This window comes from Ammospiza caudacuta, chromosome 20, assembly GCF_027887145.1.
Source record: "Ammospiza caudacuta isolate bAmmCau1 chromosome 20, bAmmCau1.pri, whole genome shotgun sequence".
Taxonomy (NCBI): Eukaryota; Metazoa; Chordata; class Aves; order Passeriformes; family Passerellidae; genus Ammospiza; species Ammospiza caudacuta.
In genome coordinates this window covers 11,577,029-11,641,297 of record NC_080612.1, presented here as the reverse complement: position 1 = coordinate 11,641,297, position 64,269 = coordinate 11,577,029, and the positions used below count along the sequence as shown (strand labels likewise).

General features: G+C 54.5%; 3 protein-coding genes across 6 annotated transcripts; 2 read left to right on the top strand and 1 right to left on the bottom strand.

Moving 5' to 3' along the window:
- Nucleotides 1-6,938: 6,938 nt before the first annotated feature.
- On the bottom strand, nucleotides 6,939-10,589 carry SRSF1 (serine and arginine rich splicing factor 1). Of its 3 annotated transcripts, XR_009275570.1 has the most exons (5): nucleotides 10,013-10,589; nucleotides 9,634-9,818; nucleotides 9,235-9,407; nucleotides 8,256-8,375; nucleotides 6,939-7,342 (listed from the first exon to the last, which is right to left on the bottom strand). XR_009275570.1 is itself a non-coding variant. In XM_058818045.1 (4 exons), the coding sequence occupies exons 1-4, from the start codon at nucleotides 10,204-10,206 to the stop codon at nucleotides 8,337-8,339; spliced, it is 591 nt and encodes a 196-aa protein (XP_058674028.1). In that variant the 5' UTR covers nucleotides 10,207-10,589; the 3' UTR covers nucleotides 6,939-8,336. The 3 variants fall into 3 exon arrangements, 2 of the variants coding, with proteins under 2 accessions (XP_058674028.1, XP_058674026.1); XM_058818045.1 differs by having other exon boundaries at nucleotides 6,939-8,375; XM_058818043.1 differs by having other exon boundaries at nucleotides 6,939-8,979; nucleotides 10,013-10,575.
- A 13,182-nt stretch (nucleotides 10,590-23,771) lies between these two features.
- On the top strand, nucleotides 23,772-30,588 carry DYNLL2 (dynein light chain LC8-type 2). Of its 2 annotated transcripts, XM_058817642.1 has the most exons (3): nucleotides 23,772-23,896; nucleotides 26,988-27,126; nucleotides 28,715-30,588. In XM_058817642.1, the coding sequence occupies exons 2-3, from the start codon at nucleotides 26,995-26,997 to the stop codon at nucleotides 28,850-28,852; spliced, it is 270 nt and encodes an 89-aa protein (XP_058673625.1). In that variant the 5' UTR covers nucleotides 23,772-23,896; nucleotides 26,988-26,994; the 3' UTR covers nucleotides 28,853-30,588. The 2 variants fall into 2 exon arrangements, with proteins under 2 accessions (XP_058673625.1, XP_058673624.1); XM_058817641.1 differs by lacking the exon at nucleotides 23,772-23,896 and having other exon boundaries at nucleotides 26,974-27,126.
- Nucleotides 30,589-32,131: 1,543 nt separating this feature from the next.
- Nucleotides 32,132-55,573, top strand: HEATR6 (HEAT repeat containing 6). The gene is made up of 20 exons (XM_058817828.1): nucleotides 32,132-32,203; nucleotides 40,501-40,608; nucleotides 40,970-41,110; nucleotides 42,081-42,196; nucleotides 42,781-42,895; nucleotides 43,113-43,214; nucleotides 43,610-43,747; nucleotides 44,606-44,877; nucleotides 45,343-45,520; nucleotides 45,794-46,000; nucleotides 46,627-46,726; nucleotides 46,898-47,235; nucleotides 48,199-48,321; nucleotides 48,825-48,911; nucleotides 49,639-49,773; nucleotides 51,190-51,312; nucleotides 52,323-52,447; nucleotides 53,358-53,454; nucleotides 53,822-54,026; nucleotides 54,725-55,573. The coding sequence occupies exons 1-20, from the start codon at nucleotides 32,147-32,149 to the stop codon at nucleotides 55,273-55,275; spliced, it is 3,318 nt and encodes a 1,105-aa protein (XP_058673811.1). The 5' UTR covers nucleotides 32,132-32,146; the 3' UTR covers nucleotides 55,276-55,573.
- The last annotated feature ends 8,696 nt before the right edge of the window (nucleotides 55,574-64,269 follow it).

Sequence of the window (64,269 nt, the reverse complement as noted above, 5' to 3'; positions counted from 1 at the left end):
GTGCCAGGGCCACACGCTGCTGCGGCAGCAGGGAGACACCCCCGGCTCCCCGGGGGCCAGCTCCCACCGCTCTCCCCATGCCAGGGCTCCCCAGCGGCAGGCAGGAAAAGCCCCGCGGTTACCCCGTGCCTCAGGCATTCCCCGGTGAAAGCATTCCCACGGCACACTGCCCTGCGCTGATCCCTCCCTTCCCTGCAGCTCTCCCGAGCTCTTCCTTCCCTGCCGCCCCTCCTGCAGCCCTGTCCCCTCAGCCCGGCTGCCACGGGAAACCCTTCCTGCCTGCGGGGATGTCCCCGATCGCTGCCACCCTGGGAATGCACCCACGGCCGTGTGCGCGGCCGGTGCGTGCCGGGGGCTCTGCGGGCTCTGCGGGGCTCTGCGGGCTCTGCGGGCTCTGCGGGCTCTGCGGGGCTCTGCGGGCTCTGCGGGCTCTGCGGGGCTCTGCGGGCTCTGCGGGCTCTGCGGGCTCTGCGGGGCCCTGCGGGGCTCTGCGGGCTCTGCGGGGCTCTGCGGGCTCTGCGGGCTCTGCGGGGCTCTGCGGGCTCTGCGGGCTCTGCGGGGCTCTGCGGGGCTCTGCGGGCTCTGCGGGGCTCTGCGGGGCTCTGCGGGCTCTGCGGGGCTCTGCGGGCTCTGCGGGCTCTGCGGGGCTCTGCGGGGCTCTGCGGGCTCTGCGGGGCTCTGCGGGCTCTGCGGGGCTCTGCGGGCTCCCCGCGCCCCGCACACGCCGCGCCCGCCGGGAGCCGCTCGGAGCTCGCCCCGGGCAGGGACGGCGATCCCGGGCTGTGCTCGGCCCCGCGGCCGCACGCCGGGAAGTGCCCTTATCCCCTTATCTCTCGCCGCCTCCTTGTGCTCAGCCGTGCCGGCGCTAATCTCCGCTCGGCACCTTGAGCGCCGCAGCTGCCCCGCGCCCAGCGGCTTTTTGTTGTTATTTTGGTCATCTCCGTCACAACTTTCTTTTTTTGGCCATAAAACCGGCGCTGTCGTGTGCGCCCCACGGAGGGCAGAGCCGCCCCTCGGCTGTCACACGGGCCCCGGGGATGCTGCTGGGGTGGCCCATCCCTGGCACTGCCCGTGCCCATCCCTGGCACTGCCCGTGCCCATCCCTGGCACCACTGCCACTCTGGGGACACCCCGGGACAGCCGCACACGGCGCTGGGCACTGGTGTCACATGCTGGGATTGCCCACACTTAATATGAAACCCCAGGATCGTGGAACGGTTTGGGCTGGAAGGGATATTGAAAATCATCCAGTTGCACCCCCTGCCACGGCAGGGACACCTTCCACTAGAGCAGGCTGCTCCAAGCCCCGTCCTTGAACGCTTCCAGGGATGGATGGGGCAGCCACAGCTCCTGTGTGTCCTTGTGGTTTACAGGGTGTGCACAGACACGAGGAGATCGCAGCTTTTTCTGTCTCACATGGGACATTTCAGAGCCCCCTGGCAGGTGCCAGCGACCCCTGCTCACCCCTGCCCGGGCTGCCCTCAGCGCTCTGCCTTTGAACATGCTGAACTCTGCCGCTCTCCAGGAAAGCTGTTCCCAGTTTGATTTAAAAACTCCCCGAGCCAGAGCCCGCACCAATCCCTCAGCAGCAGCGCACTGCTCCGGTTAATCACCAGTGACCATTTTTAGTAATAATTCCTGCGGGGCCAGGGACTGCAGGGAAACATCCGCTCCTGCCCCGCTCCCCTTGCCACCATCTGCCCCGGCTCCTCCCGGGCACACAGCAGGCACACGAGGTCAGTGATTTAGGGAAAAACACCAGCCCTGAATTAGAGCAGCCCATGCCGGCAGCGAGGAAATCCTAACGCTAATCCCTGATCTTTCACTGGCACACGGCAAAGCTCGGCCGAGCCGGCTGCTGCCTCCTCCCCGGCCACAGCTGGAGCGCACGGATAATGCTGCATTACCTTCCCTGCAGGGCTGCTGCGATTAACAGCGGCAGAGAGCTCCCAAATCCTCCGGGGACGGGGATGGCAGGGATTAATGCTCGCCTAGATGCTCCCCCAGGACCATTTGCCAACGCCGTGCCCCATTTTCTTTATTCTTTGCTATTTACTTTTATTTTTTGCTGGGACCTGGGTGGTGTTTAATCTCATTTGGCAGTTATGGATTGTCTCCAAAACAATCAATGTCTGTGCATTCATCTGCATCGCTCAGCTGATCCCACAGGGACGAGCACGCAGCGCTGGCGGGAGCCTCGGGCAGAGCATCCCTGCTCTCGCTGGCCAAGGAACCAACTTTGCTCCGTGTTTCCAGGGGGAAACAAAACCTTTGGTGGTAGCAGGCAGCTCTGCCTCAAATTAATTTCGGTGCCTTCGGGAAAATAGCCTGTGTCATCCTGCAAATCAGGCAGAAAATGACGCTCCCCATGCCTTCCCTCCTGCCTGTATACTGTACAGACACGCACGTGTGAGGATGGAGAATCAATGCAGCCAGAGCCTGCGCAGCGGGATTCTATCCCCGTGCCTCATCTCGTACCAAAAATCACGACAAAAACACAGCCCTGCCTTTTGTCAGAAGGAAAACACCCGGAGTTCAGCAAACTGCCAAGTTTTCCGTGTTGAAATTTCCGCTGGCAGCGGCTCCCCGCAGCATCCCGGCCAGCGGAACGCCCCGCGGGATGCAGGATCCCAGAGCCCCGGGCCCAGGCTGGCAAACCCGCCCAGGTCGGCGTCCTGAGCTCCTCGGGACCTGTCACGTCAGCAGCGGCGCAGAGGGCACCAAGCCACGCGGGAAACGGGCATTTCTTCAGAAAACACGGGACCCGGAGCGCGAATCGCGGCTGAGTCACTGAAACACGAAACTCACCGAAGGGATGAATTAGAGCCATTAGAATATAGAGGTAATTACTCATGTGAACAATGCCCTGCTCCGCTCTTTAATGATTACACAAATTAGTGTACAAAATTATGTTAATGGCTCTGCGAGCGGCACATGCAGCCAGCCGGGAGGGGCCGCAGAGCTGAGGGACCCCCTGAGCCCCCAGGGCAGGGCGAGGGAGCGCCGGGAGAGGCGGCAGCCCCTGATCCTGCGGCTCTGCCCCGCTCCGTGCCCATCCCACGGCACTGCCAGGCTCCGTGCCCGTCCTGTCCCGCAGCTCTGCCAGGCTCTGTGCCCGTCCCACGGCACTGCTGGGCTCTGTGCCTGTCCTGCGGCTCTCCCAGGCTCCAGGACCCTCCTGCAGCTCTGCCAGGCTCTGTACCCATCCCATCATGTCCCACAGCTCTGCCAGGCTCTGTGCCCATCCCGCAGCTCTGCCTTGCTCCATGCCCATCCCATCCTGCAGCTCTGCTGGGCTCCGTGCCCGTGCTGTCCCATGACTCTGCCAGGCTCTGTGCCCATCCCATCCTGCAGCTTTGCCAGGCTCCGTGCCCATCCCATCCTGCAGCTTTGCCAGGCTCTGTGCCCATTCCATCCTGCAGCTCCTCCAGGCTCCGTGTCCGTCCCATCCTGCAGCTCTGCTCTGCTCCATGCCCATTTCATCCTGCAGCTTTGCCAGGCTTTGTGCCCATCCCATCCCATCCCATCCCATCCCATCCCATCCCATCCCATCCCATCCCATCCCATCCCATCCCATCCCACAGCTCTGCCAGGGCAGCACAAAGCACTGCAGACACCAGGCAGTGCAGGTGGGTACATCACTGCCTCACCTTCAGAGAGGGATTTCAGGGAATGCTTATTACACAGGGAACTGCCTGGAATCTTCAGTTTTCCCAATAATTCAGCTTTCTGTTTGAAACGGCTCCTCCCGTGCAGGTGCAGCCAGGATCGCTCTGCACTCGGCATGGGGGACCCACCAAAGCTGGGGCTGCTCTAAGCCAGTCTAGAAATTACTCTAATTTTGCTGCACAGCTAAAACCTCTGCTGTCATCAGGAGCAAGAAACCTCACAGCACAACCAACACACACAGATCAATGAAAGGATCTCCTGTTCTAAAGCAGAAGTTTCTGTTAGAAAAAAACCCCAAACAAACAACAGAAAAAAAAAAAAAAAAAACCAAAAAAACAAAAAAAAAAAAAAACCCAAGCTGTGGTTTCTGGGAGCAACCACAAGTTTTCTAAGCGTTTCTATTTCGGAGCCAGCGCAGGCTGTTTAAGCACGGGGCTCTCGGGACGCTGTGCGATGAGGAGCGGAGATTCCCTCGGTCTCAGGGAGGAGCGCGGTATCTCCGGAGGGATCCTGCCTCGCAGCTCGCACAAAGGACGCAGTATCGGTATCGATGGGGCCGGGCGCCGGCAGCTGCGGGGCACGGAGGGGCCGCCGGCCCGGGGCACAATCGGCCTCAGTTGTACCAACAAAGCGGCACTATCGGAACGGAGCGGGAGCGTCGGGACAGATTCCCGCAGCTCCTCCAGGCTGACGGGGCAAAGCTCTGGGCAGGGAACGCTCCCTGCTCGCTGGGCAGCGGGAACTCACCTGCTCTGGCTCAGGAGAGGGGGCTACGCTTGGCTGTCCCCTCCAATTCCATTTCCCTACCCATTTCTACCTTCTTCAGAGAGAATGGCCTCTCAAAATATTTAGTTTCAGGAAGAACACGCTGATGAAAGAAGACACCTTGCCTTGGTTGGCATCAGTTGAAATCCAAGCAAACACCTTCCTGGAAGAGGTGCTGGTGGAACAGCCTGTTCCTCCCAATAATGCACAAGGATATTAAAACCAGCTTTGTCCCCCAGCCAGGCCGGTGCACGGCTCCCAGGAAGCAGATTCCCCGCGGGGGAAGCCAAACAGGCACTCACCAGGTTCACTTTCACCCTTGGAGGAGCTCAAGGGCAAAGGAGATGGCACCAGGCTCCCCGGGTAGTGCCAGGCACGAGTGTTGCTCCCAAAACTCACCGACTCCTCATCACGCCTGTCACAATGTTAATGAACTCATAACGTGGTATAATTAAAAACTGAGAGTGTGTCAGGAGGCACAGCCTCCTCCGGTTAACTTCTCCTGCTGCTGTCAAACCTGGTTCATAGCACATTCCTGAGATATTAATTTAATTCCTGTATTTTATGTCAATCAGAGAACATGATGTTCCCCCCGAGGACGGTGGAACACGCTGGATCAGAATCTGAAATTAAAACACAGGGCACTTGGGGAAAGCCTTGCCTCACCCTGTGGTTTCCCTGCTCCAGCACGGTGATGGAAACAATTTATGGGGAAAAAAGGGAATACATGAGAGCTCCACACTGGGAGCAGGCTCATTACAGGATCTCACAGACACCACAGCTGGGACACAGAACAAAGTGAGTGGGTGATGCTGGGGCAGGAACAGACCAGCAGCTCCTCCTGGAGCGACCCCAGCTCTCCCTTTGGAGGGTGAAAGCCAGAACGAGGGAGAGCCCAGGAGGGCTCTGTTCCCTCCCATTCTCCCGGTGAGATGGAAAGGATCCTCTCCACAGGAGGATTGCAGCCTTCTGGCAGAGGTGTGGTCCCCACCAGATGAGAGATGCCAGGCAGCAGCTTTCTGGGAAGGTGACACTCCACAGATCCCAAAGCAGAGAACACTGTGCAGGCATCTCCTCTTCCTGGGTGTCAGCGCCCACCTGGAGCATCCACGGGGTGATCCAAACCACTGAGATAATCTCAGGAGCAAAAAATCCTCACGTAGCTCCTGCTCCAGTAGTTGATCCACACACAGGTGAGACTTGGGGCACATCCTGCACCCACCAGAAGCAGGCTTGACAAATTACAGCCTCCCTGCAGCTCCAGCACACACCTTGCACGGGGAATTCTGAGTTCCAGCCTCCCTGCACACACCTTGCACAGGGAATTCCGAGTGCCAGCCTCCCTGCAGCTCCTGCACACACTTTGCACAGGGAATTCTGAGTTCCAGCCTCCCTGCGGCTCCAACACACACCTTGCACGGGGAATTCTGAGTTCCAGCCTTCCTGCACACACCTTGCACAGGGAATTTTGAGTTCCAGCCTTCCTGCACACACCTTGCACAGGGAATTCCGAGTGCCAGCCTCCCTGCAGCTCCTGCACACACTTTGCACAGGGAATTCCATGTCCCAGTTGGCTGAATTGCCCTGAAACCAGTGCTCTACACCTCAATGAGGTCCTGGTGACCCTGCCTGGAGGCAGCAGCTCTGCCTGCACTCCCTGGCTCAGAGCTAACAGCTGTATCCCAAAGTGATCCCTCAGGAGTGCCAGGGCCCTTCAATCCTCCTGCCCGTGGGTCCTTTGAGAGGGATCCTCTCCAAGCTCCAGTCCTGGCACACCAAACTCTTCAGGTGTGTGAAGCACCCTGAGCACACCAGTACCCTATAAAACACTTTCACTTTCCTTCACCAGCAACGGAACAGATCCATTGCCAGCAGAGTTTGGGGTTTTTGAGCCGAACTCCACCTTTGCCGCCCAGCCCACACCCGTGTGCCGTGGAGCCCCCCCTGCCCTGCTCCCCCATCCTCACAAGGTGCTCTGGTAGCCACAGCCCCCCTTCCCGGGGCCACAGCCTGCTCTGGGCAGCGCAGGGAGCCACAGGGGGAAGGATGGGCCGGCCCTGCCCACAGCAGATCCCCACTCCTGCTCCCTCCTTCCTCCACCCACAGCAGGAATGGTCACACAGACCGGTTCTGCCCCATTCACCCCCAGGACAAGCCCATAAATCTCCCATTTTCCCCCTGAGATCTCCTATCAACACTCCCTCCTTTAAACATGGCTAATTCATTCTTTTCCCCTCCCCAGCGCTGGATTCCACCCATTTCCCAGGGAACTGATCCTTTATTGAGGAGAAGCTCAAACATGGATGTTTCCTGTGCAACACTCCAGCTCTGTTCCACACAAAAGGCTTTTGTCCGGGTCCGAACGCGAGGGCGACACTGCGACCAACGATGACACGGGGCGTGTTTTTGTAAAAATTTTATTTGTCAAAGAAAAAAAGCAATGGCCAATTGAAACCTACGTCATCTTTAACTCCAATTTTGGTCTTTAAATTTAGACAAATGACTTATTTACTTTTTTTTTTTTTTAAAACAAACCCCCCTTTTTCCCCTTTAAGGTTTACCATCTACTCGTGCTGAATCCTTCCAAGGAGATTGCTCCAGCGTACCTCTCCAGGTCCTCGCTTTGCTCCTTTTACCAAAAAAATGCAAAACTCCATCGTGCATCTTAAGGGCTCCAATCGTCAAAAATAGGAACAAAAATATCTTTGGAATAGCCAATTGAGTTGAATAAAAAAATCCACACGAATGCGGTTTGGTTGGGGCAGGAATCCACTCCTATGTTCCTGGTAATTTGATCCCGCTCCATGAATCCTTGTAATTCAGCCTCCCTATCCTATCCACATTATGATTTGAATCCAATGATCCAGCTCCAAGGATTGGGATCCAGTGAGCCCTCTCCAATCCAAACCTTTATAACCAGCAAAACCAAAAAAGAGGAGGCAAAAAGTTAGATACTGTAATGAAAAAATAGGATTCTGGGGAATGATCAGTTATGTTTGCCATCAATAAATTCAGATGTACAGTAATAACTATCAATTCCCCAAAACAAACTTTCCAATGGTGATGCTCAGATAATTTCTTTAGAAATGTTAATTACTATTTGGAGGAAACATCGTAAATATTTACAATATGTCAACTGGAAATGCCAACATACTCAGCGCATTGGTGGGTACGAGGTTTTGTGGTTGTAAAAAATGGTCTTACTAAACTGGAAAAGCTTTAACTGCTCGGTCTATCCACCTACTATGGAATGGCTGGACTACAGCTGCACTCCCAGCTGGAGGGAACGTTAACAATCGGTGTTTTCACACGGATCGTGAGTCAATCGTGAATTAGTCTGAGGGGGCAGGGCTGAGACTTAAATTATTCCCCACTAGGTTTGCTATTTTTATTTTGCTTTCATTCTGGTACTTATAAAAATGCAACAGCCACGCTGTATCAGTCACACAGAGGACATGCAGATTTTAGCAGTATTGATATTATACTCTGATTGCAAGTTCTACTACAAGTGTACGGATACTACGGACATGGACACTTGTAACCAAACGCTGCGGGACAAACAAACCAATGCTCCCTCCCGGCCCCGTATTCCTTTAGAAAACTAGAATGGAATAGGGAATTACAAAAGCAGGGATCTGGCCACAACTGCCCCCCCAGAGAAGGAAGTTTTAAAGGAGAAGAGCAATGGCAGCCTGCGGTCACGAGGACATGCCTGAAGCCACACGTGGGGACACGTAGGTGCTCGGCCTCAATTCCCCTGTCTCTCAGTATAAGGTCAATACTGCCAAGTTCATCTGTGACAATAGCACTTGGAGTCATACCATTGCCTCCATTATTGATCTGATCCTCCTCAATCCTCCTTTTGACAATCCTAAAATGATTGACATGTGCTCCACAATCCTTTAATCCAAAGCATTCTTAATCCATCTCTTCAGATATGTCTACAGAAAGACACACGAAAAGGCAAGATAAAATGTAAGATCCCCCAGAAGAGACAAGTTAGCCACAAACATCCCAACATCCCCAGCTCGTCTCGACCACAGCGGAACACTGAGACATTTACACAGCAATACCACAGCTCCAAGAATGTTGGTATTGAACTAGAACTAAACCAGAACAATCCTGACTGACAGCAATTAAAATACAATTTACCAAAGACAAGAGGGGGAATGTCGGTGTCGAGGAGCAAATACTCACTAGGGATTTTACACAAGAATGCAATTCAACACTTCAGCCAATTCGAGTAAAACAGTTGGAATTTAAAAAAAAAATAAATGAAAGACTGTACTAAGTAAAGGAAAACTGTGTACAACATGGGGTTCTACAAAAAGATCAGAGCTAGAGTGATGTTTATGTACGAGATCGGGATCTGCTGTGGCGGGGAGAGTAGCGTGGAGATCCTCTGCTTCTTCTTGGGGAATAACTGCGGCTTCTGCTGTTGCTGCGACTACGGCTCCTGCTACGACTACGGCTGCGGGACCGAGATCTTCCATAGCTTGGGCTTCTTGGGCCATCAACTTTAACACGGATGTAGGCAGTTTCTCCCTATTGGATAGACAGAACTTTCGATTGAAACGTCGAGGCTTCAGGGCCATGTTTCAGGCATGCTGACAGACTGCAGACAGTGTTACTACGGCCGGGACAGACAGCAGAGCTTACACGTCTACGTCCAGCCTGACCACACACTTATTCAGCTGCTCCGTAACCAAACAACGACCACCACACGTTCCTTACCTTCACATCCTACTGTTAAGCCCCTTGTATCCAATTCTGGCCAAAGAAAGTAAGTGTGATACCTACCTCGTGAGATCTAAATTTAGTGTTATCCAGCTTTCGCACAGCGTAGGTCATGTCTTCCTTCCGCACAAACTCCACGACACCAGTGCCATCTCGGAAAACATCAGCATAACATACATCACCTGCTTCACGCATGTGATCCTTTAAATCCTGCCAACTTCCACTTGGAGGCAGCCCTAGAGAAAAACCAAAACGTGATTTTAAAACCGGATTAGAGCCTCACCTCCCGTATTACGGCAGTAGCAAAAGCGCGGCGAAGGAGAGCAGCGCTCAGCATCGCGGGGACAGCACCGCTCCCCTCCCAGAGCACACGGCGCCACGCGTTTTAAGGAGAAGCTCGCACCAGCACCGCGCCCGCAGGACCCCGGGGGAGCACTTGGCTGAGAGAGACCAATGACTCACCCGAGACGATCACTCTGTACTCCGAGCGCCGGGACGGGGGGCCGTACCTGCCCCGGGGGGCTCCTCCCCCCCCGCCGCCGCCGCCTCCTCTGCCGGTGCCGCGGCCGCTCCGGGGGAACTCCACGCGGAGCCGATACCCATCGTAGTCGTAGCCGTCCCGCCCGTAGACGGCGTCCTCCGCGTCCCTGCGGGCGGCACGGGGCGGGCGGTGAGCGCGGCCGCCGCACCGCCCGCCTTTGTTCCCGCTTCCCGCCCGCCTCTCCCCGCCCGCCGCCCGGCCAGGCCCCGTTAGCGCGGCCCGGGCCGCGGGGAACGCTCAGGGCGGGCAGCGGCGGCTCCGCGGGGCCGGGGGCCCGGGGCAGCGCCAGAGGGGCCTCACCTGGGGTCCTCAAACTCGACGAAGGCGAAGGGCGGGCCCCCGCGGCGGTTCTTCAAGTCGATGTCGCGGATGGCGCCGTACTTGTAGAACACGTCCTCGATGTCCTTGGTGCGGATGTCGGGGGGCAGGTTCCCCACGTAGATGCGGCAGTCGTTGTTGCCGGCCGGGCCGCGGATGACGCCGCCGCCGGACATGGCGAGGTCGGCAATGTTTGCGGCGGCGCGGGGCGGTGCGGGCGGCGCGGGGCGGCGGTGGCGGGGCCGGGCCGGGCTCTCGGAGCGCTCTCGTCACCTCCCCCGACCGCCGCTTCAAAATGGCGCCCGCGGCTCCGCTCGCGCTGCCTCTGCGCGCACCGATCTCACCCCGGGACGCAGCACCGGCCGCAGCACCGCCCGCGCTCACGGCGGACCAGCGGCGCACGCGTCTTCCGCCGCGCCCTCGCTCTTCCGCCCCGCGCACGCGCGGTTCCACCGCAAAGTAGTCCCTCGGTTCTCGCCGCCTCGGAGAGGCCGAGTCCGTACGGCGGGCCGCAGCTGTGGGGCGCGAGGCTTCGGGAGCTCGGTTATACCGTGGGGAACCTGCGGTCCCCGCGGCAGATGAGAGACGCTCCTCCCGGCAGCGGCTTAAACGGCGGAGGCCGCGTGACGTCACGTCCGGTGCGGCGCCCCGCGCCTTTAGGCCCGGCCGGGGAGGGCGCGGCCCACAATGCACCGCGCGGGACGGCGGGCGCGCTTGGCGCCAAGCGCGGGGCGCCTCCCACAATGCACCGCGGGCGGGCCGCCATGGCGCTGTCCCCGGTGTCCCCACAGTGCCCGCCGTGTCCCCGCTCTGTCCCTGCCGTGTCACCCCGTGTCCCCCCCCGTGAGCCGAAGGGCTTGTTCAATGCGCTGTCCCGGCGTGCCGTGCCTCGGGACAGCAGAAAAGCTCTGTGCCCCCTCCCCGGGGGACAGGACCCAAATGGCCGCCCTGGGGGCTCAGGGGGGCGCCGAGCTCGCTCAGCTCCTTCAGGGTTTAAATCTCCTGGGTTTGGGACTTTCCCCCCCTCGCGGGGTGCTTTCCATCGCTGAACCGATGGGGTGACTCTAGGGGCTCTTGCATCCAACATGATGCCCTTGGGAAAATAAACTTTAGGGGTGGGCTTGGCTTGGCGTCTCAGTTAATAAAAGTGGAGGAACAAAAAGGAGTAAAAACTGAGACAAAGTCACATCCGAGTGGATGCATTCGAGAACACTGCTGAGAGCTGCGTGCTCCTGCTGAAGAATGTTCTATATTTACGAAGCTTTAATGTAGGGTCACATGAAAAACGGACCCAACACAAAAAAGGATATCCTGGGGAAGAAGCAGGACGAAAATACCCAAATATGTTATGTTTGATAAAATTGTAATTTGAATAAAGGTGCTTTAAAATAACTGGAGTACTCAGCATTGTCACAAAGCCCTCAGAGATGTGTTAAAGCAGCTTCAGAGTGAGAATACACTTCCGTGTGCCCTGTCCATGGGGTAATACAAAAATGTGGGTGAGCTCGTGCTAAAAATGACTGAAATAAATGATCTTGGTTTTTTTAACCCCACCATGAGGGGTTAAAAGTGTCAGAGTGTGGAGAGAAACCTTTTAGGCTGATGAGTTCATTAAGGGATTGTGAAAAATGCCTCCTGCCTCTTCCTGGCTGCCCTCATTTGTCACATTTGTTAATGAGAAATGCATATTCCTGTGTAAGAGCAGCACCGGGGCGGCTGGCAGGAAGCGTGTGCAGGGTCACATCAGGATCTGTGGCACAGGTGCTGCTCATTGTTCTGCCCCGGGGTTTTTCAGGAGGAATGTCGGTGAGAGAGGCAAAGGGTAAATTCCCGGCTGCTTGGGGATGTTCTCACCTGAGACAGTTTTGGGGTTTCAGTTCTCTCTGTAGTGGGACACAACATGGGGAGCAGCAGCCACAGCCCCTGTGTAACCTCACGGGGTGCTCTGGGGGAAATAATGGGCTTTTAGGATTATTTAACAAGCTGTTCACAATTTAACAAGCTGTTCAGCTCAGCAGAAGCACTTTTTGGAGCTCCCATCCCTGGAAGTGTCTGAGGAATGTCAGGATGTGGCACTCAGTGCTGACAGGGTGCTGATGGGTCAAGGACCGGACCCAGTGATCCCAAGGTCTTTTCCAACCTGTGATTCAGGGATTTTGTGATCCCAGGCCAGGCTGGGCAGGGTTTGGAGCAGCCTGGGACAGTGGAAGGTGTCCCTGCCCATGCCAGGGGGTGGCACTTGGTGAGACTTAAGGTCCCTCCCAACCCAAACCCTTCTGTGATATTAAAAAAATTTCAACAAGTCCCCTCCCCACAAAAAACCCCACAAATATCCTGATTGTGCTTTTCCCAGGTGTAGGGAAACGCCATTCCTTGCCAAGAAATGAGTGTCTGTTTTCAAAAACTCATTAAAACCACTGAAAGTTATTCTTAAAGGCATAATAAACCAACGGTGAGTCTGCCTGCTTGGTGAAAACCCTGTTGCATAATTTCTTTTGTGTCTTAATAATCCTCATAACTGCTTTAAATGGTTCTCTTAATTACCTTAATGAAGTGTCTCTTTATAGAAGTATTAGATGTTTTTTTCCTCATTACCTTCCTCAGGTCTGTGCTATCACTGCAGTGTTTAGTTGGGTATGCTGCACAGTACTTATTTCTCAGAGTCATTTTTGCTTTTCTAGCAAAACACATGTGGGGAATTAATAAGTTATGTAGAACATAACTTACTGGGAAGGCAAAGGCAAATAATCTTGCTAAAAAAAGAAGCCAACCACTGTAAAATGACAAGTTTTTCCCTCAAAGTGGGAGCAATGGAAACCAGGGCTCTCCAAAGGAGAATAATGCGAACGTTGCCCACATAACATCACTGCTGATTGTTGTTGCTGAGGGAGCTGGGGAAGCAGGAGGTTTCCCAAGCAGAGCTGCAGGGCTGGGGCTGAGGCCCACGCCTGTCATCGCCCAGCTCTGTCACAGGAACCTGTTTGTCCTAATCCAGCTGGATGGGTCCTGACTAATCTCACTGCTCTGCAAAATAACACTTCATCAAAGCCCAGATTGTCTGGGAGAAAAGGGTCGGTTTTTAACAGGCATCTGAAGTCTTTTTTTTTGGGGAACTGAGCAATGAACTGTCCAAACTTGCCATTTCCCTCCTGTAACTGTCCTTTGGAATCTGCTGCTGGAGGGCTTCCTTGGCATTTCACCAGGAACTTGAAACCACACAGGTTGTGTCTTTGGAGGTGAAACACAAAGCTGATATTTTGGTGTGTATATATGTATGTGTGTGTGTGAACATTTTAAATAGTGCGTCAAAATGATCAAACTTACTGTTTTGCATGTAGGAAAAGGATGCAAAAATACCAGTCTGATGTTTTCAGAGAAACTCTGAGCTTAAGATAAGACAAGGAAAGTGTGTGTAAGCTTGAAAAGAATTCCCATAGCAGCGGATGGTGACAGAGCTCGTTTTGTTTATGCAGATTTCACTGTAAGCAAAGAGATTTCCTCTGCACATGCTGGGGCACGTCTGGATGCAAACAGAAAACACAGCACACTGCCAGTGGGAGTTTTTCCTGGAAGCCAGCCCAAAAGGACACACACGGGTGGAGACTTAAAGGAGAAAAGCCACACGAGCAGAGGTAACGCCATCGGAATTCAAATGGTCCCAGGTGGATTGGGAATGTTCATTTTTGAATTTTCCAAACCTTGCTGTTTTTCCTTTGTGAGAGCAGCCACACCACACATGTGGCCCCATGATGTGCTCAGGTCCAAGGTCCCTGAGCAGAGTGACGGGGCACAGGGGAGCAGAATCAGTTAAATTGTGTGTGGTTATTTGTTGGGCTAGTAGCAATAAAATGTTAATTTTAAAAAATTAAAAATAATAAAAATCATGGATTTGCTGAGATTTCTGCTGTCTTGTTTTCACATTACTTGGATTTGCAGCGATTCCCACATGCCAGCACACCATGGCTGGGGCTGGGAGGGAAAGGGGCAGCAGTTAGCACAGACCAGAAAGTTTCAGTGAGCCCCCCCAATCCATTTTCATGGATTTATTTCCCTGGGAGGGCATTTCTGTTCCTCCTGAGCTCTGCCATCGCTCCCTGCCTCCCGCTGTCACCAAATATCGTGGCAGCTGCTTGCATTGCTCTTCCCTCTCCCTGCCTGGTGGGATGCTCCAAGGCCTGACGAGGAGAGGGAGGAAAATGAATGCAAACTGTCAATGTAAATAAACCTGCTAGCATTCATTCCTGCTAAGGCATAAATAAGAGGAAAGGAGTGAATCCATTTGGGTCATTCATTTCAGAGGGAACCTTGCGGTTTAGTGGGGACTGGGCAGCGAGGGTTTTCCTGCAGCTGCTCCTTTTCCTTTTGCTGTTTTTATTTCCCTGTGCATTTTCCTGGAGTTGCCTCCTTTCCCCTCGATGCATTCCCACACTCCAGGGGTGTGGCACACAGCTGGGATCTGGTGAGGAGCCACTGCCACAGTGCACGGGTGCCACAGCTCGGGGCTCACCGGCCCCTCCTGGCACACCCTTCCCACCACCTGTGTTCCAGCTGGGAGTGAGCAGTGCCATCCTGACACAGGGAACTGAAATGCTGTTTCTCCATTAGAGATATTGATTGCTGCTTATCTGGCGTGTGGCATCTGTCACCATCCCTGCCTGGACACCGCAGGGCCACTGCCAGCGGGAGCTCTGCACTTACACATCCCCGGGATGTCTCTGTGGGGGCCGTGCCACCCAGCCAAGCCTTGGGAGCGTGGATAGAGCTGGATCTCTTTGCTCTCCAAAAATAACCCAGATTTGCCAGGCCTGAGTGGTTTTTAAAAGGAGGTTTTCCATTAGCTCTCCGTGGAGAGCCGCTGGCAGCGCTGCCGACGTCCCCGCTCCCTCCTTTCAGCACCACGCAGCCCCTGTGGCATCAGTGGGGGTTTGCTGATTTTGTTTAACACAAGGAACTACAACGAGAGCAAAATGCATTAAGATTACTTTCTAGCAGAATATTTTAAAATACAAATAAAGTTTTTGGAGCTGTTTTGTGGGTGCTGTAACTTTATGTAAACACTGGAAGAGGCAAGGGACTGTGATAACCATGTGAAACAAAACCTCACAGAGACCAGGGCGGGAGGGACACTGGGCCATATATTTTTCCTGTCGGAGCTCAGTGAAAGGCAAATAAACAAGGAACAACAAACTCAACGTTTACAAAAGGGCCAGCGTGGGAGCAGCCGCCAAGGTCCGGAGCAGTTTGCTGATCCCAGTGCCCAGGTACTGCTGAAAGGGTTCTGCTCCCTGGAAATCCTGTTCCACAGCATTTTATTATCCAGACATCCCTAATCTAGGAAACCTCATGCTTCATATCCCACTAACTCTTAAGGAGAAGGATGCAAAGTAAGTGCTTTTAAATGAGCAGGTTAAAAGATGTGTCAGAAATTAGGAGTGGAGCCCCAGCAGCGGCTGTTCCATGCTCTGCTCTGCAATGCAAAGAAAAAACTAGACAATTTGATTTATATATAATTCTGGACTTGCTGTACCACCATAGCCCAACTAAAACATGAAATATAACCTATTTTTTTCCTCTTCCTAATAGGCCTTTAAGGTGCAGTTTCTTGAGGGCAGTAAATAGGAATATCAGGCTTTTGTCAGCTGTGTCATTTAGAGCATGAAAGACGGATAGTAATTTGATCATTTCCTAAGAAGCATATTAATATTTGTATCCTCTGAAATACACGTGAGACAGAAAGGATCCATGGAGCAGAAGCTGCCTGGGATGAGGAGCCTGGGACAGGCTGGCAAGGGCAGGGAGCTGCAGCACCAGTAAAAGGGAACCAGTTAACCATAAATCCAAGGCTTTGGATAATGTCCTGGCATACTGAGGACTTTACCTCTTCTTCATTTGTCTTCCTGCTCCAGAGGGTTTCACACGTGGGGCATCCCCGTGAGGCTTTTTTGCTGTTAGCAGCAAACAATACCTGCGCTGTGGGGCCAGGGGTGAGCGCAAAGCAGCACCTCCCCTTCTGTTTGCTCCGAGAGCATCAGTCTGCCAGTGAGCAGTTTTTCTCCTCTAGGGCTCAGTTTTGTTTATTATCCCCCTTTTCATTCCTCCTTATCCTCCCAAACTATTGCATGCCTGCTTGGAGTTAAACACCAGCTGAGCACTGTGGTGGACTGGGGCTGAAGGGCCCCTGGGGACTGGTGGGACTGGAATGAGCTGGAAACGCATCTCCCAGACCCCTACATTGGTGGTTTACAGTGGTTTTGGGTGTCTGCTGGCTTCTGGGTGCTCCACAGCAAAGCCAGGTGTATGTGCTGGTGGCTGACCACAGGCTGGCCTGGATCCCAGCATGGGGCTCACCTGGATCCCAGCATGGGGCTCACCTGGATCCCAGCATGGGGCTCACCTGGATCCCAGCATGGGCCTCACCTGGATCCCAGCATGGGGCTCACCTGGATCACAGCATGGCCTCACCTGGATCCCAGCATGGGACTCACCTGGATCCCAGCATGGGGATCACCTGGATCCCAGCACAGGGGCAGAGCTGTCCCAGGGCACCGAGGGCTCACCTGGATCCCAGCATGGCCTCACCTGGATCCCAGCATGGCCTCACCTGGATCCCGGCATGGGGCTCACCTGGGTCCCAGCACGGGGGCAGAGCTGTCCCAGGGCACCGAGGGCTCACCTGGATCCCAGCACGGGGGCAGAGCTGTCCCAGGGCACCGAGGGCTGTTCCCAAGGCCACGTGTCTGTGCAGGGCTGTGCTCTCCTCCCACGGATACTCCCGGGCCGTGGGACCTCAGCAGTTGCGACATTCCCGTAATAAAAGCAGCACCTTTGCGAGCTTTGGCAATGTTTGGCTGGAAGCCTCTGCTGTTTGTTGGCCATGAAGAGCATTCCTGACACCTCTCCCTGTGTATCCACGATAACCATCTCCTCAAAGCAGGGATGGGGCTGGACCCTGCCCAGTCACTCCCACCCTGGGAATTGTCAAGCAGGGCATGGGATGCACTTGCAGCTCCAGACAGGAGTTTCCCTGGCTCGTCCTGGAGACGGCAGATGAGGTGGATGTGGGCTGTGCTCCCCTCTCTCCCTGCTCCTGCCCTGGTGCCCTGGCTGAGCCTTTGGGTTGTGCTGCTCAGAGCAGTGCCCTGCACAAGGACAGCCCTTCCCTCTGCATTTCCAAGGCTGATTAAGCAGGAGGCAGAGTAGCCTTAAGCGTTCCTCTAATTAAAACAAAATCCCTCATGGCCTCTTACATACAGACAGATATTACAGACCTAAGGGTTGTATAAATGTGTATTTATTGATCAGATCAGCTATTGCAGCTCCTTCTGCAGAGTTCAGTGAGACCATCACCATGAGCAGGCTGGTGAGGAGGGCAAGAGGGGTTTGACCTGAGCTCTCAGTGATGCCAGCCCAGGGCCAGCCCATGGGTACTGCCTGCTGTGAATACATTTGTGTACACGCATTTGTGTACATTTATGTACACTGAAATACACAGCTGAGCCCACTCAAATACCTGTTGTTTTGTGCAAGGAAGGCAAAAGCATTTCTGGTAAAGCCTGGGAATGATTGAAGGACAGGGCATACTTTCCAGGGAGAAGCAACCACTTGAAAGCTTTTGCAGGCTGAGATTTTGTGCTCAACAAGTTGCTCCAATTTGAAGCAGGATCCTAAGAAATGTGTGTGGTGGAAGTGTCTGCAGGCCTGGATTAAAGCAGTGCTGGCAGATGAGGCTGTAGCTTCCACAAGATAAACATTACAGAAAAGTAGTGTAAATACGGGGGATTCTATTTTTTCCCTCATTTTTCCCTCACTTGGGCCAGGAACTGCTAAAGCTTAAATAAATCGTTGCAGAAGTGAGACTGACCTAAATTATTCTACACAGTGGAGACCTTGTCTCTGCTTTTGGAGATTCTTGTATTTAAGCTGTGCCAGAAGAGGGTTTAAGTTGTCTGTTCAGCAGTAGCTCCTTCCTACGCCCTGGGGAGCTCGGGGGAAGGTGTGAGATCGGCTGGTGTGTGCCAGCAGGGCTGCTGGGGAGGCAGAGCCACCAGCTCACACACGCCAGGGAGCCAGAAGGGATTTTGGTGCCACACCGTGCCGTGCTGGGTGCTGGCAGGTTTCCCTGCCCTGTGTGGGGCTGTCGCTGTGCTGGGCTCCACTTGTTCCAGTGCCTAATGAAGCCACGCATGCGTGTCTAATCAGGGAATGCACAAGTGCCCAGATAATGTGCATTGGAGCACCCGAGGTTGTGCATCAGCATCCAGACTGACCCTGCAGGGGCACACACAGGGTCACACAGGTGCAGGGCTGTTCCTGCAGGGAAGGGGGGTCAGCACATCCATGGTGGCTCATCCTGTGCCCGTGAGCCCCCATCAGGGCATGCATGAGCACCGGGCAGTTCATGCGCGAGTGCCCGTTACTTGGCGTACAAATGCCCAATTAGCCCGTGCATGACTGCTCAATCACTTCATGCATGAGCTCTAAGTGGTTTGCACATGGATTCCCAGTCGGCTCACTGGTGAGCACCCAGTGTGTTCCCAGAGCAGGGCGTGCCCTGGGCACTGCAGCCCGTGGCTGGAAGAAGGAGCCAGGAGCGTGGCAGAGTGGAGGGAGTGCAGCACAGGGACGTGGCTGATGTGGATGTGCTGAGGAGGGGCAGGAGGAACCCCCACCCTGCAGTCAGCCCAAAGCCACTGTCATGTCTTGGCACTCCCAGCTCCTCTGACGGCAGCACCGTGCTCTGTGTGACCACAGGAACCCAGCTTTGGCAAGTGCTGTGGCTCACAGGAGGGTGGAGTGAATGATCACAACAGCCCTTCCAGCCTTAAAAATGTAGGAAGCGTTTGATGTGCAGGCAGGATGCCTTGCAGATAAACCATGTGTGGTGTAGGGCTTGTGCTGGAGCACCAGCCCAAGGAGGGGGAGCACAGAAAAATGGAGAAACTCAATGTAATATTACCCATCATCCTGGCCCTGGCCCTGTAGGTACCAAGTCTGTGTCCCCAACTCCTGCACCATGGTCAGCTCAGAGCCCTGCACAGCCCACTGTGGGAGTGAAGCCACAAGACACAGTCACAGAGCACGTGGCTTGGATGTGACCTTTCCTTCAGTGTTTATGTTGTCTCCAAACCCGTTTTTCTGTTCAGGACAGATCAGATTAAAGGGAGTTGCCAGCCCTCAGTGCATCCAGCTGGTCCTGGAGCCTGGGCTGGGGTGGTGGGAGCTGGGAGCAGAGGGCTGGATGGCTTCTCACCCCTCGTCCCCCTGCATGCACTGAGGCAGTTCTCACATCCCTGTGCTCATACAGCCCTGGCAGGATTCCAGAGAGACGTCCTTATTTATGGATCCTGCATGAACTGCACACCGCGAGTCACTCACAAAAACTTGCAGGGAGCAGCTGACCTGAATCCATATTAATAAGGCTCACAAGTCGTGGAGTGTTTTCTCTCATGCCTGTGGGATGGCAGGAACGCGCTGCCTTGTGGCACGCAGCCTTTGCACAAAAAGCCGTCTATAGCTGCCACATTTTTCAGCCCGTTTGCCTTGGAGATAAGCCCAGGCTGCCCTGCCGTGGTGCCACGCTGCCTCTGCTCTGGACAGACCTGGGGACATGAGGAGCCATGGTCCCTGCATGCTGGAGCCAGGGAAAGGCCGTGCTGGGGTTTCAGAACCTGGTGTGGGATGCTGGTGGGGTCTGGTCCCACAGAGGAGCATTTCTCCTTGGGCAGGGACACCTCACTGGGAAACCCAGGGCACAGTCCCAGCTCTGGTACTCCTGCACTCTGGTCTCACGTTGGGATGAAAGCCTCTGCAGATCAGGCAATAATCCAGGGCACTTGGGGCTGCTCTTGCTGTTAAAGGACCACTCATGGTGTCCAAACCCTCCTCGTCAGCGGTGGCAGCTCCCGCGGGAGGTTTTAGAGCCTTTCCTTTTATAGGGCTTTTTCTTTTTCCACGGGATTTATCCAGGTTCAATAGCAGGGATTCAGGGAGATAATAACGTACATTAACCAGGGGCTGGAAACTGCTTTGCAAACAAGATTGATCAAAGCAGCCAGGATGGAGAGCAAACCCTCCGGAATGTGCTTTGCAAAACACTTGCCAAAACAATTGAAACCTGGTGAAAAATAACACACTGGGCAGCCCTGGGGGCTGTGCCAGGGAGCAGCCAGAGTGCTGGTGGGGGGCTGCAGCCATGAGCAAGGGCTCTTGTGGATATGATGGAGTGGCCAAAGCCGCCTTGGGATGGAGCAGCAGTGCCCACACCCTCCATTCTGCTCCAGAGGGGAATTAATTGAAGGTGCTTTACTGCTGCTGTTGTTTTTATTGATTATTGGCAGAGAGAGTGACTGATGGTGGAGTCTAGAGAAAGGACAGGAGCAGAGGTGCAGGAGATGTGGGAGGAGGAGAGAGGAAGGAATTCCTGCAAGGACAGGAGATGAAGGTGACATTTCAGCCATTGTCTGCTGTGGATCTGTGCTATAAAGTAAGTCAGTGTGCCACGTCCATGGCAGGGCAGAGCAGAAATAATGGGCTGAGTCATATCAAAGTGAGTTTAGGTTAAACAAGAACAATTTCCTGTGGGGGATGTTTCTACAGAAGTACAGCATGGAAGTAGAACTGGTGGAAGAAATGCTGCCACACTCACACTGTCAGCCCTGCATTTGGATCCCGAACCTCTGCATTTCTTGTGGCAGATGGGCACAAAGTGTGTGGTTTTTCACTTGTAATTGCCTGGGACTGGAAACACATCCCAGGGGAAGCATGTGGCCACGGGGCAGGAGGAGCACAGCCTTAGATGGCAAACTGCTTCTCAGGCCAGGCCCTTTTCCTGTGGATCTCTGTGAAGTGCTTTATATAGTCCACTCAGAGGAATTTATAAACAAATAACCTTTTGTCACTCTTCAGGAATGCATCTCCCTTCATCAATCCTCCGAGCACTTTCTTTGTCAAGGCCACGCTCCTTGCACTGGCAGGAGCAGGACTGAGCCAGGCAGGAGCAGGGCTCCTCTGCTTCCTCTTGCTGCAGATGCTTTGGGAGGAGGCAGGATGTAACTGGGATGGGGTTAATACTCTGGGATTATGGAAGCAGCCACCAGCTCTGGAGCCAGCTCTGGGGACTGGAGACTGTCACCAGTTGAGTTCACCAGTCTGATACCTTGTCCCTTTGCTCCTAAAGGCAGCTGCCTCCTGCCCTGGGCTGAAGGTACCCACAGGCTTCTCCAGGACAGGAAGGAGACAAGTCCTGGTTCTGCACTGGGAAAATACCAGGAGGTCCACATGGTGAGACTCCTGGGGATGTCCTGTGCAGGATTAAAAGTTGGACTCAATGATCCTCGTGGGTCTCTTCCAGCTCAGAGCATTCTGTGATGGGAGCCCTCCTGGGACAGCCAGGGGCTCCCACTGGGTGGGACAGACAGGATGAGCATTGCCCAGCAGCTGCCTCTGGCCTGCAAACCTGCCGAGCCCCTCAGCTGAGCCCTGGGAGCAGAGCCCAAACCTCCCCGGTGCGAGCGGCGGCTCCGTTCCAAGGCTCTGGAAAGCTCATCAGGCACATCCACAGGGCTCAGATGTGCTGCCTCAACAGAGCCTCGGCAGAGCTATAAATAGCCCAGCCAAGCGTGGTGCAGCGAACCTGAGCGGAGCCGGCTGGGCTGCCCTCGTGGGCAGGAGCTCCGGGAGCCGTGCAGGGATGGCCTGAGGAGCTGCCCCGCTCTGCCCCGGCAGGCCAGGACTGTGTCACCTCCCCGGGCATGGCCTTGTCCCCTCGTGCTCCTGCGGCCTCAGGGCCGGCCACTGCAGTGTTCATTCATCCTCACTTCATTTGCTGCCGCTGACTTCTCTCTTAAAGCAGGGCTCAGGTCTGGACACATTAAGGAACAGTTAATATTTTATTTGCTGCTGGAGTTCTTACCAGTATACAAAGGGCACAGTAGGAAATATCCATTTCATTAGCAAACAGGATTGGCCCATTCCAGGGCTCATGGAGTGAACCCAGCCCGTCCCCTGGGTGCTGTTACCAGCTGTAAGCTTGTCTTCATTCAGCAATCAAGTCAGGGAGATTTCAGGACCTGCAGTGGTTTTCTTGGTTCTCAAGGCTATGCAGGCAATTAAAACTGGTCTTATTAAGAGGCAGCTGAGACTGGGCAGTGCTGTCTCCCTCTCACTACTGTTCAGGCACTGCAGCGTGGGAACGGGGACAGCACAGGAATCAGGATTTTTTGTTTTGCTGGGCTTTTCTTCAGGTAGCTCCTGCACAGGGCTTCTTGGCACTGCTGCTCAAGTGAAATGGAGCAACCAAAAAGGGAGCTGGCTGTCGGCCAGCCCGGCAGCCGGGGGGCAGGTGTGCACCTGGAGCACGGCTATTGAGGGCAGGAGCCCCGTGTGGGACAGCCCAGTGTCTGAAGGGCCAGGGTCACACCTGGGCTTGAGGATCCCTGTGCAGGAAAGCCAGGTGTGCAAAGCACCGGGGTCACACCTGTGTGCCAGGGTCTGGCTGGGCTGTGATCCCTCACTGCTGGCCCAGCACAGGATGCTGAGAGCTCACGAGCAGGTGTGTGAACAGAGAGGTTTCATTCTGCCCTCTTGGCTCTGCTGGAACATCACATGTTCTCGGGGTGAACGTACAATGAAGCAGCTCAAACAGCCCCATGTCAATGTCTGGGTGTGTGGGGACAATTCTCAGCAGCGCAGTGCCCAGGTTTGGGATTTTATCAGCTTTCCCACACAAAACACGGCTGGCAGGAAAAGGGCCTGGCAGGATGCCCTGAGACATCCCAGGGGAAAAGCGGTGACTCCCACAGGACATGGGGCTGGCAGTTCAGTGAAAGCTGCTCGCTCCCCAGACTTCCCTGGGCATTCCCCACGCTTTGCTCCCTGTGAAAAAACCCCAAGAAACACTGGAACACTTTTGATGTGTTCAGAAGGGGGAAATGTGTCTGGGGAGATGCTGAGTCCTGCGGAGGACACTGAGCACCGGCCTGCTGTGACCTGAAAACCTGGACGTTTAGGGTATGTGGTGCAGCTCCAGGGAACAGGGATCCGTCCCAAATGGGGTGCGAACAGCCCCAGGGACTTTTCTCAAGTCCCTCTCTCCCGTTAGTGCCCTTCGGCTGTAAGTATGCGCCACTGTGGGAAACATCTCAATGCTCAGGAGACCCATGAGCATCACAGGTTGGAGATCTCAGGTGAAAGGTGCCAATGAGGTGCGAAGCTACAACTCATCACTGGGACAGGATTAAATTTGACTCAGGTTGGGCCCTCTGACGGAGAACATTGTGGTGTGTGACTCAACCCAGTGAGTTCCTCTTAGAAAGGTTCAGGCTCCCGCCGGGGATCAGGGTCCCCAAGGTACAGGGGAACCCCGCAGAAGAATCATGACCTCCTAGGGCAACAAAGGTCCCTCTAGGGATCAGCCGCTCCAGGGGATCAGGCTCTTTCCCCGGGGATGGGGGCCGAAGGCGGGGAGCTCCCCAGCTACCACCGACCCCTCACACCGGCCCGGGCCCCTCACGGCCCCTCATGGCCCCCCGACCCCGCCCCTCCCCGCCGCGCGCCGCCCCGCGGCATTGTGGGATGAAACAGGATGTAGGCAGAACAGCGCGGGCGGACGGGCCGGGCGCGGCGGGCCGCGCCGCGCCGCAGCCAATGGGTGCGCGGCGCGCGGGGCGGCGCGGCCAATGGGGTGGCGGCGGCCCGCGCGCCGCAGCGGGCGGGGCGGTATTTGAGAGCGGCGCGGCGCCGGGGCGCAGAGCGCGCGGGGCGCCGAGCGGAGCGGAGCGGGCTGAGGCAGCGCGGCCGGGCCTCCTCACACCTCCTTCTCCTCGGTGCCGTGCCTCGCCCTCCCGGGGTGGCCCTGTCACTGTGAAGGTGAGCGATGTCTCCGCTGGGCTGTGGCTCTCCAAGCCTCGCCCGACACCGGTCGCTCCGTGTGCGGGGTGGCGGCGGGGCCGCCCCGAGGGCGGAGGTCGCTGCCGCGGCCGGGCGGTACCGGCTCCCGGGGAGCGATCGGAGTCCGCCCCTCCCTGGGGCGCCGCGCCGCTGCGGAGCCGGTTCCGCTCCAGGCAAGGTCACCGCGGCCTCGGGCGCCCCTGGAGCTCCCCCCGTGAAGGTCACGCAGGGCTCCGGCTCCCGGGAGCCCTGCGGGGGAAGGGGCTGTGCCGCACCCTCTCCCGGGGCCCTTTTCGGCCAAGGTGGTGGATGCGGTTCGTGGAGGGGTCGGGCCCCGTCCTCAGTCGCGAAATCCATGCTGTCCTGGTGGTGGAGCGGTGGGTGCTGGGCTCGGGCCCCGTTCCGATCTGTGGGAAGTGATGGGTGCTCCCATCCTCGCGATCCATGCTGTCTTCATGGGGAGATAGTGGATGCTGGGCTTCAGCCCCATCTCATTTCTAGGGTTCTGTCCTACCCGGAGAGGGAAGGAGTGGTTACCATGGGGCTTGTGTCTCCTGCTCTTCCCAAAGCTCCAGCTTGTCCTGCTGGAGTACTGGGTTTGAACGTACAATTAAGACCTTAGCCTACTCTAGTAAAAAAAGGGTTGGGTGCTGCCTTGGGCCTAATTTCCCTCCCAAGGCCTCATTCTGCCCTGGAGTGGCAGCTGGGGCTGTGGTCTTCCTCCTCACAGACCACATCCTGCCCTTGGGGGGAAGGGGTGGCTGCTGGAGCTGTAATGTTACCCCTTCCTAGGCCCATCTTGCCCCGAGATGAGTGTTGGGGCTTTGTGGTTTTCCTCAGAGAGGGTCAGATTGGGTGGCAAGACCCCAAGAGCCACCTGTGATGCTGTGGTTTAGGGTTATGCTGTGTCTGTGGTGCTGCTGTAGCCCCCAGGGAGTGAGCAGAGACTGGGGCGGCTCTGTGCTGTTCAGGTGGGTGCAGGGTGTGACACTCCCGTGGCAGGTGCAGCAGCACAGCCCCTGCCCTGCTGTGTGCCCTGGAGCAGGGGAGGCTCCTGGCCGGCTGTGCAGCCCTGCTGAAGTATGATCGCTTTCTCCTCTGGCGCTGTCGCCCGCGGCAGCACGGGCCTGCACTGGGATGCTCCTTGCCTAGACAATGAGGAGGGAAGGTGCCTTTTGCAGGTCACTCTGTGCCTGCTTGTGCATTGCAGGTGCCCTCTGAACCCTGTGAGCAGTGCAGGTGTGCGAAGGCCTGGTGTGTGTCAGGGCTTGCTTGCTCTCTTTCCCTAAAGAAGCTTTTCTGGAACAATGACCCACAAGTGGATTTCTGTTGCTTCCTTCTTCCTGTGGACTGGACACCCAGAAGACTTTTCCAAGGGATGGTCAGATTCCCGGGTGGTGAATCCAAATCTACACGCAGTTTGGGCTGTTCTGAGCTGTGTCTTTTCTTCCCTTGGCTTCTGTGCTGCAGGCAAAGCCCTACTGGCTGGAACCACGGCCTGGAAAGGAGCAAACAGCCGGGAAGTGGCTTTTCCAGGGCTGTGATAGGAGCATGTGCTCTCTGTTGGCAGTGGAGCTCAGTTCCTGTCATTCCTCCCGCTGCTGTTGGTGTGTGTTAATAGCAGTGCTCTATTAAACACTATATCTAAACTGTATAAATTAAGGTGGCAATAGAAGTCTTCAAGTGCAGGCAGAAGGAAGAATTGAAGTATTGTAATCAGAGGGCTGCAATTATGTAACCGGATTCTCTTTCTCTCTGGGTAGCAAGCTCCTTTAATTGCTGTAACAAAGCTACTCCTTCAGTTTTCTGGGGCTCTTCCAGGAAGTGATCATTGCAGCAGATTTTTTTCACTCCACAGCAGAGCTAAAAATGTGTAGTTTCACTGTTTCAAAACACACTTGGTAGTATCACTCAAGACTTAGTGCTGTAAAAGGATTTAGGAAACTTAATGGTGCTCTACAGGCTTAATTGGAGGCACTCCTTGCCATTAAGAAGCTTATTCCCACAAAGTTTTAATGTGCTGGGGTAAGAGCTGCTGCAAGGTGAGCAGCTGGATCCCCAGGTAACGTGTGCCTCTCCAGGCCTCGAGTGGGGAATGGGAGTGAGGGCTGTGGTGTCCAGAGCAGGCCTTCATGGTGGCCTTCTCCAGGGCTTGGGGAGAGACTGCAGTGTTGGGATCAGGGGATCCCAATTTCTAGGATAATGGGAACTGTGCTGGGCACCTCCCTGGCAAGGCCATGTCAGATCTGATGGCTGCAGTGGCTGGTACAAGGCAGTTTAATTTTGAGAGCAAAGGGCTTGCACACCTCACTCCAGGCCAAGTCGGGGACTGCAGTAGCACGCTGGTTTTGGCATCTGAGTTGTGGTTGCCAGTTGAGGAGGGGGCAGGAAAGGAGAGCTTTGCCGAGCTCCGTCCCTGTGGTGGGACCTGCTTCCCCTGCCCTGTTTCCAGGCTGCAGTGTGCTGTTAACCTGCTTCTGGCTCATCAGACTGGCTCTGTCCCCTGGGAACAGCTGAAGGCTGGGTTTCATGGCAGAGCAGCAGGGAACTGAAGGTGTGAATGATGGCTGAATGTGGAACAATGCTCCTTCCAGGCTAAACTAGCAGCAGGAGCTGTGGCACCTGGGATGAGGTAGAATGGAAGCACTGCTGCTCTGAATGTGCTTCCTGAGCTCTGTGCCCGTGCAGACAGTCTGGGATCTGTTGCTTGCAAGGCTCTGAGCAGGGGATGTTCCAAAGCGCTGGCACACCTGGATGGCACACTTGGCTGTAGCCTATGGATGTGCAGGAGGGCTGTGGCTCTCTGCAGATCCCGTCTCCTCCCACACATCAGCTTTTCCTGCGTGTGGTGATGCTGGACTACCTCTGCTCCAACCTCCAGCCAGTGCTCTGGCTGTAAGGGGCACCTTGGCCTGGGCTGCATAGGCAGCCCCGATAAAGTCACTGTGGCCATAGCAGAGTGTGTGGTGTCGCCTTGTGACGCAGCCTGCACGGAAAGGACAACCTCTGATGCACAGGAAGCAAAGTCTCTGTTTGGGAAGGGATTAAAGGAATCTATGTTCTGCCTTAGGTTCACCATGTCTGACAGAAAGGCTGTGATCAAGAATGCGGACATGTCCGAGGACATGCAGCAGGATGCTGTAGACTGTGCTACACAGGCCATGGAGAAGTACAACATAGAAAAGGACATTGCAGCATATATCAAGAAGGTAACTCCGGGATGAGGGTGCTGTGCTGGCTGCGACTTCCCAAAGCTCCCGGGTCTGTCAGGAGCCGAGTGGCTGAGGCTTCATGCTTGCGTGCTGGGAGGGAGAAGATACTTGGCTTCTTGGCTGCTTTACTGCTGTTTTCAAGAGGATGGAGTGACTTCTCCAAGGTCAGGGGAGGGCTGTGGCAGAGCTCTGGCAAGCTCTGAGCAAACTGCAAGTGCTGTCCCTCAGGATTTGCCAGCCTGGAAAGGGCTGGCAGCTGCCTCTGCTTAGGACTTGCTCCACAGACTTGCAGCACCAGTGCAGGTGGGATCACCCCGATGTTTCCCTTGGTGGGCAGCAGTGCATGTATGGTTCTGGGATGGGCCTCTCTGGCTGCTGGGGCTGTGGAAGCTGCTGTGTTAGAAGCAGTGCAAGCGGCTGCCCTGGCTCGTGAAGAGGCTCTCTCCTCATTTGCAGCAGTCCGTTAATTGAGTCTCCTGCTTGATGATGGAAGCTGGGGAGCTGTTGGTTCGCCCTGTAGCAGCTTCTCAGAATGGTCAGGAAAGTGCTCTTGGAGGAGGGAAATGTTACTTCAGAGGCAGTGAAGTCCTGGCACCTGGGCTGGTGTTTGGGCCTTGCTTGTAATCTAAGCTTGAAGGCAAAGGATTCAAAGGTGTCTCCTGACTTCTCAGATCACTTTGAGGCATGACTTAGCTCTAAGTGCTTGGGGCAATGCAGCCTGTAAAGTGAGGGAGTGCAACAGAAGGCATCCAAAAAGAACTTGGCCTTTATTTCATGAGAGTGTGTTGGGAGGAGGGAAGCAATTTGATGCACCCTTGTGCCCTGGCAAGAAAGCCTTTTCCTTACTTCAAAGGTTACCTGCAAACAGCTCAAACTCTTCTGCTGTCTGAGAACTAGAACTGGCTTTAATCTTGGATGTTGAGTCTGTTCTGGCTCTGTCTCAGGGGAGGGAAGGGTGTTCTTGGGAGTCCTGTGTTAATTAGAGGGAGGAAAATGGTCTTTAACCCTATCCTGCCTGCTAAGTAGGAGAAGACTGTTGAACCAGCATTCAGCTTGTTTACCTTTGACCTCTTGGGTCTTTGCTCCCTGGCCTGTGACTCTGCCTGCTCATTTTCAGCATGGATTTTCCCCTCTTTGCATACAAGAGTCCCAAATAGCAGAAGCCAGGCTTTTCTTCCTTCCTTCCTTTTTTTAGGTGACCTTTAAGCTCAGATGCCTTGCTGGAGCAGACATGCCAAAACCTCTTTTTATTTTTTTGTGAGTGGGTTTGGAATGGGAGAGAATTATTCCCCTGATTAGCCTACACACAGGGCTGGACCAAGGAGAGCTCTTGCATCTACTCTTCCTGCCCAGGGCCAATGGTGCTCCAAGGCTTAGAAGATGTTTTGCTTGTGTTGAATCCTTCAAACAATCCAGTGCAGAGGTTTGGTTGCTTAATTTAATGGTGTCTTGCAGTGGGGTGTCTCAAGATGCTGCAGGTGGGAGGAGAGGTGATAGTGTGTGACCAGAACCAGCTCAGAATTTGTGCTAGGACTATTCTGATGTGGGCTTTCTTGGCCTTAATGCCTCTCTTCTCTTTCTTCAGGAATTTGACAAGAAATACAACCCAACTTGGCACTGCATTGTTGGCAGAAACTTTGGCAGCTATGTAACACACGAGACAAAGCACTTCATCTATTTTTACTTGGGTCAGGTTGCAATTCTTCTCTTCAAGTCTGGATAGGAAGTAGGAGCGATTGGAATTTGGACTGTAATGCACTGATGGCTGAAGCCACGACTCCCTCTAACATGGCTATGCCGCTGCATGGACTGTATACTATATTTAATGTGTATATGTTGCAGTAAAAATCTACTTCTGTTTAGTTGCCTGGGAAGAAGGCGGCATTTTTTTGTTACTGCTTTTTTCGGTTGTATTGCACTAGGAAACCTGTAAATGCTTAAACAATGGCCTTTACGTGGGAAGAAATAAAACTATTCCACAACAGCTCCCTCACTGGTAACTCCTTCTTTGAGGCTGGGAAAACTTTTTTGGGCAGGCCAAAAGCCCCAGACTTCCTTACCGAGTCCTGTTAGACTGTTAATCTTGCAAAGAGGAGCAAAGCCAGTGTGAGCCTCTGTCCCACCCTGCAGACTGTAGAGAGCTGGCTCTCCCAGTACCCTCGGGGCAGGTCTCAGACCTTCCCTGAAAGCTGGTGGGGTGGCTCTGGGTGACGTGGCTTCCACACCCAAGGTGATCTCCACCTTTGACTGTGATACAGGCTTGCAGCTGGCACCCTCGGTGTTCTTGCTCAGTGCCCTTCGCTGTATTTTTGGCTCTGCTGAAACATTGACCTAGACTTGAGTAAGCAATTCAGCGTGGTCTAGAAGGCTTCAAGTCCAGCCCCCGAGTTCCTGCTTGTTGCAGAAAGCAGCAATCCTGTGGCTGAAGTCTTCAGACCCCCATACTGAGTCTGAAGCCACGTGGCCCGGCCCCGCAATGGAGTAGGATATCAAATTGGTGACTACTGACAACAGCTCTGTTCGGCATGTTTGTAGCCAGTTGTCTCAACACTGCCTTAACTTGATGCTCTCCTTAAAGCAAGCTAGTCGTGTGGAAGACTTGTAAGTGGCCACTGTCTCTTTTTTGATTTTTTTTCTTTTATTTTCTGTAGCTAATAAGCTATTTCTGGAGGATTGTCCTCTATGTTCTGATATCTGCTTTTGTTCTTAAAGCACAGTACCAAGAAGTTTAAATTTACATGTGATGTTTGTGTGAAGGAAACTCATGTGACATCTGCTTCAAAGGCAGACAAATGTCTTGGTCTCCAATAGGTTCAGCAGTGATGTTGTCTTAGTACGTACTGACTTGGGATTACACTGCAGGAAGTTCTGACCTGGGTGTGCACAAATGCTGTGTGATGGCAAATAAATCCCTGGTGCTTGTTCTAAGCTCTAATTATTGGTTTGCTGACTAATGCATTGGCAATACCACTGGGCTGGTGAGCCCAGCTTGTGTCTCTGAGATTAATTTGGTGTTGGGAATAAATCATTGCTGGGGGCAAAGGGCAGAGGGAAGGGAGCTCTTTGTGAAATGATTTGGTGACCCAGGTTGATGACTTCCTGAAGTAAAAGTCCTTCTTGTCTCTGTGCAAAATCCAAAGTATGCCTAATTTTGTATTATGGGTAGAACAATGTTGTAACTAGAAAGAATGTAGCTGTCATAAGTTCATGTCGATGGAAATGTCTGCACTGGGATAATGTGCCTTGGACTGTCTGGGGCACTCGTGTGGTCTTGTCTCTTCAGAATTCCACTCTGGGTCTGAAAGGAGAATGTTTTGGGTTTGTTTTTTTCCAAGCATGAGTCTAATGTGAATCTGTTCACGGTCTCTCGTGGAGCAAGATCTGTTCCCTTCATAACTGCAATTGCTCAAATACCTTTTTTTTTTTTTCAAACATTAAAGGTGAATTGACACATTTGAACAGCCTCTGGTTTCTTCTTCCTTACCAGCTTTCCCGAGCAAAGCCAGTCCTTGTCCAGAGAGGGTGAGCAGTGATTTCTGTGCCCTGGAAGGTGCTGATGACCCAAAGAAGGCAGGTCAGGGAGGGAGGAATGACTGGAGGAGCTTAGGTGGTGCCTGTGTGCTGGTGCTGATGTCCAGCTTAGCTCAGAGGCTGAGCCAGAGGAGGGATTGAGGGAATTGTGTCCTGCTGCACCCTGATGGGATGCTCTGTGCCAGGTAACCTGGATCTGAATGGCTGGGACCTGACCTCTTAACGGCTTGAGGCAGCCAGGGGGTGGCACAGCAGCTCCCTGCACAGGAATGTGATTCCCTGCTTCCCAGAAAAGCAGGCTTTCCTCCAGGCCTCCTCCCTGTGCTGGAGAGAAAGCTGAGAGCTGAATCTGGTATGTTTAATGCCTCTCACGGTGCGGGGGCTGTGGGCTTGCCCTTAAACAACCCCCTCAGCTTGTTATCTTGCTCCTGATGCAACCTCAGTTGGGGGTTGTGGCCCGGGTGATATTTTGGAAAAGCTGTGGGCTCTTCCCAAGCACAGCAGTGTAACAGCTCTGCTGAGGCACAGTAACACCAGCGTGAGCAGCGTGACTCAGCCCCGGCGCTCCATCCGCACAGCACGGGCTGAGCAGCACAGCACGGCTGCTACACACGGCCCATCTGCTCCAGCCTGCACCTGCCAGTGCCCCGGAGCAGGGCTGGTTCCCACTTTAGGGGAGCTGCCAGTGATGCTCTTTTCTCTGTAGTCCCAGCCTTTTAGCTGGGAGGGGAATTGCTGGGCTGGGGGCTGGGGCTCTGCATTCCAGCCCTGGCTCAGGCTGGGTTAATACTGCCTCCAAGGAGATGTGCAGCCATGTGGGGCTGGGCTGGTCAAGCCCCCTCTGTGCACAGGGCCCTCAGAGAAACTGGATCCTGAACCCCAGCTGCAGTGCAGGAGGCTGCTGATCCAAACCTCAGGTGAAACACTTTTCCAGCCTTTTCTATTTTTCCACTTCCATCTGGGAAACCCCTATTCCAGCCATGTATCCAGTGGCTGTGGTACTGCTGGAAATCCATCTCTAGTGGGATGGGGAGGTCCTGCCAGGGCTGGAGGGATGGTGTGCCCTGGAGCTGACATACACCAGTACAAAGTGGGCTTGGTGCTTCCTTGGATGTGTCTCTGCAGCAGGAGTCCTGCTTCAGGCTGAGGAAGAGGAGCTGTTGCTCACATCCTCAGAAACTAGGCAGTGAAACAGAGCAGTCTTTCCCCTAAACCATCTTCCTTGCAGCATTGGGGCCCTGGAAAACACAAGCTGCCTGAATTTGAGCAGTGCTTCCCTCTACACATCTGAGAGCAGGGGGAGGTTTGATCCTGGAGCTGTGTCCCACTCCCCTCCCACTCCCCAGCAGCTGATGAGGCTCTTGGCTTTGACTTTTTCCATTGCTGGGCTCCTCTTTGTCTCCAGTTTCCACCGGCACAGGTGTCCTGGATGATGCCTCGGAGCATTAACTGTTTCCATGCTGGAGAAACCAGTGGCATTCCCAGGATGGCTGCTCAGTTTCAAGCTATTTGGAAACATCTGGATTTGGGACACAACTGGAAGGTATGTATCTGCAGGGGGATCATCTGGAGGAAGAAACTGCTTCCAGATGTGTTTGGGCAAAAATGCTATTGAAATGTAAACTCAGTTTATTGAAATGTAAACTCAGTTTATGTTGTGCTGCCTCACAAGCCTCAGAAAGCTCTGGGTGCAGGGGAGGGACACAGGCTGCTGCTGTGGGCAGGCTCTGGGTGCAGATGTGCCTGCAGATGTGCATTTGCTGCGGGGAACCGGGTGGTCTGTGGCTGGTGAGAGTGTCACATTGTTTTCTCTCTTACCAGCCAAGTCATTCAATTCCTCATGCTGAGTATTCCTTCCAGATGTGGAAGGAATACTCCTTACAAAGCAGGGCTGTGTGGCACTGGGGATCTGTGCTCTGTATCACTACTAGACACTGTCTGGGATTCACCCTTCTGCAGAATGAGCACTGTGTAAAGCCATGGGAGAAGGCGTCAGTCCATCTCCCTGCCTGCCTGGCACTATGTTCTTCCCCTTCTCTGTGACCACTCTGGAAAGGGACAAGTGGCATTCTAGGCCTGGGAGTTGCACATTGCTCCCGTGGGAACACCCGGGCTGCAGGTCAGGGCTGTCCTTGTCTCCCAAGCAGCCTGCAGCATTGCTGCTGCAGTGTTGTGCTCCAGGCACGTGCAGGCAGAGCCTGTGGCTGCACAACCCAGTACCCACCAGACCTGTTCCTTCTCCCAGTGCTTTTGCAGGTGATTAGTGATGATGAGAGAGAACGTGGAAATCATTTTTATCTCGCTTTCAGCCTCTGCTGGGTAAATCCTGAGGAGGACGATGGCACACAGTGAAGGAAGCAGGGCTGTGCCATCCCTGCCCACCCGAGGTTTCCCTCCTTTGTTCTATTTATTGAGCAAGGATCCTGACACCCTTTCCCAGACAGTGAGTCACAGCAGCTCTGTCTGTGCAGAAGCCTTGTGTCTTGGAGCACTTTGTCGATGCAGGAGCCTCGCAGGAGCCAACTGTGTTTATTAAAAGATGATCAGATGTTTCCTTCCTTAAGGCAGTGTCTAGCTGAGGCTGAGTAATAACTCATTACCAACGAGACAAATAACTGCTTATCATCAGGTCAGTGCCTTTGCCAGCCCTTCTGGTGGTGGTGGCAGGTGCTCTGGGCACTGGTGGGCTCAGCACCCAAAATAGGGGGTAAGAAGAGCAGAGCTGGCCTCAGGCTCTGCTCCTCAGTGGGGTTTGGCCCTGGATTAAGCTCAGGGAACAGCTTTATCCAGCCCTGGTGCAGCATGTTCCTGACTGCCTATGGAATCAGGCTGCTGGAGAGGCCTTTGCATGCCACGTTGTTCCATCCTGGTGCTGGGGACTCAGAACCCATGTGCCAGAGCTCCTTGTGGCTGATGGAAAAACCAGCAGTGGGCCAGGGCAGTGTGGAGAGGCATCCCAGGAGCGCTGTGGGGCCATGGGTGAGGTGGGATGTCATGATCCCCATGTCCCCACACGCCCCATGGTGGCAGGGCTGTGCTGGGGAGAGGCAGAGCAGGGCCAGCTCTCGTCGCTGGGGCCGGGACCCTGTTGGGCTGGCTCAGAGGCTTTCCTCAGACGCCATCCTCTGGTGCAGCCGCCGCGGTCCTTCCCTGCCAGATGCCATGGCATCTCTCCATGTCCTTTGTTCCCTCCTTGCTCACGCCTCTGCCATGATTTATGGCCGTTGCGGAGCAGCCTGGCTGCGGCTCCCCTGCCTGGCCAGACCCAGCCTGGGCCAGGGAGCTCTCGGGCAGTGCTCTGACCCCCCTGCATTCGGGCCCCTTGCATTTCACCATGTGCGTGGCCTTTTCTTTCACCTCCTTCCAGCCCGGCTGTGAATGGAGTGCTTTCAGGGGGAGGAGGCTGCCGGGAGCCCAGTTCTGCCTGTGCATTGGTAGCAGCCCATAAAAGCATCCCAGGAATTCGCCTCGGCGGCCCTGCGCGGGGTGAGCCAGTGAAAGACGCCCTTTGTTCCTGCAGCCCGGTCCCACACACCCTCGGAGGGCTGGAATCTGCAGAGCTGGATGTGAGCTCCCACTGCCTGCCACGCTGCGCTCGGGCCCTCGGCAAGAGGTTTTCCCACGTCTCACCCTGGCCAGGGTGAGCAGGGCACTGAGTCCAGGCTGTGCCGTGTGGACCCGAGCCGGGCCGGGCCTGTGACCCCAGCCTAAGCCGAGTCAGAGGGACAGCAATCCCTCCTGCAGGGCTCCCTCTCGCCTCGGGGTTCGGTGACAGCTTTGGGGTGCGATTGCTGCCGCTCCTGCTGCTGCCAGGCCGCGGGGCCCCTCTGGCCGGGCCCTGACACAGAGCCGGGCCCCGCCGCAGCCTGCACACAGCCGCTGGCACCCGGCCCAGAACACGGCTCTGCAAAAGAAGAAATGCCTTTGTTGTTGTTGTTGAGGAAAGCCCAGAACGCTCCGGCAAGGACACAACCTCTTCCTAAAGCTGGGTTTGAAAGCCCTGCTTTCTCAGAGGGTTCAAAGTGACCTGGCCAGAAGCATCTGCTTCTGTGGGTCAGCCTGGCTGGAGGAAACCCTGACCCACCTTGCAAGGGCTCCCTCTGAAACCACAGCTTGCAGGGGCACCGAGGCATGGCACCCATGTGTCCCTTCCAGAGGGTGCCCACCCAGGGGTGCTGCTGGGGAGCACTATGAGATTTCCTGGGCTCTCGTTAGCAGAAGAAAAGCTTTGGGTGACTCAGCAAAGGGTGCCAGACCAAGGCTTGGACACTGTCCTGGGCAAGACTGACACATGCAGTTCAGGCAGAGCCTGGGCTGGCTAAAGATACCGTGGTGCTTAAATATTTTATAGAAAATCATTAAGCAATTAAATCTGGTAGATCTCACATCATAGAAAAGCAGCTTGAAGCCTGTGCAGTAAACAGGGCAACGCTTCCTGCTTGTTTGGGATGTCTTCTTGGAGCCTTAACTACAATCCTTGCTTCAAAATAACTATAATTATCTCTTAATTGCCATTATTGTTTAACATTTTTAGTATTTGCAAGTGCAAACTGTTACAGTTTTCCGTGCAGATACAATCAGTAGCCGGGGCTCACAATGAAAGCAATTAAAATCCTGTGATTATCACAAGGCTGCGTGTCTCTACACCAGATTCAATCTGCATCACTTGCCAAGATGTAGGCTAGAAACTCAGACAAATTTAGCACTTATTTAGTAACCCAGCAAAGCTACTACCTCTTGCTGCCTCCAATGATTTGCATCTATGGCACTTTTTGGAAGGACAGGAGCAGGGAGGGGAGGGGAAAGAAAGCAGTTTCTAGAATACATCCCGGGAGAATATACAGCAAGAAAAATTATGCACATGAATTATGCATCTGAATTATGATTTCACTCCTATTTTTGTCCGGATTAGCTCATGTTTGGTGTGCATCCCTGGCAGGGTGCTAGCAGAGTGTGCTCCAGCTCCCAGCGGGTCACTGCGGCTCTGGGTCCTGTGGTCCCTGCTCCACTGGCAGCTGCTTCCCAAGGGCTCCCGGAGCTTCCTGGGGATCCAGCCCCCCAGGAGCCATGGCAGCCCCTGCTCCTCACCCCTCACAGGCTGTGCAAGTCGCTTTTCTGTGTTAATTGAATGCCTCTTCTGTAAACACACCAGGGATGACAGCAGATTTGGGTGTAACTAAAAAAGCAGGTCTGTGCTATTTTCTACAGAGGGGGAGGTGTTTGGAGGCTGTGCTGCCACCAGCCAGCCTTCAACGGTGTCCCCCGGGTCCCCAGCATCTCCTGGGGAAGGCAGACGTGGAAACATCTTGGCCTCTGCCAGCTCTGGGGAGATAAACCCCGGAGAGAAGGGGAAGGCAGTAGCAGGGCTTCCAAAATCTCACCAGATGCAACTGCAATCCCAGCACACACTCAAGTAAAGCCAGCAATCCTTCCAGGAAAATCTGCTTGGGAATCCTCAGCTCCCTTCCCGGCAGGGCTGGTGAGCCCAGGCCACCGATGTTTCCATCTGTAAGGAATTTCAGAGGCCCTCATTGCCATCAGGGAGGGAATTTTCCTCACTGGCCAAGCCAGCAGGGCACCTGCACCCAGGTGTGGGGTCCAGGCTGGGGTGGGTGTGGGCACAGGGCCATGTGGGGAGGCTTGAGGGGCTGGGAATGCTCCCTGGCTGGGTCCAAACTGCAAGTCCCATCTCTGCTGCTGCCTTGGACTAACACCCCTGACATCCCAGCAGTTGTTTGCATGAGAAAATGAGATTAGGAAAGTATTTCAAGCATTTGTGCCTGTTGTTCAGTGGCAAACAAGGCTGGAGCCAGTGCTGTTTGTCCTGTCAGCTGGCCCAAAGCTTGGGAAAACAGCCGGGAAGGCAGTGGGAGACACCAGCTAAGCACCAGGGCTGAATTTGCACAGACCTGTGGAGAGTGGGAAAGGTTGAGCTGGTGCAGGCAGAGCCAGCGATGGGGTACCTGCATGTGCACATTTGTGGGTACCCCTGGGGCTCCCTGGAATACCCCAGAAGACTGGGATTTTTCTACATGCAGGTGTTTCCCATCTGCTTTGAAATGCTGTTGGTAGGAAGTGAAAAGTATCAGTAAATTTGGGCAGTCACAGGAAAGAGGAGCAAAGGCAGAATTAATGGAAACAGGCACCTTGGAAATCCTGGGCTTGAAAGCCCTGAAATTGCCTACGGAGATTTGGGCTAGCTGTGCTCCCAGAGTGACGAGGTTAAGATGAGTTCTCCAGTCTGCCTTTTGGAGGAAGGACACAGCTGGTGAGGCAGAGAGGCGAGGAGGAGGCCAGGAGAGCTGCAGCAGCTCTATGTCACTGTTTCCAGGCTCAGCAGGTCCCTGCCACATCCTGGAGCTCTCCTGTGGCTCCTGTTCAGTTTGGTTTCCCTGTGGCAGCTGTCACTATCCCTGTGACAAACCACCTGCCTGAGTTTCAAGGAAGTCATCCATATATCCAACAGGAATATCAATATCCAGGAGCTGCTGAGATCACAGCAGCTAACACAGGGATTCTGCTGGGCTCTGCTCCCCCCACCACAGCTGGAGTTCCTCTTGGATGGGGTGCAGGGAGTTGTTTAAACTTCCCCTGGTCCTTTTGGGGTTCAGGTGTCCTGGGGTGGGCTCCCATCCCAGCTGCAGCACAGGATCCAGCCCAAGCATGCAGCACAGGGAGGACACTTGCTCCACATTTTTAAGCCAGAAGTGCCTCCTGAAATCAATACAAAAGGAGATTCCTCTGCAGCCTAGGGAACACATTCTTCCCCGAGGCCTTCAAAGGAGCTGAGGAATCTAATTCCCACTAATTTGCTTTGAAAACACCAAGTTAAAATTGTAATTATGGCCTGGTGCCTTACTGCCGAGGGAAGACCCCAGCAGACTGCAGCTTCCTTGCTTCCCTAAGACATCAGTTTTGATGATTTATTAAGACTTACATTTTTAACAATATGATGTTGGTTAATGTTGGAAGATGTTCCTACAATTAATGAAAATTTCATAGACTGACTGGAGAAGAAAGAGACCATTTAATGTCCCCTACCAGATGGCCTAGACCAGCTGCTCACTTTTTTCTTTGAACTGTGATTCTAATGACTTCTCTGTCCTTTGAAGTCTGCTTAGAGCTGCTGAACCAGATGGATTTGCATGATAGTAGCAGTGCACGTCTAACAGAGGAGGACTTGTGCTATTTTCCCTCCTGGCCACTGCTGAATGCTGCAGTTGGGGGATTTGGAGGGGTGAGTAAACGGGGAATATTGCCAGGCACTGGCAAATGTATCTTGGTGTAACATCACTGGCTTCAGTGGAGTTATTCCCCAAACCCACAGTGTCCTCACCCAGCTCTCAGCTGGTTTTGTTGCTTTACAACCCAAAGCCACAAAACCTGGGGCCTCACAAAGCAGGGGCTGCTCTCAGAATGCACATTTCAGCACCATTAAAAAAAAAATAGGAAAAGAAGAAACAGCTTTAAATATTTATTAGCAAGTTTTAAAAATAATAAATCACAAAATAAAAGGGTGACAAAAGAAACAAAACTGGAAAAGGTCCCCGAGTGTGGGTTTGGTAGGAATTTATGCAGAGTAGAGAAGCTGGGGAGGCAACACTGACATTCCTGGGTTTGAAATCTCAAATCAATAATGAAGGAGGCCACATCACTTTTTCACACTGCCTCCAGAGCACTCACAGGATCTCAAGCAGCTGCTCTCCCTGGAGCAATGTCCGGGCTGGGCTGGCACAGAGCTCTCTAAAATCTCTCAGGACTCTGATGATCCTTGTGGGTCCCTTCCAACAGGATATTCTGTCATTCTGTGAAAATCATCCCTGCACAACAACAGCATGCCTGGGGCTGTCTCTGCTCTGTGTTTCCCCGTGCTTGCCTCACAGGCCTTTAGGGACTTTGAGGAACAAACAGCACAGGACAAATGGAACGATAAAGGGAAGCAGCAGAGCAATTACCCAGAACCAGCAGCCCAGGGCACAGAAGGACACCAAGGCCATGGCACTGGTGGCACAGAACGTGCTGCTCTTACTCAGGGTGGTCAGTGCGATAGGGAAATGGGAGGAGGGTAAACCAGAGGTGAGGCTTTGCCTGGATGTGCCATGGAAAGCAGCGTGTCCTGCCCTGGAGCCCCCTGTTCCTCGCCAGGTGATGTGCCCAGTGTTGGCAGCAGCCTGTGCGCAGCAAGGCAGGAGCACTGGGCTGAGCCCTGCTGGAGTGAATGTCCCATCACCCACGGCTTCCCAGGCCTTGGCTGCTGCCCCATCCTGTTCTCAGGGAATGTTAACTTGATGTTATCCACCAGCGAGATGTTAATGAGATCCCATCCCCTTAAGGGGAGCGGGTTCCTGTTCACAGCCACCGGTCCCGGTGTCCCCAGAGCTGTGTGATGGCAGCGTGTCCTGTGTCTGGCCTGAATGGGTACGGTCAGGGCTGGGACAGGGTATGGGACAGGAGCATCCTCTCACAGCACAGCATCTGATTTTGGTTTACAGCCATCAAATCCTCCACACCAGGCGAGCTTCACAATTGACCCCGGGAAAACTTCCCCATGCACATTTCACAATTGACACCGGGGAAAACTTCTCTACCCTGGCACAGGCGGAGTCCCCGTCCCCGGGGGGATTTAAAAGCCGCGTGGATGCGGCACTTGGGGACACGGTCAGTGAGGGCCGGCTCGCTCTCGAGGGGCTGTCCCACCATGGGTGACCCTGCGCTGGAACACGGCGGCTGTTGCCGGGGCTGTCCCACAGTCGGGCGGGCACCGCCACCTGCCGCAGGCCCGGCCCGGCCCTGCCCGGCCCTCAGCACCGCCCGCCGGGCCCGCCGGGCCGCCGTAGCCGCGGCCGCCCCGGAAGGGCTCCGGTTGCCATAGCGGCGGGGCGGGGCGCGGGCCATGGCGGCGGCGGGGCCGGGGCATCCGGCGGAGCCGGGGGAGTCATCGGAGCCGGGCCCGGCCGGGTCTCAGGCCGTGGCGGGTCCGGGGCAGCCAGCGGAGCCCGCGGAGCCTGGCCCGGCCGGGTCGCTGCGGCGCTGCCTGGCGCGGCTGGGCGCGCTGCGGGCCCGGCCCGACGGCGGCGGCCGCCGCACGGAGCTGCACCTGCTCTTCGACCAACTCATCTCCGAGAGCTGCGGGCCCGAGCCCGCGGCCGTGCCCTGCCCGCAGGTACCGCGGGATGGGCCCCGGCACTGCCGCTGTGTCCGCGCGGGGAGCAGGAGCAGGAGGCGGCCGTGCCGTGCCCGTGTGGGAGCGCACGTGTGCGGGGCTGGGCCGGGGCCGCTGTGGGGACTGTGCCCATCGCTGTGCCCATCGCTGTGCCCGTCCCTGCGCCCGTCCCTGTGCCCGTCCCTGTGCCATCCCCGTGCCCCCTCCTCGGGAGCCCCCAGGCAGGGTTCCAGCCCGCGTTCCCCCCGCTGCGGGCGGGATGTTCCCTCTGCCCACCTTCCCCCGTCCCTTCCCCGGCTCCTCGGTGCCTCTGAGCTCTGCTGCCCTGTGCCGAAGCGCTGCCGGGTGGACATGTGGGTCACACCAATGGGTGGGACTCGGCAATTTTCATAGTCTGATGTTGGAGAAATAGTAATTTTTTAAACCTTAAAGCAGGCCCTTGAAAGCTGAGCAGTCTAGATGAGCCACATGGATGCTACTCCATTGGCAACACACAGTACTTCATTATTACACTGGTTTGTCTTCATTTCATTTCCAAAGCAGGCTTACTTTGCTCTTTGGAATTAACTGATTTTTGGACAGTACTCTTCAGTTCCTTGGTCTAACTAGGTATTTTTTTGAGCTGTTATTGCTGTCTTTGTAGTCCCTAAATAATAAACTGAGGCTTTCTCTTCCAGGATGTTTGTGCTGTGCTTGTCCAAGGCTGTCAGTTGGTTCCCCTTGATCAGGAACATCTTGTCAGCAAAGTCTGTCAGCTCATCCATCACTTACTCAACAGATACCAGGTAGGAAGAGTTTGGCCATGTCCCTCAATAAGCCAGTGGAACTCGGTCTTTTCCCAGGGCTGTGGAGCCAACCTTCAGGCAGAGTTTCTTGGATTTTCACTGTATTACTTATTTTTGGGTAGCTGAGCCTCTGACCTGGCTTTAGCATGGTTCCTCATAAAACCACCTCTCAGTCAGAAGTGATTCACCATGGGAAATAGTCTTGGTTTTAGGACACTTGTACAGATTTATCCATTCCTGGTCAGGTGTGATCTCTGCTGGTATGTGATTTTAACAACCTGAATCTCTGACCAGTTTCTCTGGGTTTATTGACTGCAGCAGTACAAGATGATGTTTATCTTGACCTTTTCTGTTGTGACAGGTGATGGTTGACGAGCAGAGCTTGAATTTCCTTCTCTCCTACTGCATCTCTGCTCTGAGGCAGTGCAGCTCCTGGACACACGTTGAAGTTCTGCAAGCCTTAGCAGCTCTTGTTTACAATAACGGGCCTAAGTGTCAGAAGGTGAGTTTACAAACAGAGAGAAAGTAACAACAAAAGTATTTGCACCGCTGCAAAGTTGAATTTCAGTTGTATTTATTAATAATTATTATTCCATTGTGGAGTACTGTGTACCTGCAGGCTGCAGCTGTTGGGATCACCATTAAATAAGGGCACAGGCTAAGCCTGCAGACCAACCACCCTGTGCCTCAGGCAGGGAGACCACAAGGAGCTTGAAATTGCACATAACTCGCCAGGCGGGCTCCAGAAATCCATCCTGTAACCAGATCAGGGCTTTTGCTCAGAGGCTCTCAGGTATCAATCCTGTGTGAGCTCCTCGTTGCTGCAGCTGACAGAGTTTGGAAAGCTGAATCCTCCTGCTGTCAGCGGCTCGTGGCAGCTTGCAGAGCAGTGTCTGCTGTTGGGCTGAGCATGGGGTGGTGATGCTCACAGCTTGGGAGCTGCCAGCTTGTGTGGGCTTGGAGCCCATGGAGTGGCAGCAGCTTGGTGCAGCAGTTGTTCCTAGCTCAGCTTCATGTCTGGGAGGAGAGCATAAACTGGGACTCAGCTGAGCTGTGCTCAGCTCTGTCCTTTCCTAATACAAAGAGCACTTAAGGAATCAAGGTTTTCATGCTGTTTTTTGTATGCATAAATCTGTCTCTAGAATCTGAAATTGCAGCTGAGAATGTTTTAGGGTTTGTTTTACTTCTCATTATCGTGCTTTGATTTTTGATTGGTAATGAATTCAATTAATTTCACTAAATCAGGTCTGCTCTGCCCATGGTGGTTATCAGTGGGTGACCTCTCCTTGTCCCAACTCATGATCCTTTCCTTATATTTTCTCTCCCCTGCCCATGTGAGGGGCAGTTTTGGTGGGCACCTGGTGTCCAGCCAGGCTCCAGCCACCTGCCGTGATGTTTATCCCCAAACCCCAGGCCCAGGAGGCTGAGGGAGGAGCACTGACCCCTGATGGCTCTTGGTGCTTTGTTTTCAGTTCCTCCCAGACCTGCTGGGCACGGCTGGGCTCCTGCTGCAGCTCAGTGACCCTGCCCAGCCTGACGTGGAGCTCAGGAGGGCAGCCGTGCGCAGCATGGCCAACCTGTGTCTCAGGTGGGTACAGCCCTTGGCTGGGGGTTACAGAGTGTGCATCTGCCAGCACAGGGCCACCAGGGTGTGGTGCATGAATGGGGAATGCAGAGCTTTATCTGTGCACAAACCCCTAACTCTCAGTCCTCCAGAAACAACGTTACACGGGTTCGTTTGGGGAAGAAAAGAAAAGCTTTGTGCTGTCTGGTTTTTCATGCAGAAGGTTTCCTTTTGTTCTCTGTGTGGTAGAGCTGCCCCCTTTCCATCATCCATCCGTCCGTCCATCCATCCATCCATCCATCCATCCATCCATCCATCCATCCATCCACGTTACACGGGTTCGTTTGGGGAAGAAAAGAAAAGCTTTGTGCTGTCTGGTTTTTCATGCAGAAGGTTTCCTTTTGTTCTCTGTGTGGTAGAGCTGCCCCCTTTCCATCATCCATCCGTCCGTCCATCCATCCATCCATCCATCCATCCATCCATCCATCCATCCATCCCTTTCCATCCTCTGCAGGCTATCAGGGGGCTTGGGTGGGACTTTGTGTAACTTTATGAGCCTGTGGACAGACTATAAACCAACCTTGTGTCTCCTCCTGCTCTGATTTTAGTGTCCCTGGGCAGCCATACCTGGATGAGTCCTACAGAAGTGTCTGTTTTCAAACTTTCCTGAGTGTTCTGCAGTCTTCAAAAACCACTGATGTGGATGACATCACTTTTTGCATGGTAAGTGTGAGTCTAATTGTCTAAAATACTTTAATTAGGAAGTTGTACTGCTGGAATATATGGAATTTGGAATGTTGTCGATTAGGATTTTGCTTTAATCGTCCATAATTTATCATATTACTGTCCCAATTGAGCAAAACTGTAACTGCCTTGAAAGATGTGAACCTGCAGCATTTTGGGAAGGAAAAGTAATAATAAAGTAATTTTTTATTTTCAGTTACTGCAAAGTGCACTGAAAGGTGTCCAGTCGCTTCTCAATGGTGGGAAGATGAAACTGATGCAAATTGACCAAATTGGAGCTCTGCTGGCAGTGTTAAAGGTAAATCCTTCAATCCACATGGGGGAAGAGGCAGCCCCTGGGAGGTTCCAGGTGCTGTTAAGTGGGAAACAGTAGAAGGTGAACAAGAGGGAGCAGAGAAGCCTGAATATGGGGGGAAATGGAGTGTGAGATGTTAGAGAAAAATATACTGAGTTTCTCTCACAGCGTCTTCAGTGCACTTCCCACTGCAGAATGTGAGAGGGAGATGGGGAAGATGGGGTTTTTTGGACCTACTTGAAATCCTTCTACATGTAAATGGATTTCAGATGTTGCATGGAGATGTTGTACATGGGAGAGGCAGGACCTGGGGGTAGGAGCACAGCTAAAAATGGGTGATTTCAGTAAATCTGTGCATGAGAAAAGCCAGAATGCTAACATTTGTGTTCCTGTTGCAGAAATGCATGTTCCATGGGCTGCCAGGACTGAGCATAGAGGTGCCCACAGCCCTGTACCCTGCTCCCTTACCTCAGTATGATAAAAGGTCACCTGCCAAGCAGGAGCACTCAGAACCAGCCACCTCTAAGCAGACAGGGGTAAGCTGGGCTGCTCCTGTTCTCCAGCCTGTTTGTTGTGTTGTGCCTTACCTCTCATGGTACCGGTGGCTCTTCACGTCCTGAGCGTGTGGCACATTTCATTCTTTGCTTCAAAGGTGATGATTACAAATTCTGCACTGAGTAAAATTGCTTTGGGAACTCAGGTGACAGGGACAAATGGCTCTGCAGGGCTTGGCTTCCCTCAGTTAAGCTCTGTGCAACAATTATTCATCCAGAGCCAAGAATTCCTGGCCTGCAGGACTGATGTGTGCAAACTCGCCAAAGCTTTTGATTTTATAAGTCACGTTTGCTCTCCTAACACTTGCACAATTGTTTGACTCTTTCTTAGGGAAGTGAAGTTCATTTAAGACTGATTTCTTGCCTCATCTGTTCTGCTCAATCCTTTTACAGGTTATTTTTTAACATGTGAATACTTTGGATTACTGATTATCTGAAAGACATTAGAGAAAATGAGGTTATCTAGTCATGCTGACTTGTTTTTATTTTGGTGCTGAAAAGGAAGGTTACTTAGTGTTACCCACTGTAAATCTGAAAGAACTACAGAAGTATTTAGTGTTGTTCTTGAATCACTTTTGTGTGAAATATGATTTTTAGCTAAAAGTTTCCTTGGATATATTTTGCTTTAGGGATGAAGAAGCCAAAGGTTAGGTTTTGAGACTATTCAGTTATAAACTGTTTAGTTAGGTATTACTGAAATTTTGTGCCTGTTGCTACTAATAAGCAGAATATAAAAACTCAGATTCTGAAGAGTGACTGTGTGTAGAGTATTGCAGAGACATGTAACTGCATTTATGTATTCATTAAACATTGACTAAAAAAATCAATTTTTTGTCTTAGAGCCGAAGAAAAAAGTGCAAAGGGAAACAAAAGAAGGGAGAGTTTGGGGAAGAAGGAAGAGAAGATTCAGGAGATGCAGGAGAAGAGTCGGTGCTGGGAGCAGCCATGGTGAAATTGCAGCTGGGGGATGTGCAGAGCAGCCCTTGCCCTCAGCCTCGTGTGTCAGATGTGTGTGTTGGGAAGGACCCCCCGAGCTGGCAGCCCTGCAAACGCCTCAGCAGCAGCGAGTCAGAGTTCTCTGACACTGAGGGAGGAATACAGAGCAAAGTGAGGTGATTGCTGTGCTGTAAGCACACAGAGCAGTGCCATGGGTTCGTACAGAGCAAAGGGAGGTGATTGCTGTGCTGTAAACACACAGAGCAGTGCCATGGGTTCATACAGAGCAAAGTGAGGTGATTGCTGTGCTGTAAGCACACAGAGCAGTGCCATGGGTTCATACAGAGCAAAGGGAGGTGATTGCTGTGCACATAAACACATGGATCCACAGAACCCTTCCACGCCATCCTTTGTTCTTCAGCAAAACTGCTGAGGGAGTCACTTTCCCTTTTGATTTATGAGATGGTACGAGAAAATTGGAAGGCAATAATTTGTGTTGGTTTGGAAGTAAATTCGTTCTTCCTCTTCCTGTTCTTGGTCTAAAAGATTTCCTCTCACAGCCAGCCACTAATACACATGAAAGAGGTGGAGCCCACCCCTTGCCCCTGCTGTTCTCATTAATCTTTTTGTTTGTGTTTAAGGTCTTACCAAGCCAATGTTCGCCAAGGGGCTCTGGCCTGTTTCCTCTCCACTATCAAGTCAATAGAAAAGAGAGTTCTGTATGGCTACTGGTCAGCATTTGTTCCTGATGCCCCTGGTATTGGCAGCCCCCAGTCTGTGTCCCTGATGACTATTGCTCTGAAGGACCCTTCTCCAAAGGTGAGGCACTTCTGAGTACAAAAATTCTTCTGTTTTCCCCCTTTAATCTTAGGAGTTGTCTTCTCTGGCCCTCAGTAAGTATTTGGCTACTACCCAAGAAACAAATAGGAAGTGTTGGCTAAGGAAACAAAGGATTGGTTCTGTATTGCCTAAACTTATGAAAAAAGATAGCTGGAGTTGAATTTTCTCTTTCTACAGAGGACTTAATACATTTTAAAATTCTTCTGCTCAAAGGAGGTGATAAAAGGTATCACAAATGTTTTATCATTTCAGACACGTGCCTGTGCCCTTCAAGTCCTCTCAGCCTTCCTGGAAGGTTCTAAGCAGTTCCTGTCTGTGGCTGAAGATGCCAGTGACCACAAGAGAGCTTTTACTCCCTTCTCTGTCACCATCGCCTCCAGCATCCGGGAGCTGCACCGCTGCCTGCTGCTGGCCCTGGTGGCAGAGTCCTCCTCCCAGACACTCACACAGATAATCAAGGTACCTGCAGATGTGCCACATGCTCCCACTGATCTCTAGATTATGTCCTGAAGAAAGACTGCACAGAATTGCTGTGAGATGTGAGGTGGTGGTGGTGACTGACAGACCTTTGTCATCTCACAGGAGTTCACTGACTGAGTCATCCTACAGAATCACTGAATGGTTTGGGTTGGAAGTGACCTTAAAGATCACCTTGTTTCAATCCCCTGCTGTGGGCAGGGACACCTTTCATTAGACCAGGTTCCTCAGAGTTCCATCCAGAGTCTGAGGGTTTCTTTTCTCTTCAGTACAGTTCTCTTTTTTCTGCATTTTTTAGTCTTTTTGGAGCTGAATGAGCGTATAAAATGATTCTGAAGACTCACATTGACTTCAAAACTGGAATCCAAATTGACAAATCCTTCCATGGGCTATCAAAATTCCTTGGTCTTTGTGCCACCTCCCAGGAGTTAAATCCTTGTTCTTAGGAACCAAGTTTGTATCCAGTGTTCACACAGCAGATAATTGGGGTGGCTTTTTTCAGTGCCCTCAGATAATGAGCTTCCTGAGTGACCCAAATTACAAATGTAAAAGCAGACCTGTTGGAGGCCAGGCTGACATTGTAACCAGCACCTCTTTCTCTGTTTCAGTGCCTTGCAAACTTGGTTTCCAATGCACCCTACAGCAGATTGAAACCCGGGCTGCTTACCAGGGTGTGGAACCAGATCAAGCCCTACATCTCTCACAAAGGTTTGCATTCTCTCTGCTGTATTCCTCCCCTCCTCTGTGCTCCATAATTCAAAATTCAGAGGCAGTGGATGGCTATATGTTATAATCTATCTGAGGGAGGATGCTGGGCCTTCAGTGAGGTTCTAATGGATTTGTTTTGCTTTCTCTTCTCCCCCCCATTGTCTCTTGCAGACGTCAACGTTCGAGTTTCCAGCCTCACCCTGCTGGGGGCAATCGTGTCAGTGCAGGCCCCTCTGCCAGAGGTGCAGCTGCTCCTGCAGCAGCCCAGCTCCTCAGGGCTGGGCAGCAGCGGCAGTGCCACCCCTGGGCGTGAGCAGTGGAGGAAGGCAGTGCCCTGGGCAGGGGAGAGCCCTGCAGGCTGTGCCCCCCCCGAGCCCTGCTGGCTGCTGTGCCTGTGCGTGTCCCTGGTCGTCCTGCCCCGGGAGGATTCCTGCTCTGACAGTGATGCCAGCTTCCCCTCCCTGGGCAGCGTCTACGAGCCGTGCCCCCTGCGCCTGGAGGCCCTGCAGGTGGGAGGGCAGCTCCTGCCTCCATCCAGTGCCCCCTCACTCGTGGGCTCCCTTTGCTCCCCGCTCTCTCAGGAGATCTCTCGCTGGTTGCTGCTGCAGTGGGGCTGAGCTGCTGTGGCTCAAGGGGAAACGTTCTGGTCCCATGGTCACAGCGTGACTGTCCCACTGCAAACCTGCTGCAGTGAGTTCATCTGCCTGGGAGTTTTATCTTCACTGCAAACCTGCAGCAGTGAGTTCATCTGCCTGGGATTTTACACTGCAAACCTGCTGCAGTGAGTTTATCTGCCTGGGATTTTACACTGAAAACCTGCTGCAGCAGGTTCATCTGCCTGGGATTTTTTATCTTCTGTATTTTTTTCAATATTATCTGGGGGTGTGTGCTGGCAGACTGTGAGTCTTCCCCATGCGAACTCCTCCATAGAGAATCCAAATGAAAGTTTTGGTGGGGAAGAGCCCTGCAGTCAGAGAACAGCCAGCAAGGAGCTATGGAGTGACTCAGGGAGTACCTGTGGATGCTGAGGCTTGGCTTTGTTTTAATTCATGTAGCCACAGCAAAGGGTAAGATTTTGGAACATGCATCCCAAGAAGTCTCACTCTTTTTCTGGAACAGTAAATATTTGTGAAATCCAGCTTCACAGAAGGCAGCAGCAGTGTTACAGGAGGTACAGAATGTCTTGCTCTCAGTTTTTTTGGCTACAGGAGCCCTCACACTAAATAATTCATGGCCTTGCTACCTGATCGTGCTTCTGTGGCTCTTCTTTGAACAATAAAATGGAACAGGGAGGCTTTTAATCAGCTCTGGTATTCCAGAAGTTGTGCTGCAAGGTGTATCTGTTACATCAGAGCTCAGTATATGGTGCCAGGGCTGATTAGCCCATTAACATCATTTCAGTGTGTAGTTGGGCTATTTTGGGTAAACAGAAGGAAGAAATGCTGAATGGGATTTCTTTTGCCTGTGTTTAGGTGTTGGCCCTTCTTGTGAAAGGTTATTTCCCTATGGCTCAGAGCTATTTCCTGGGACTTGGAGAAGTGGCTTGCAGATGCATGGAAGAAATGGATCCATCCATTCAGCTTCATGGAGCCAAAGTAAGAGCAGGAGACACGTCACCATTGTGTTACCAAGTCAGTTTTATCTGTCTGGGTGCTTTGCAAATGCAGATGAGTGGTGCTGAATATTCACAGCATCTGTGAGTGTGATACAGAAATGCAGTACCCTGACACTTTGAGAAATGCACCCTCAGCTTCCAGTCTTGAAGTCTCAGCAGAATTTTGTGGCTCTGCTGAGTCACCAGGAAGCTTGGGAAGTGCAAGGACCACAGCACTGGTGCTTCCCTGGCTGAGCATCAGCTGGGGCAGGGACCTGACTCTGTGACCCAAAGATTTCCTCTTTGTGCAGTGGTTTGTTATGCTGTGCTTGCTGGGGAGTTTATGTAGGAAAGGCTTTTCCTCTAATTCCAGTCATAGGAGGGACAGCACAGCCCAAACCAGCACTGAACCTTTTCTTTTTGTTCCCTGGGTGAGTGGGTGCAGGTTCTGTAGCTCCATGGGTCACCCCTGAAGAAAACCCCCTTGCTTTTTGTTGTCTGCAGCTTCTGGAGGAGCTGGGCACGGGTGTCCTGCAGCAGCACAAGCCTGACTCCCCCACTGCCCCCGAGCAGAGGGTGCCTGTCAGCGTGGTGAGTGTGAGATTCCCCCTCCCTGAGCTCCTTGCCTGCCCTCTGCACAGTGCCTGGCACACACACAGACAATTGCAGGGAGGCAGGAGGGGACTCCTCCACTATGGACAGTCTGGAGCCTTCCTGCCGTCGCTTGGCACTTGTTCCTGTCTGTGGACAGATGTCTTGGGGTTTATTTCTTTTACGTGATGTTAACCTGTGACTTTGCCTCTCCTCTTCCCAACTCTTGCTGTAGCCCAGAGCTGGAAGAACAGCACTGATTTTGTGTGTGTCCTTACAGCTGCATAAAACTTTCAGAATTTTGGTGAATTTGCGTTGCTAAAGTGCCAACCTGGTCACAAGTACAGAGAGAGTGGCCAGAACCACAATATAAGTGAATTTAGAGAAATTCATTAGCTGTTTGTTGGCTGAGTTTGCAGAAGCTGAGTAATTTGGGCCTGTTTAAGTCTTCCTTCTGTGAGCAGGAGACAAGCTTCAAAATTTCTTTGGCTCATGCTAAGTTTTGAGCCTACAAGACAGGAAATGTGTTCAGTAGCATCAGGTTCCTGTTACTTGCTATGAATGTAAATTGTCAGGCAAATAAAACACTCAGCTGTGTGGATTCAGGAGTGGGATTGCAACTCTCTTTAAAGCAGTGTAAATTTCAGCATGTGATGATCATCTTTAAGACAAGAAGTGAGGCTTAATTGCTGAGTTTAGAGGATAAACCTGGCTGCTTCTCCTGCAGGTTGTGACCTTCTGGACAATGATGTTGAACGGGCCCTTGCCTGGCACCCTGCAGAACTCCCCCCATGCCACTCTCCAGACAAGTGCCTGTGATGCCCTGTCCTCTATCTTACCAGAGGCCTTCAGCCTGCTGCAGGTAGGAGAACACACCTTTGCATGTGGTGCTTTCACCTTTGAGGCTTTGTCCTTGTCCACCTGGTTACAGTAGTGTAAAGCCTTTGAAAACTTGCCAGGAGAAAGTAAGAAAGAAAGAAAGAAAGAAACCTTCCCCATTTTTATTTTTCTTTCTGAACGTTGTGACTGTTGGAGGCTGGAAAGGGCAGTGTTGGGAGTAATCAGCCTGTCAGAAAAATTAACTGTGGGTCACAGCAGCTGTTTGGCCCTGCCATGAACACCCAGCCTTGGCAGTGATGCACAGGAGATGGAGGACAAGGATTTCGTGGCATGAGGGAGAGAGCTGAGGGATTGTTATTCTGCTGATTAATCCTTTGAAGAGCTAGCTGAGCCAATAGCCAGGGCCTGATGTTGTGCACCCATTTGCATGTGTGCTTTTTTCCCTTTGCAACATGAAATATGCTTCTAAACATGAAAGCCTTGGCAGTGGATCCCCCCTGCATTGTGCAGCTCCTTCTGTGTCACTGTGCCCTTGCTGGGGAGTGCTCTGCCAGATCTCATTTGCCCAGGAATTGCTGCTCCAGCAGTATCTCTGGAATTCTCCAAGTACAGCGTGTACTTCATCCCCCTGTACTTTGATCCCATTCCCTCTCCTGTCCCTGTGGCCAAGTGGGGTGAAGCCAGTGCCCACTGTGACCTTCTGTCATGGGCTGGTGAGCTGACAACCTGGCCAGGCTGAGCTCACCCTGTCCTGGTTAACCAGGGGCACAGAGGGAGGGGAGGCAGGGGCAGCCCATCCTCTGAGTTAGCCCTGATGGGCCATTCCTGCAGCTGGGGATGAGAGCAATACTCTGATTTCCTTCTTGTTCTTGCCCAGCAGCAGAGATCTGTGTGCTGAAGGCATTCCTGTTTCCTGGAATCACTGCTCAATTCACTTTACCCAGAGCATGCTCTGAGTGGAGGCTCCTGCAGACACAGGGAGTTTGAGAGAATCTGTGTGTCCCTGTGGGACAGAGCTCCCTCAGCCCCCCTCTGCCACTGCTGCTCCTCTTGCAGGGTGACAGAGATCCTCTGTGTCACCTTGCAGGGTGACAGAGATCCTCTGTGTCACTTTTCTCCTCTTGCAGGGTGACAGAGCTCCTGTGTGTCACTTTTCTCCTCTTGCAGGGTGACAGAGCTCCTGTGTGTCACCTTTTCTCCTCTTGCAGGGTGACCAGCAGATCCTGTGTGTCACCTTGCTGACAGATCCTGTGTGTCACCTTGCTGGCAGATCCTGTGTGTCACTTTGCTGTTCCTCTTGCAGGGTGACCAGCAGATCCTGTGTGTCACTTTGCTGTTCCTCTTGCAGGGTGACCAGCAGATCCTGTGTGTCACTTTGCTGTTCCTCTTGCAGGGTGACCAGCAGATCCTGTGTGTCACTTTGCTGTTCCTCTTGCAGGGTGACCAGCAGATCCTGTGTGTCACTTTGCTGCTGGACCTGAACCACAGTGAGAACCCCCTGGTGAAAGCTGCTGCCGCCCGTGCCCTGGGAGTGTACATCCTCTTCCCGTGCCTCAGGCAGGTCAGAGCCAGCCCATCCCTTCTTCTGAGCCACTCTCTGATGAGCCACAAGATGTGGGACATGGGTTTGTTTGCAGTTAATTCACTTTGCTTTCAGCCTGTAGTGTGTTTATAGTTCTCCTTACTGGCTCCAGGCCTGCTCTTCCTTTCAGAGCAGAATCAGTGCAGCTTTAAGAAGGGAGGTGAAGCAGAAGAGGGAGGGAAAGGAGAGAGGTCAGGATCCTCCCAGGCTCTCAGGGGTGGGAGCTGGGTGGGTGGGTTGGCACAGAGGAGCTGCAAGAGGTGAGGGGGAGCTGGGGTGAAGGGAACAGCTCTGCAGTGCTCTGGGGAGTTTGGTGTTGGACTCAATCCTTGAGATCTTTTCCAACCTCCAGGATTCTATGATTCTAACAAGATTTTAATGGGAAGCCTTCAGTTCTGCTTAAAACTAAGAAATAAAGCTTATTTGGAGGGGAAAAAAAGGATATTTGAAAATATCATCTTAACTTGAGCTGGAAGATTAGTTTTTACAATGTAACTTTTAAGTGAATAATTTTAATAAAAAAATATGCAGTGGCTGACTTTGGAGTTTAATTCCAAAATATTTTGAAAGAAAATCCTTTACCATAGGCACGTGTAATGTGCCATAGAAGAGAAGATTAGGCAGGCAGCTCAACAGGGACTCTGGAGAAGCAATTACTTAAGAGTGGGATTTGATGGGTATAAGGTTGGCAGTCCATGTAATTATGTTAAAATCCAAAGTAACTGAATCACCAATGGAATTAAATAATCCATAGAAGCTTTTCAGCAGCAGCTACCCAAGAGTGGTGGACTTGGTCAGCATTCAGGCTTGGGCTGTTAATTAAAGGTCAGGCAAAGCTGCAGGCAGCACCATGAGCTCATTAGAAGGTGTCACCTGGAAGAGTAAATGAGCAGAGCTGGTCTCTCTCCCCTTTTCCCTGGAAAAAGCAGAGTGTGTTACTGAGAGAATCACCTGTGTTTTGAGGGCTGTGTGACTTCTTGCTTTGGCAGGATGTGATGTTTGTGGCAGACACAGCAAATGCCATCCTGAACTCCCTCCATGACAAATCTCCCAACGTCCGTGCCAAGGCAGCCTGGTCCCTGGGCAACCTGACAGACACCCTGATCATCAACATGTACGTGGCACCCCTGCCCTGTGTGGGCAGATTGTCTGTGGAAAGGGGGCTCAGGCACTGGGGGGCTGCCCAGGGGGGCTTGGAGTGCCCATCCCTGCAGGTGGCACTCAGGGCTCTGGGCTGGGGACAAGGTGGGCATCAGGCACAGCTTGCACTCGATGCTCTGGGAGGGCTTTTCCAACCAAAATGATCCTTAGCATCAAAAAACCCCTGAATTTTGGCTTGGATCTTTCTTTTTAACCACCCTCTGCCTGTGTCTCTGCCAGTGTGGGACACTGAGCATCCTGTACTCACACCTTCCCAGCTTGCTCCAAGCCCTGTCCAGCCTGGCCCTGGACATTTCCAGGGATTGGGCAGCCACAGCTGCTCTGGGCACCCTCACAGGGATCAGTTATTATCTGATATCTGATCTAAACCTACTCATTTTGAAGCCATTCCCCCTTGTCACTCTAAGGAGACATTCTTTAAAACTTTTCACTTTTCAGTTTTCCATTTCTTGTGTGTTGCTTGGTGTAATTACATGGTTCCTTTACTTCCAACATAACACAAGTAAAATTAATAAATATTTAACCCTTCCTCAAGCCAGAGACTGAGGGAAGCCCAACCTACTGTTACATTTTTAACAGGAAAATAGTTATCATATATTCCTGCTGCAGAATTGCCCCTGAGAGCCATTCCTTGCCCTCTGTTTTTTATTACAGATTTAACCATTGCTAACCAGCTTTCTTGCATTGATAGTTTGGTTTTAAATTAATAAACATAGTGGTCACATGCAGAAAGGTCTGCCTTACATATTAGCCCTCTGAAGAGTGAAGGTTGTTCATGGGCCTTTATAAAGGGGGGTATCACATCTGTGATGTGGGGATGGAGCAGCCCAGCTGGGTGTTCACAGGGGGATTTCTCCTGCCAGGGAAACCATGGGCCAAAGCTTCCAGGAGGAGCTCTCTGATGTCCTGCTGCTGAAATTGCTGCGCTCTGCCACAGAGGCATCCAAGGACAGAGACAAGGTAAGGCTGGGGGAATAGGGTGGGCTTGGTGGAGCTGATTAACCCTGCATTGAAAACAGAACAAGAAAAAGGCACCAGTTACTTTCTTTGCCCCAGTGTTTGAGGGCAGCTGCAGCTCAGACCCTCCCCTCAGGGCTGGTGTTCAGGGTTCCTGTGTTGTTTGAGTTGCAGGGAATTTGACTGGGCTTCTCCACAGTGCAGGGGGGTTTGGTTTGGTTTGTGGCCCTTTGCAGAGAATGATCTTTCTGGTGGCATTTAGGAAAACGCAGTGTGATTCCAGCTGTGCTCCTTGCTGGCTCTGAGATGATTTCACAGCAGGCTTCAAATCAAACCTTGTGAAAAACAGAGGGGTTTTTGTGTGTTCCAGGTGAAGAGCAACGCTGTGCGTGCCCTTGGGAACGTGCTGCATTTCCTGCAGCCCTGCCACGTGGCCAACCCCAGGTTCAGGGAGGCCATCGAGGAGGCCCTGCAGGCCCTGATTGCCACGGTGGGCAGCGAGGCCACCATGAAGGTGCGCTGGAACGCCTGCTACGCGCTGGGCAACGTCTTCAGGAACCCTGCCCTGCCTCTGGGTGAGAGCCTGTCCCCTGCCCCGGCTGCTGTGCTCTTGGGGCTGAGCACATCCTCATTTGTGCTCTTGGGGCTGAGCACATCCTCATTTGTGCTCTTGGGGCTGAGCACATCCTCATCCCTGCTCTTGGAGCTGAGCACATCCTCATTTGTGCTCTTGGGGCTGAGCACATCCTCATTTGTGCTCTTGGGGGCTGAGCACATCCTCATCCCTGCTCTTGGGGCTGAGCACATCCTCACCTCTGCACTTGGGGGCTGAGCACATCCTCATCCCTGCTCTTGGGGCTGAGCACATCCTCACCTCTGCACTTGGGGGCTGAGCACATCCTCATCTCTGCTGCCCCTGGGCTGGAGAAGGAGGGGGGAAGCCAAGGGAGCTGAGTTTGCTGTCACAGCTCTCCCAGGGCTCTGCCCAGTGGAACAGACTCAGCTCCTTCAGTGCCAGGGCAGGGGTAACTGCTGTGTAACTGCTGGGTCTGTCATGTCAGGAAACAGTGGGATTATAGATGTGAATAAATGCTCTTGTAAAACTTCAGGAGATTAACTGTTTTAACTAATATTTCATTTCATAACCCTTGATTCTCCCATTTAAACCACAATAAATTCAATGAGTGTCAGCCCATTAAATATTCAGGAGACATGTATAGTGTTGCATGTTTTGGCTGATTAAAAAAGGGGTTTTTTTATTATTTTTTTTCAGGAGAGGCTCCTTGGGCCACGCAAGCGTTCAGTGTCCTTTCCTCCGTAGTCAAGTCGTGCAAGAACTTCAAAGTGCGGATCAAGTCGGCCATGGCGCTGTCCATCCCCAGCAGGAGGGAGTGCTACGGCTCCACCGAGCAGTTCTGCCACATCTGGAGTGCCCTGGTGGTGGCCCTGCAGAGGAGCGAGGACGCCGAGGACTTCCTGGAGTTCAAGTACAGCTCCAGCCTGCGGAGCCAGCTGTGCCAGGCCCTGCTGCACCTGCTGCAGCTGGCCGGGAGCTCGGACCTGCCCCTGCTGGGCAGCAGCCTGCGGGAGCACGGCCACGCCATCCGGCCCTGCGTGCTGCAGTACCTGAGCTCCCCGGGCCACGAGGGTGACGCGGGGGCACACACAGACCTGGGGCACAGGCAGAGAGCGCTGCAGGCAGCCATCGAGCACCTCGGTGCCCTGGAGAGAGAGCTGCAGGGCAAGGCCAGGCTCCGAGTGTCCCTGTTCCTGGAGGATGTCCTGACACACCACGCCAGCGCCACCGAGCTGGCAGAAGCTTGAGGGAGATGAAACCCACCCCAGTGACCAAATGTTCCACGGGGAGCACAGAGCCATGTTCCCTTGCACAGGACATCCAGAGGAAAAGTTTCCTGCTGCTGATATTAAGTATTTTGTTCCAGACTTTGTTAATAATGCCTCTAGGACTTCTTTTTTATATTATTACTATTTTTTATTGTTGTGTTTGGGGAACTCTGCCCTCCTGGGGCAGGTTTGTGCACTTTGCTGTCACAGCGTCTCCGCTTGGAAAACAAACGCCTTTTCCTCCTCTGTGTGTTTTATAAAGCTGCCTGTTCCCTCAGCTTATCTCAAAGCATTTTCTTCCCATTGCTGCAGGATCCAGAGTCGTGTTTGTAAAGCAGGGGGCTGGAAGGATTTTGTTTTTCACAGCACTGCAAATGTTGTCACTCTCGTGTTCCTGCAATAAACCCAAATATGCCAATATTTGAAGAATAGCTTAGAGCAAACAGCCTTTGCCTTTAGCTGTCTGTGTTCCCAGTGCTGTACACCTGGCCTGAGCCTCCCTGCTGCCTCCACTCATCCTTCTTCCTAAAAAATCACAATTCCTTCTTTCCAGGTGGATGGCACTGTGCTGCCTAAGCCAGAAAATGCAAAGCAGGTTCTCCAAGGCTGGAATTTTGGCTCTCCAAGCACCTCTGTGGGAGATGCAGTGGTGTTCTAACAGCACATGGATTTGTTTGTGGTTCTGGAGTTCTGTCCCCTTCCATTCCTTTCTGCTGGTGTTACTTACTCTGTGTTTGCTCTATGCTTACTCTGCTGATAGCCAGGGGAGTGCTGAGCTCTCTGATGTTGCTGGGGACAAATCAGCAGCTCCAGGAATGAGCAGGGCTCTGGGGCTCTCAGAGTTAATGCCTGCTGTCCTAGCCCTGGGCTGGATCTTTGAACAGAGCTCAGGGCAAGCCCTGCCTGTCGTAAAACCTCTGGGGGACACAAAATTCATCTCTTTGTTCTTCCACCTTTGCTGCTGATTTCAGCAGGCCTCAAGGGCTGAGAGGATCCAGAACTTCCTGGGGCAAGGGAGCCTTTTCCAGGGGATGGATGGATGGATGGATGGATGGATGGATGGATGGATGGATGGATGGATGGATGGATGGATGGAGGGATGGATGGATGGAGGGATGGATGGATGGAGGGATGGATGGATGGATGGATGGATGGATGGATGGATGGATGGATGGATGGAGCCAGTTCTCTGCCAGGGATGAGTTCTGCTGCTGCACCAGCCCTGTGTGTGGTCAGGCTGGAAGCCCTAGGATGGAGGCAGAGCTGAGCATCCCTGCTGGGCCTGTCCTGGCTCTGTGACACATTTGCACTTCAGCTTCCCTTGCTCCTTTCCTCTCTGCCTGCTGCAGCTGATCCCACGTTTGAGCTCCCACACCTGAACCAAGCCTGTGTTTCTGCACTGCCTTGGGGAGCAATCTGTCCCTTAGCCACTGAAAGCAAGCACAGCTTTGCCTGGATTTCTGTCCCAAGGTTGCTGACATCTCTGGAGCTGCCTCCATCCTGTGCCAGCCGGAATGCTGGGGCAGCTGTGGCACTTGGGAGCAGGGTCTACCTGAGCTGTGAGTGCTCCAGCAGCCCCATCCAATGTCAGGCTGTTCTGTGAACAGAGAAATCTGTGTTATCCGTGTTTTTGTGCACCTCAGGAAGCAGATGGGAGCTGCTGTCATTCCCAATAGGGCATCCCCCATGCCAGCCCTCTGGGGACAGAGGGGTGTGCCCTGCTGTGCCCTGTGCCACCCTCACTGCCCATGGGAGCCACAGGGCAGCCCCCAGCCCCATCCTCCATCCTGGCGGAGCACGGGGTGCTGGGGGCTGGGGAGAGGCAGCACCTTCCCCACCCTGGCCAAGGTTTTATTGTGCTGCCTCTTTATTGTTGTGTTTACAAGGCAGGCCCTTTATAGGTTTTCCTATGAATAGTTCCGAGGAGAAGGTAATTACCTTATCACATGCAGGATGATTTATAGCCAAGGTGGCAAGGGACACTCAGCTCCACATCGGCTCCGTTTGAAAGACAATCCGCCCGTTCTTCCCGGGGTCAGCGGCTGGGGAAAACAAAAGGGCTTTGCTTTGCTTTAGTGCCCGGGGGCGGCTCCTGCACCGAGCCCTGGGCTCGTCACCCACCTGCAGCCCCTGGGGACACCTGCAATGGTGGCTGTGTTTGGGGACACCTGCAATGGTGGCTGTGTCTGGGGACACCTGCAATGGTGGCTCTGCCCTGGGGACACCTGCAATGGTGGCTGTGTTTGGGGACACCTGCAATGATGGCTCTGTCCTGGGGACACCTGCAATGGTGACTGTGCTCTGGGGACACCTGCAATGATGGCTGTGCCCTGGGGACACCTGCAATGATGGCTGTGCCCTGGGGACACCTGCAATGGTGGCTCTGCCCTGGGGACACCTGCAATGGTAGCTGTGTTTGGGGACACCTGCAATGGTGGCTGTGTTTGGGGACACCTGCAATGGTGGCTGTGTTTGGGGACACCTGCAATGGTGACTGTGCTCTGGGGACACCTGCAATGGTGGCTGTGCCCTGGGGACACCCGCGGCGGTGGCTGTGGCTCTGCCCTGGGGACACGCAGCACGGAGCAGCCACAGCGGGGCACTCACAGCGTCCCCGCGGGCTGGTAAACTCCCCAGCTATTGGATTGGTAGTTTTATCTTTAATTAATTTTATTTTGAATTAATTTTATTTTTAATTCATTTTCCGCTTCCCTCCAGCTGCCTCCACGCCCGGGGAGCACAGGCAGCGATTTACCGTCGCCTGTTCCGCCCCGAGCATCCCCGGGCTCTGCCGCGTCCGGTGGCCCCGGGAGCGGCCCCGGGAGCATCCCCGGGCCACGAGGTGGCACCACGACCCCGGGCACGGCGGCGGCGGCGGCGGCTCCGCTGGCCCGTGTCCCCTCGGCGGGTCCTGCTTGTCCCTGGGCGCTGTCGCGGGGCGGTCCCCGACAGGAGCCGGGTGGCACCGGCGTGTCCCGGCCCGGGCAGCCCCGGTGCCGAGCGGGGATCCGGGCACGGCGCGTTCCCCGCGGCACTCAGGGGGGTTTTCCCTGCCGATGGCTTCGGCCCCGGGCCGTGACCGCGGTGTCAGTGACACCGGCCGTGAGCGATGGGTGCCGAGCCAGGGGTGACTTCCAGTGGCGGGGTCAAAGGGAAGAGGCTGATCCTCGGTCCATGCCCGCTGTCTGTGCCATAAAAAATGGCTCTGCGCCCTCTCGCAGGCCGTCCCTCCCTGGGACCCGCTAATCCGGTGATTTTTATCCTGTCTGTTTTCCTTCTCTCCCCTCGGTGATTTTTATCCTGTCTGTTTTCCTTCTCTCCCCTCGGTGATTTTTATCCTGCCTGTTTTCCTTCTCTCCCCTCTGCAGCCTCCCGGCGCTCCCCCTCGGGCTCCGGGGCCGCGCTGATGGATGGAGCCGGCAGCTGGGAGGGAGGGGATGTGGGCACAGCGAGGGGATGTGGGCACAGCGAGGGGATGTGGGCACAGCGAGGGGATTTGGGCACAGTGAGGGGATTTGGGCACAGCGAGGGGATTTGGGCACAGCGAAGGGATTTGGGCACAGCGAAGGGATTTGGGCACAGGGAAGGGATTTGGGCACAGGGAAGGGATGTGGGCACAGCGAGGGGATTTGGGCACAGGGAAGGGATTTGGGCACAGGGAAGGGATTTGGGCACAGTGAGGGGATTTGGGCACAGCGAGGGGATTTGGGCACAGCGAGGGGATTTGGGCACAGGGAAGGGATGTGGGCACAGCGAGGGGATGTGGGCACAGGGAAGGGATTTGGGCACAGCGAGGGGATTTGGGCACAGGGAAGGGATGTGGGCACAGTGAGGGGATTTGGGCACAGCCCGACCCTCGGTGGCCTCACCTGGCTGTCACCACGCTCCTCCCGGGGGCTAAAGGTGTTGCAGGAGGGATCCCAGCAGGAAAAGTGTGGGCAGGGAGGGAGCAGCGTGGAAGAAAACCATGGGCACCACGGGGCTCTGGGCACCGCAGCGCCAAGTGGGGATGGGGACAGGGATTCTGAAGGAGCAGGATTGTCCCTGGGGTCATCCCTTGCTGTGCCAGCCCCGGGAGAAGGGAGCCCACGCTGTCCCGGGGGGGTCCTCTGGCTCCCCGGGAGCCCAGACTGGTATTTCAGTCTAGACGTGCTGGTATTTTTCAGTCCAGCAGATTTCCTTGATGGCCCAGCGGCAGAGCAGGGGCACGCTCGGCACGCTGGCACGGTGGCACCTGCAGGGTGGGGGATTCCCATGGGGGCACAGCCTGGGCAGGCACCGTCCCCAGTCCCTGCCCCTGGAGCAGCAGGAAAAACGTTTGCACTGGAATGGGAGGGAAAACTCTGTGGAACTCGAAATTTGCTCAGAAAGCCGGGCTGGCCGGGCGGGAGGCTTGCCACATCTTGCTCGAGCGCCGGCCCACGTGCAGAGAGCTGTGATGGGCCGGGTGATTCAACAACCACCCCTGCTCCTGCTGCCCCTGCGAGCCGGGCTTGGGCTGGGTAAATATTTTGGGGGGGCACCGAAAGCTCAGCGCTGAAACATCACCATGGCTTGGGTCAGTCCCCTCATGCTGCCGCCGCTGGGCTGATGCTTTTACCAGCAGCGATGCCCCTGTGTGTGCCACCCATGCCAGGGGACCCATCCCGGGGACAAAGGCGGCTTTGAGGGCCCGGCCGTGCCTGGGCGGCCTCGGGGATGTGTGAAATTCGGCTTTGGCCCAGCTCCTTCCTGGAGCGGAACTGTTCTCAGCGAAACCGTCCCCAGCGCCGCCCTAATGGCTTTTCTCTGTGCGCCCGCATTAATGAACGCGAGGCCCAGCCTAATCGGGGGGAAGCCATGCAAGTAATTGCCTGAATTTTTAATTCGGGGTTATGATAGGGGAATCAAAGTCACACGGCAGCCGCCGAGGCCGCCCGCGGCTCCGCGCCATTGACTCCCGCAATTTGCTTTTGATTTTTGCCCTCCCGGCTCCCCCCACGGCCGCTGGGGACCCCGCTGGGGGCCGGGGCTGGACCCTCCCAGGGAGGGCACCAGGCAGGGAAATGGGCCTGGAGTGGGGTCTCACCCGCAGCAGGGCTGGGGGAGCTGGGCTGTGCCCATGGGGGGCTCTCGCCGCAGGCGGGAATTGGTGCCAGCCTCCAACGGCATTTCCTTGTGGAGAGCTGGATTTTACTTTTCTTGGGACCTTTGGAATTTCTCTGGTTCCATTGTGGCACTCTTGCCCTCAGCCTGGGGAGGCACCAGTGGGGACGCCCTGCTCGGAGCATGTCTGGTGCCACCATTGTCACACGAAGGGCCAAGTGACACAGACACTCGTGGGGTGACACAGGGGTGTGGGGCTGGCCAGGTTTTGGGCTGGGTCTCCCTGTAGCGCAACTGGGGCTGGCACTGAAACCGCCCCAAATTTGGGACCCCTGTCCCCAGGGAGCTCCTCAGCCCTGAGCATCCCCTGGGCCCTGGCAGCGGCCACTCTGCTTTTGTTTTCCCAGAAAACAACCCCACCTCCACACCGGTTCCAGCTCGCTGCCCTCCGCTTTGTCTTAAAATTCATAAAGAGTCAGAGGACACGCGGCAAAGCAGAATGGCATCCGTGCAATGCCCGCCCCGTGGGGACACAGCGGCCACCGGGGCCACCCTGCCTGGCACCGGGATGGGGGCGCAGCAGGAGGGGCACGGGGCCGGTGCCACGCTGGCCGTGGGGCACAGCCGGGCACGGCGGGCACGGGGCAGCCCGGCCGTGCTCAGGGACCCTCTGCCTGCCCGGCTGCGCCCCGTGACCCCGTGTTTGGGGTTTGGGCCCTGTTGTGGTGTTCCTTGTGCCGATCCCAGGGGCAGATAGCATTGTTTGCCCTGACACGTAAGCCAGTGACAGCCTCGAGAGCTCTGGCATGGATTCCGAGCGCTCTCCCGGCCTGCCCCGCTCCCAGCAGCGCCTTTTATAGCCCAGCAGAACTTGTTTGGCTGTGGCAGCCAAGCAGAACCCGAGCGGGAGCTGGGGCTGGGGCTGGGGCTGGGGCTGGGGCTGGGGCTGGGGCTGGGGGGGACCCGAGCGTGGCTCACGGTGGCTGCGGGGTCACATCCACAGCCTGCAGCCCCACAGCCCTGCCGAGGGTCCCTGCTGCCCACGGCCGCCCAGCCCTGCCCTCCCTCCAGCTCAGCCCGCAGTGAGGCTGAGGGAACCCCCCAGGCTCTGAAATGAGGGGTCTGGGGGTTTGGGGGGGCTCAGAGTGGGGGATACAGCTGGGGAGGGGATGTGGTGGGAAGGCAGAAGGGCACATGGCCATGGCCATGGGCAGGGGATGAGCTGAGGTGGTCCTGAGCCCGCTGCCTGTCCCCTGGCAGAGCAGAAGGACACGAGCAGCCCCAGAGGGGTCCCAGCTGCAGGTGAGGGCCCAGCAGGCCCCCTGTGCCCCCCGGAGCAGCGGAGCCTCGGCGCGGGACGGGAGGTGAAGACGGATTATGAAAGTGTTTCTTTGCTTTGCTTTTGAGAAAGGAGAACTTCAAAGGGGCCATTTATCACCAGACAAAGAGAGTCGCGAGTTATTTGCGAAGCGGAGGGGAGAAACATTAATTACCGGTGTGACAGACAAACGCTGCTGCTGGTGTCCTCCTGCCCACCCTGCGCCCTGTCCCAGCAGGTCCTGGGTGGCTCCTGTCCCCCCCTGGGCCAGCCCCAGCTCCTCTCCCATCTCCTCCCGTGCCAGGTGGAGCTGCGGGGCTCTGGGCGAGGGCACGGGGTGATGGACGTCCCCAGGGGGATGCATGTCCCAGCGTGGGTGCACCCACACGGCCGGAGGGGCAACGTGGGGGCTCCCCATTGCTGCCAGCACAGCCCAGCCCCGCCTGAGTGCTCCTGTGGGCTGAGAGCAGACGCGGTGCACGCCACATGGGGATGAATCCGTGCCCTCAATCCGTCCCTGAGCCCCAGAGCATCTCCTCCTGGATGATGCCCAGGTTCGTGTTCGCTGCGCTTGGGGCAGGGGGCACACAGGGGAAAGAGGAGACGTTTCCCCACCAAAGCCTCACTCTGTGGCTTGGTGACAGCTGGGACACGTCCCCTCCTGGGAGCTGAGTGGGTTCTGCAGCACAGACCGTGATGGGGCGTCTGTGGGGTGTCATTGGGGTGTCTGTGCTGGGGCCAGCAGGGGACAGGGCCAGCAGGGCTCAGCCCATGGATGGGGCACCCCAGCACTGAGCCTCTCTGCCATCAGCTCTGCACAGGGAGATCCAGGGCCGTGCCCATGGTCTGGACAAGCCAAAAGGCAATTTGCCCCCTAAACACAGGTGCCCGCAGCCCTGGCCGCCCCGCAGCTTTGGTGACGGTGGCAGCTTTGGGGGCTGCGTGTGTCGGGGTGCAGAGCAGGGGGGTCCCCCGGCCCTGCCAGCGGGGCGGGCAAGCTCTGCCTTTCATGTGTGACCCCTCCCGAAACCACAGCTTCCCCTGGGATCAACCGCGGGTCATATTTAATAAAGGTGGGGATGGGAGAAGGCTCAAAACATTACATCACCGTGTGGGGGAGGCGCAGGCGGGCCGGGAATGCGAAAATCTCAGCGCAAGTGGGGGCAGAGCGGAGGAGCCCTCCGTGAGGGGCTGTAATGGGCCGCTCTGGTGGGAACTCGCTTGCCCACTGCCCGCGGGGTCAGAGGTGTCCGCACGCGCTCGGGCGTTAAATGAAACAAACTGTAAGGGAAAATGAGAGAGAGGCAGATGGCAAACGTGCAAATGTGTCCCTGGCACAAATCCCCAGCGCTGTGCCCGCCCCTGTGCCCGCAGGAAAATCCCCCCCAGTGCCCCTGTGCTCCTGTGTGCCCACCCTGCAGTGCCAGGGGACACGAGGGTGCCCAGGCAGGACAGGGGGTGCCCTGGGCCTGGCTCCTGTGCCATGCAGTGCCAGGGGACACGAGGCTGCCCAGGCAGGACACGGCTCCTGTGCTGTGCCATGCCAGGGCAAATTCCCCCGAGTGCCTGGGCCGTGCCCAGGGCTGACCGCAGGGCTCTGCTGCCAGGCGGGAGCTCAGCCTGGCTCAGGGCAGGCACTGCTGGCCCCTCTGCGATGGAGGAGGATGTGGCCGTGGGTGAGGCATTGCCTGGACAGGGCGGGTGCACCAGGACGGTTTTTCCCTCCTCGCGGCCGGTGTGGAGGGATGGGCTGGCTGCTGGTTTGGAGTCCCTGAGGTGATGGGGAGCGGGAGGCGAGGCCGCTCCAGCCTGGGAGATGCGGGCTGGCCGCGAACCGGGCGCCTTGGGAGGCTTGAGGGCAGAGCAGAGCGTGCTCCGGTTAGAGCAGATGAAAACACCTGAAAACACCTGAAAACACCTGAAAACACCTGAAAACACCTGAAAACACCCTCTCCTGGCGCAGCCTGCCCGCGTTCCCAGCCGCAGGCACCTCCCGCTGGAAGCTCGGGCTGATGCTCCCGCCGGGCTGGGGCTGGGAACCGAGCTGGGAGCCGAGCTGGGAACCGAGCTGGGAAATTCTCTGGGAAAGTATCTGGGAACCTGTCTGGGAAAGGCTGCGCTGGCAGCCCGGGCACCCCCGGCCCCCAGCCGCCGTGACCGCTCCTCTGCCCGGCGGAGTTAATGAGCTGTGCCGGACAGCGCTGGGAAAGGGCGGCCGCCAGCCAGAACCCGGGAGCGGGGCGTGGAGAAAGGGGAAGAGCAGCGGGGCGAGAGAGATGGACCAGAAAACGACGCCCACTTCATTAGCCAGGTGGTTCCAAATGTGTGGAAACAGGACAAGGTCCGGGGCACCCACTGTGACAGAACACGATTATCATGCGATGCCATGAGGGCTGTGCAAAGAGCACGGCAAAGCTCAGCAGCCCACTTGAAAGGGACAGAGACCTGCTGGGGCAGGAGCCAGGCTGTTCCCAGGCTGGGCACAGAGGGTGGCACACAGCCCTGGTGGCACTGAGGGGCTGCCCGGGGTGGCACAGGCCCTGGTGGCACTGAGGGGCTGGCACAGAGGG

What these genes read in the sequence shown, in the direction of transcription:
- SRSF1 (XM_058818043.1), bottom strand. Translation starts at nt 10,206, where the DNA reads ATGTCCGGCGGCGGCGTCATCCGCGGCCCGGCCGGCAACAACGACTGC. An exon ending in GTCGAGTTTGAGGACCCCAG is followed by an intron (nt 9,819 to 10,012) that starts GTGAGGCCCCTC and finishes TGCCGCCCGCAG; the next exon opens with GGACGCGGAGGACGCCGTCT. An exon ending in GTACAGAGTGATCGTCTCGG is followed by an intron (nt 9,408 to 9,633) that starts GTGAGTCATTGG and finishes GTTTTTCTCTAG; the next exon opens with GGCTGCCTCCAAGTGGAAGT.
- DYNLL2 (XM_058817641.1), top strand. Translation starts at nt 26,974, where the DNA reads ATGTTCTGCCTTAGGTTCACCATGTCTGACAGAAAGGCTGTGATCAAG. An exon ending in TTGCAGCATATATCAAGAAG is followed by an intron (nt 27,127 to 28,714) that starts GTAACTCCGGGA and finishes CTCTTTCTTCAG; the next exon opens with GAATTTGACAAGAAATACAA.
- HEATR6 (XM_058817828.1), top strand. Translation starts at nt 32,147, where the DNA reads ATGGCTGCTCAGTTTCAAGCTATTTGGAAACATCTGGATTTGGGACAC. An exon ending in ATGACATCACTTTTTGCATG is followed by an intron (nt 42,896 to 43,112) that starts GTAAGTGTGAGT and finishes TTTTATTTTCAG; the next exon opens with TTACTGCAAAGTGCACTGAA. An exon ending in CCACCTCTAAGCAGACAGGG is followed by an intron (nt 43,748 to 44,605) that starts GTAAGCTGGGCT and finishes TTTTTGTCTTAG; the next exon opens with AGCCGAAGAAAAAAGTGCAA.